We start from the raw sequence: 72,089 nt of genomic DNA on the forward strand, positions 1-72,089 counted from the left end.
TTTAAGCTCATAGGAAGGGTCGATATATTATCATACGCCTACTGCAATCATTCGAAGACTTATTATTACAACCAAAATCACCCTTTTTACACCTACTTATCCGTACTTAACATGAAGACTAAGCATTATTTCCGTGGTTACTATTGTTATCTATGTCATGCATATCTTTTCTACAATGCCTTGTTCAAATGAACATGGCCAACAAGCCGAGCATCAAGGTTAGCATTTCTTATCGATACTTGTCGTTTCTTATATTCTATCAGAGTTTCTACAGTTACGATCCCTCAATTCAGTATCACCAGTTCGCATAGAAGTATTATTCAATATGTAACTTTCTATTTAACATCCACATATGAGCTTTCTTCTTTCTTACACATTCGACTACCCAAATAATTGGGTTCGGCATAAACACTCTCAAAGAGAGTTAAGCATACACATTCGACTACCCAAGTAATTGGGTTTGGCATAAACACTCTCAAAGAGAGTTAAGCATGCACATTCGACTACCCAAGTAATTGGGTTTGGCATAAATACTCTCAAAGAGAGTTAAGCATACACATTCGACTACTCAAGTAATTGGGTTTGGCATAAACACTCTCAAAGAGAGTTAAGCATACACATTCGACTACCCAAGTAATTGGGTTTGGCATAAACACTCTCAAAGAGAGTTAAGCATACACATTCGACTACCCAAGTAATTGGGTTTGGCATAAACACTCTCAAAGAGAGTTAAGCATACACATTCGACTACCCAAGTAATTGGGTTTGGCATAAACACTCTCAAAGAGAGTTAAGCATACACATTCGACTACCCAAGTAATTGGGTTTTTCGCTTTTAACATAAATTCTTCTTTCTATCCGTATAACGGATTAAGCTTCTAGCATTCATTAGAGTATTCAAAGTCACCTGTTCAAAACGGATGGTAGCTTATTCTTGCTCGACTTGTTTGCTAGAACCGGTCGGCTCGCATAGCTTATCATAACCTTCGTTAGCATAACCAAATCCGCAATGGTTTGCTATTTCGCATTCGCTACAACATAGCGCCCACCTGCTACCCAGTTCTACCGGGCATACCTGCAATAATTGCCACGGTCTCACGAACATCATATGCTTCTTGCGTACTGGCCAGGTGCGCAATCCACACACTAGTTTCGTGCCTTCGTGTAATCATCGCCTTATGCCCGAGAGATGGGCTTCAGTTTCGTGCATATTTCTAAAACTTCCCCAAGACCACATCATGGTCTTTCGTTTAATAATTACCCTCCCAAGGAGACCCCTTCTTTTTTTTTTTTTTGACGTCGGTACTCATACATATTAGTATTGTGTACCTGGGGTTAATTTGCCTATTTGCACCTTCGCCCGCCTTGGCGTTCATCCTATTCTGCATTCACGGATCACCCTCTTCAAACTCTTAAGCTTACCTTGCACATAACATACTATTAGTTTCCTTCAAATACATAATCTAATACATACTTACATTCGCTTTTGCATTTAGGCCTCGATCGAGTCTTAGATTGTACGGGTTCTTGGTCACGAGAGCACACCGGTTTGAGTTCAAGTATTTACCTCCTGTTACTTGATTCTCTCAAACCAGGGCTCTGATACCAACTTGTTACGCCCTAATTCGTATTTGTCAAAAGTCGCAGCGGAAATTCATGCCATAAAATTTCTTTCATTACAAACGTCTTGACTTACTTGAAAGTTCGTTTTAAAATGTATCTTTTACAAAGATAAAATATAAGTCATGTTTACTAATAGTACATACTTAATTATTCCCGTACAATCTATCTCGTGACTCGGTCTTCGATCTCTAATTCTTGTGATAATTCGCCCGTTATCCGTATAACCTGCACTCACCACATACATTCATAACATTAGTACACATTATATAAACAAGATTCATTCGCGTACACTTCACATTTCGTCATCTTTCAAACTTTAAGCATTTCATATGCGTATCCATTTCCTGGTGAGGCTTCAATAATGTACCTGCATTACTTTTCATTCTCAAGGTGCACCATTAATAACATTAACCCTCAACGTGACTAAATTATGCATACATGCGTAATTACATACATACATACACATCTACATGCGTACATATCTTCCCTACAATTTTTACATACGTGTATACTCTCATACATGTCTTATTACATACATACATATACTTCTACATACGTACGTACCTTTCCTACATCTTTACATATCTGCATACGCTCGTACATATCTTTATACATACATACATACACATCTACATTTGTTCATACCTTTCCTACGTCATTACATACATGCATACCTTTATGTACACGTGCTAGATCACGCGTACCTCTTACATAATCATACATTATCTACATGGGTATTAGACTTAGCTTTATAGCTCATAAACATCTAAGGAACCATCAAAATCATGTTTGGAAGGTCCGCCGTAGACCACGGATGACAAACCGAAGCCTACGATACATAAATTAACTTAAATAACAAGATTTCAGCTTTTGGAACTTGGGGAGGCCGTCGCCGACGCCCCTAGGGCCGTCGGCGACGGGCCTTGCATTTGCCCGTAGCCCAAAAACCCGTAGACAGGAAATTAACCCGTCAGCACAAAAATTCACTTTCTGGAGCCCGTCGGCGACGCCCCCATACCCGTCGGCGACGCCCTCTAGAAACTGCAGTTTTCTGCAGTTCCGTTTCGTCGTCCGTACGCACTAAAACGCGCATAACTTTTGAACCGTTTACCCGTTTAACCTCCCGTTTCTTCCTACATGCTTGTAAATTCATATTCTATCATATCAACTTAAAATCCTACCTCCGGATTAAGGAAATTCTTAACTTACGTGCATTCGACATATTACCCTTTTCTAACTATTTGACCCGTTCGTGCATTTATCAACATAATCTGATTACTTAACCTCGACTCCTCATGAACCTTTTAATATCAACGTCATTTATCATAGAGGATTAGATTCTTGGATGTCTTACCTATTTTTAACATATTTTTGGTCAGAAGCTTACCTTGACCCGTTATGGGTATTTATGCATTAAGTAGTTTATGACATACAAAAACATACTCCACATTTTCATGCTTGACCAAAATATTATACTAATCGAATATCTTGATTCCAAACGACTTCTTAGGTCGTTTGCCCGATATACCTATCAAGGGCATTTTAGTCAATTATGCTATATCCTTAATAACAAAGGAATTTCTTGCATGAGTAACCAATCTCACTACTTAGCTACAATTTCTTAATCACACCTGCCTAGCTTGGATCAAACTAAGATCCGTTTAATACTTTATTGACATCATACAACTCATTCCTATTTGACCTCAATTATCACATATAATTAGATTGCATATAACATCACATAACAACTAAGAAGTGATTTCGGAATCACTTACCTCATGCATCCGTGTTCATATTTGTTTCCTCGCCACTTCTTGACCCGTAGTCTTCCGTGCTTGATTCCGTCTCGACATGATCCCTATACTTCCATGTCATCGAAATCACATTCTTATTAGCATACACAATCGTGCATGATAACGATCATATCGATCACATAATTCATACTTGACGTCTATAGTCACTTCTAATAAGCATAATACATGTAACCAAGTTCATGTCATTTCAAACTCATGTAATCTGTCGTGTCATCGTATTAAACACACGCACGTCTAACACGTTATTAGCCTAACTCATGACACATATTTATTCCTAAACCTTACAATAGCATTCATAAGTCGAACCATACCATTCGCATATTCGTTGACTTTTCAGAAAGTCAACGATCAAGCATACAAATTTCCAACTCAAGAACATATGTCCATATAATTACTTGTCTATGTACACACACATACACGTAATTCATTCCATTCATACTAGTATTTCTATAACTCCACAACTAACACTATAACACGTATTAAGCTAACCTTATACTATTCCAACAATGATTCTTTTTAGGACTCTCATATGCTTCACATATACTTCAAGTTCACAACTAGCGGATCAAACCACCACATGGTGTGCATCACATCATTTAAACGCATAGTGCAAGCCATTAGTGCACACTTCTACCCGGGAATGAAATCAACAAAATCTCCACATGGAGTCAATCTAACACGTCTTCTTCATAGTAGTTTACTACAAACACATCATTATCACTCTTTATACATATTGACCCACAACTTGTATACAATTTCCTATATTATTGTCACATAGACATTTCATCAAACACTTGGTGTGCGTACTATCATCTAAGCATAATGTACAAGTAATTAAAGCATGTTTTTCCCTAGTTCATCCATTGACCCACATAAGCATTCTCAACTTCTCATTTCACCACCATGAGCATATACATATTATTCTAAATCATCTATTCATCAAAATATCATCAACATTAATCTAATTTAGCATGTAGAATTTCATAAATTTTGATCATCTTTGACACACAAGTGGGTTTTATCCTAACTCATCATCATAGAGAAATTCAAGAATAATTTCAATTTCTACATGTTCATATCATCATGCATTCGTGTTTGATTCCATACGGATTCACAATTTCACATAACCCACTAAATCAAACATTACCAGATCATGAATTTTGACTTACTTGATGTCAAGAATACTTAAGGAATCATGAATCTAAACTCATGCATCAAAGACCTAGCCTTAATCCTCCTTAATTTCTTGGATTTCTTGCAAAGCTTGATGGAGGAGGGTTTCCCCCTTCCTGCTCTTTGTCCCGTACGCACACACACATACCCACAAACTAGTCTTTTTTTTTATTAGATTTCATTCCACATTTATACATTTAGCCCCTTGACTTTTAAAGTTTGCTCATATTACTAATTTTCCACACTAACTTGGTCTCTTTTCTTTGTTTAACTTAGTTACACACTTATATTTAAGCTTACTATCATTTTCTTACGGTACCGTTTTACGGTTACCGTTTTCCGTCATTTAACATCATGAAAATAATATTATTTTATAACATACGAAATTTGGGGTGTTACATATGGAAGTTTAAAAAATATGGTAGAAATATCATATGACTTGCATGTGCATAATCTTTTTTATTCTCTTTGACAAAATTACACTTTTCACTTGATTTTTTAGACACTTATCACCCTATAGTAGCTTCTTATATTTTTTATTTTTATACTTGTTTGTAAAACAACTTAACACATAAAAACTAATATTAAATTAAAAAAATAGTTGGTGTAACTTACAAATAAAGATGTTTGTCAAAAGTTATAAAACTAATAGTAAATTAAAAAAAAAAAAATAGTTGGTGATTAGGTACAAACGAATTTACCCCGCATTCTTTATCCGGTACATTCTTATGAATCTTATTCTACTATTTGCCTATTCATCCAATGGGATTATAAGGTTACCCACCTTATTCGGACTATTTACAGGAATGACAAAGGGCTATGGCCCATTAGCAATAAAGGGTAACCTCGTAAATTCACCCTTGGCAGAAAACCCTAAATCCATCCCCCTTTTCCTATTATAAATATTCTCAATCACAATCAATCTATGCCAAAACAATAGATAGAGAATGATGAAAGAGAAAAAGCATAGAAGATGAAAGCATGAGATCTGGAAATTTGTATGTTCCCTTTGCAAAATTGGCTTACCTCTTTCTTCAAAAGAGACTTTTCACTCTTTTCCATCTCAATATCATATCTTCTTGATTCTTTCTACTCAAGCTTGAAAAAGGCTAGATCCAGTCCTTCAACCCCATTGGTAGGCTTTATGTTGAAAAGGAGGAATTATCATAATAATTATAAAAGGTTAGTTATTGTTTTCTATAGAATCTTGGTACTCACATATTTCTTAAAAAAACTTTAAAGGAGGGGGCTTGTGGTATTTCAATTCGGGTTAACTACTCGAATCGGGAACACCGTCGCCACCTATGTAGAGATGAGTTAGGTGCTAATACCGAAAGTATCAGTACCGAAAATACCGGTACCGAAATTCGTCAAATATAGGTATTGTTACCGGTATTTGAAGGTAAAGTTCGGTAAAATTATGGTACCGTATCGAACCGGTACCAAAAACCCCAAAAGTGAGTATTGATTCGGTACAAAAAAATCAGCACTGAAAATTCAATATCGGTATCGGTACCAAGTCCCACATGCTCATCCCTAGACCTATGCGGATACCAATTTCGGGTAGAGGTTGCGGGTTTTATTGTTGTTAATTTTTAGGCTAATGGTTTTTATTTAGTTTTAAAAATGGTTTTTACAATAATAACTAGTGTGATTCTCTCGCGTGATGCGGTGGGTTCTCGGTTTTTCTCTCGTGCGGTGTAGATAGCTTGTGATTTTTTTGTGGACTTAAGGTTAGTGCTTTCACGGTGGATTGGGTTATTTTAGAAGTTCCTTCTGTCAAAAAGTGACAAAACACGAGAAAGTACGTCATAACAACTAAAATATATTTATCTCATTTGCTTTTGATACTTTTGGTTTCTTTACGCTGGAGGTTGTGGACGTAGTTAGTCGAATTCAATGGGTCATGTATATTAATGTTATGACCACAAGATCTATAGACATAGTTTTTAAAAAAAATTAGTTTTGTTATTCAAAAGGGGATACCATCGCAATTTGTTATTCAAATTAGTTTTTAATGTAAAAATAAACAAATAAAGAAAAGTAAAAGCTACAAAAATAGATGGGAAAAACTACGATTTCTGTCTTGACCGTTTCTTTGTAATAAAATTTAATTAATTTAATATATATACACACCTATATATTATCTTAATAGGTACAAAGTAAATCCCGTTTGTAGAAAAGTTATTTGTAGGTTTCTGGAGTTTAGATGTAACCAAATCTTTTTTCTATCTTTGGGATAGAGAGATTGCTTTCGGAGAGCATTTGGCTACAGAACAAGCAACAGACTTAAAATTGTTTGTTACAAGGTTTGAACTATGGATGAGCTCGGTACCAATCGATATTGAAAATACCGGTACCGAAAATCTTTAAGAGTGGATACCGGAATCGAATATATCCGGTACGGTACCGGTATTTGAGGGTAAAAGCGAGTAAATACTGGTACCGAACCGGTACCAGAAATGTCAAAAATTGGTATCGAAAATGTACCCGATTTGGTAAATTCGGTATCGGTACCCGGTACCATTTACTCATCCCTAGTTTGAACCCATGACATAAAGGTTATAAGTCAGAAACCTTAACCAGTTGTAAAAACTTTTGAAGTCATTACATACAAAAATGAAAAAAAAAATGAGTGAGAGCCCATGCCAGCGTGTCACTTACTTTTTGAACGTAATAGTGAAAAAAATTTGAAACCATAATGGATAGCCTTATAGCTAAAACTAGCTCAAAACAGTTGATAAGTGCAAGACGTAAGAAATATGCAAGCTTGATAGTTTTGATCCCGCATTTATGTGTGCAGGTCATGGGCATGCCCAACTTCAGTTTTTCAAAGATCCTGTGTGTAGTAGTGGGTTAAGGGGAGTGTAGCGGTATCCTACCTCTTTCTTTGGTTATACATTGGTTTAAGGTTTGTTTGTTTACCCGACAACTTTACCTCACTCCACTTTAAGTTTCTTTCTAAATACGACTTTCAACTTTGATATTTTATTCACTTTAACCCATTCTGAAGACGTATTAGCTTATTGCGATACAACATAAGGGTCGGTATGTATTAGAAAGTTTATTTTGGCTATGAAGTTTAGGAAGTAATCTTCACCCATAGTTATTAAAGGCGCTAGGCGCACTCAAGGCGCATAGGCCTCGCCTGAGGCCTAGGCGCAAAGCGCAAAAAAAGCAAGGGTCGGAGAAAAATAAACCGTGAATGAAAAAAAATTAAAAATATATTATGTATTAGAAAAAGAACACTATTCTTTAAATAAAATAAACAAAATCTATTATATAACACTTTATATCATTTATTTAGTACCAAAAGTTCTAAAATATTAGTGTAGAAAAGTAGTTTTCCTTAGATAAAACTACGGATCTGGCTAGAATCCAGAGTCTAGAAAATTTGGTTAGGAACTCTCTAGAATCTAGGAATCTCGTTGGAATGTGCACCTGAACTATCACCTGGAGAATTAAAGCGCAATTTCCTCGATTTAAGGCGCAACTGCCTCGGCTCGCCTGGAAAATGGGCCTAGGCGCAAGAGGCGATGGCTTTTAACAACTATGTCTTCACAATCAATTGATTAATCAAGGGCTTGGATTAAATGGGTAAAAATGAGAAATTGTATGAAATTAAATTGGGTTTCTTCAAAAAAAAGTTGAATGCTAGAAACACTTATCAGCGATCGAATCGAACGAATCGAGTGATTCGCTTCAAAATTATGTGTAAAAATGAGATATTGTATGAAATTAAATTGGGTTCCTTCAAAAAAAAATTGAAGAACATGTTGATTAGGTGTTTGGATCATTGATTGATAACGAAATCGCACTATAATGCAGTGATTATTGAGATAGAAAATGAAGAAAAATGTTGAAGACGGTGGTTTTGAAAATAGTGGGTTTCGAAGTTAAAATGAAAGAGAAGTGAAAGATTGTTTAAAATTGACTAAAATACTTTTCCTCTTTATTTTTAAATTTCGTCACATGTAATAACCCTATTGTTTCCTATCATTATTAGTCAAACTATACTTCTTCCTATTTGATCATCTCCCTACAACATAAGTGAAAAAACTGTTATTTATATATATTTTCATATATCGAATGATTAGTTTTTATTAATGATCTTGAAAATATATTAATATTTCAATTTAAAAACACAACTTTAACCAAATCGAAACCTTGGTACTTTTAAAAAGTGCAATGATCACAAGATATCATCGAGAGGTCGCAATGAATTTTATACTTGCATTAGTTTTCAACTAGTCGGGTTGTTTGACCCGTTGGCTTACTTGTTGACAGAGTATCCTTATGTTTTCAAAACCCCACTTTTGTATTTTTTATAATTCAAATCCCAAGGATCAAAACCAATTTTTTCTTACAATTTGTGTGGGATTAGTTTATTTGACCAATTAAATGTATCATTATTTTTTGATAACCTCTTGTGGATCTAAAACCATCTTCGGGTTGGTTTTTGAAGCTCACGAACATAGATGATGAACCGATAAGGATGTTGCAGATGTGATGAAGGAGCCTCCATAAGATGCTCTTAAGCCTCTAATAAAAGGTAAGTCTCACATTCTAATTTTTTTGAGTTAATAGCCAAAATGGTCCCTGAGGTTTGCTTACTTTTGGCACTTTAGTTCAAAATCCAAAATTTTTAAATCTGGGTCCCTGATGTTTGCATTTTGTTGCCATTTTGGTCCAAAAACGAAATCAGGTCAGATTTTCAAAAAAGAACCTGATATTTTGTCTTTACGCTCAGGGGTATTTTAGTCATTCTGCCTCTCTCTCTTGAATAAAAACCCCTCTGCCATAGAACACAGATCATTCAAGTCTCTCTTTCTCTCTCTCTCTCACTAAAACATAGATCATTCAAGTCTCTCTCTCCCAGTTCTCTCTCTCTCCAAGATTTGTCGCCCCACAGAACCACCTGTTCTTATAACCAGCTTCAAGTTCAGCAAACCAAACTAACTGATAAAACAAAACACAAGGATTGTTGAAATATAAAGAGAATCACCGGCCATGAAGATGAATCTCGACTTAAAACCCCTGATTTCTTCTCATCCGTCTGTTTCAACCCCTCAACAACACTTGTCGGTCAAATTTTTGAAACAAGGGAAGCCATAGCTCCGGCGAGAAGCTGCGAAAATGACCGGCAATCAACATCTGGGTATTGATCAGAGAAGTAATTCGAAACAAGAGTCATGGCAGGGTTTCGAACAATGATTGCGATGGTAGAGCAATCAGTGGAACGGGAACTCACCGTTGCGGAGGCGGCGACGGTGATTCGGCTGAGCCACCTTTGGTCCCCGCCATGTGGGTTTTTGTTTAATTGCAGATTGATGATGATTGTGGTGGTGATTGGTGGTGTCAGATTAGTTCTCTCTCTAGAAATTGGGGGATTTTGGGTGAACTTGTGGATTAGTTGTTCCAATTTGGGATTTAAAGTATGGACACTGACAAAGGGAGTGGTTGATATTGGGTAATTAGAGAGAGATGATGGCAGTGTTGGACGGCGGTGGTGGAGTTCGGTGGCGGTGGTGTTCGAGAGATAGATGAGAGAGATGATGGCAGTGGGATGGTGGTGTTGGCGGCAGTGGGATGGTGGTGGTGGGGATGATGCGGTGGTGGGGGTGGTGGTGGTAGTTCAGAGAAGAGAGAGAGAGAGAGAGAGAGGCAGAGGGGTGTAAATTCTGACCTGATTTCGTTTAAGAGAGAGAGAGGCAGTTCCTATGGCAGAGGGGTTTTTATTCAAGAGAGAGAGGCAGAATGACTAAAATACCCATGAGCATAAAGACAAAATAGTAGGTTCTTTTTTGAAAATCTGACCTAATTTCTTTTTTGGACCAAAATGGCAACAAAATGCAAACCCCAGGGACCCAGATTTAAAATTTTTGGATTTTGGACTAAAGTGGAAAAAGTGAGCAAACTTCATAGACCATTTTGGCTATTAACTCAATTTTTTTTCTTTCTTTTTAAGTGTAATGTTTATGGTTATTGGGTTAGGGTTTTAAAAATAAAAACATGTTTAATAACTAAAGTATAGGTAATGTTACTTTGTGTTCTTGAGTTTACTAATTGAAGGAGGTGAAAGAAGAAAGATGGTCGAGTTTTTTGTAACGGAAGGAAGATGAAGTTCTTTCCAAATAACTTTCTTTCTTAATGGAAGGCTTTCGTTTTGTTTACCAAATTCCTTGGAATAGGAAATTTTCCATTGTAATTCATGACTGGTTGGCACAAGCACTCTGTTCCCAAGTTTACTTAAGGAAGGAAGAGAAGATCTCTAGAACACAATCACCCTTTCCTTTCCTTTCCTCTCATTTCTCTTATCTTCTCTTCTCCTCTTTCCACTTCTTTCAAATTCGAAAGGATGAAATATATCCCTAAACTCCCTCTCTTTATCTTATCTTCTTTCCAAAAAATCTCTGGAACACAATCAAGCTTTTCCTTCCTTTCACTTCCTTTTTTACTCTCCTTAATCTATTGTCGAGTTTGCTAAAGAAAAGGAAAGAAAAGAAAAGGAAGAATTCCTGAGAGAAAGGAAAGGGATGGGAAGTAAATAAAGTAAAGTTCTTACGTGTTCCCGAGTTGAAAGTAAGAGAAAAATGAATGGATAATTCTACGATTATAACCTTTGTTGGGTTTTATGATAGTAAACTGTAAAGCCTTTTAATTGTCATCCTTTCCCTTTCTTCCATTTCGGAAGGAGAGTTATAACATAAGATTTTTCTTCCACTTCCATCCGTTAATGAAACTCAAGAACACATATTTTTCACTTTCTTTCCACTTCCTTTCACTTCTTCCCATTAGTAAACTCGGGAACACAAACTCGGGAACAGAGCAAAGATGTAATTGGTATCAGAAAGTATTCTTCTCAAATCCTTAATTTAATATAGAGTTACATTCGTCATTGGAATTATGACTAAAATGCTCCCACAACCATCTTAGCCTAAATAGCTTATCATTGGAACGATCTTCACCAAAATTACTTATCACTAGAGCCATTTGCTTCATCATAATCCTTCAAACTCAGAAATTCATCATCAACAAAACTAGAGACCCAAAATCAATCATCACCACAATCGAATCCCAATTTCAAATTCAAAACATTGTTAGTACCAAATAATCAAAAGATTTTAAGAAACCCAAGACCTCCATTGCTATAAATCAAAAATCACCTATGCAATTAATGCGGTAAAATATCGGATATCGGTAAAGGACCGATATTTGAAATATAGGTTATCTGATATCAATAATTTTAATATAATGCAGAATTTATATATATAGCAATTTAACACCAATAATTCAGTGATACATCAATGATATATCGGTTATATCGGTGATATATCGGTCAATATCGTCGATAATATCGGCGATATTTTGACCGATATTTAACACCGATATTTTACTAAGGGACCGATATAACCGATATATCACCGATATTAACTGCATAGAAAATCACCGAAAATGAAAATCACCAAAAAACACGAAAATCAAATGTAACAGTTGGCGAGAAACTCGCATTGGCGAAAAACTAGCATTGAAGATGGGAAAATGAAACGCATTCAGATGAAACGTTACAAACTTTCGACTTCGATTCCTTCGATCATCATGATAATGATAACCCAAAGAAATAGTAATCAAGAAAATTAGAGAAATCGACGCTAGGGATGGTGACTAAAAACTAGGGTGATAACGGGTGGTGAACCACCATTGAAGAAGACCTACTATGTATAAATCAAACACTAATGGAAACTAATTTGGGTCCTTGAAATATTCCAATTTATTCTTAAACGTTCTCGAACCAAACGAGTCTAAGAGTATTGATATAAAATAGATTTCATAGATTATAAGGATTAAGTGCTTATTTGTACTATGGAAGGGATACACATTCTAGGGAGATGAATGAAAAAGTATAGGGAAAAGAAGTGATGTTTGCATATGGTGTTCATAGTCTTGAGGTGATAAGGTTATTTGGAGATACATAAATGTAGGTAGTTAGGGTTATGTATGTTGAGGGTAAAACAAGCATTGGATTGCTAGTGAGTACACAAACTTTTCCTTGTGGAGGGGGGCCTTTATTAAGGATCCTCGATGAGCCCGTTTCTTTGTGGGGTAGTCTTGGATGAGTTGTTCAAATTGATCTATGAGACAATCCCATGGTGCATGCTTTTCATCATGATATGTTGTTAGTAGCGAAGACTAAAAATAAGTTAAATGAGAGGTAGAATAGCGGTGAGCAGCTTCAGAACACAAATGTTTAAAAATAAGTCGCTCTAAATTCGAGTACCTTTATTGTAACTTTAGTGGTGTAAACGATGAGGGGATATCCAAATCAATTAAAGGTCTAGTTGTCCCGCAAACAACTAGGGGTGTTTAAAAAACTCGCGGTTCGCAGCTCGCTTGAAAAAAGCTCAGCTCGAAATTGACTCGGTTGTAAGCGAGTCGGCTCCGCTCGACTCGATTTGTAAACGAGTCGAGCTAGGCCTGGCCCGGCTCATGAGCCGGCTCGATATGGCTTACCATATATGTGTATATAAGTATAGTTACAACTTCTTTGGCTTGAGTATGATTTGAAGAAAATGAACCATGGGACTATAGTAAAATTTTCAAAATAGAAGGTGACGAAGGCTTAAGCTACTGAATGATTCATTGGAGAAGACAAAAGCTGAACTTCGTGTACTTTATTTTTTGTCCCATATGACTTAGGGGATAAAAAACTAAGGTAGTATCTCCCCTATAAAAGAAAGCAAAAACAACGTACAAAGTGAATTACTTATTTATACTTGTATATTTAGACATTTGACCGAGCCGAGCCGAGCTAGCTCGAATTTTAATCGAGTCGAGCTCGAGCCTCAAACTTCAACTCGACGGGGGGATATCAACATGACGATTGTATACTAGTTTCACATCGCAACAGAAATAGAGAGTTAATTACAAACTTCAAGTATTAAACAACTCTCAATATATATTAAAACTTTGAGTATCTATCTGATACAATAACCCAAAGGTGGATCGAAATCAAAGTTTAAAATGGACTTTGAGACATCATGGATCTTTTCCATTGGAGTCGCAAATTCCAAAGCTTATAGACCGAACTTATCCAGCCTATTCGCTAGGTTCATCTCCTGTAAGTCAATATTTAAAAGTACGCCAGCTTTCGCTAACCGACTCATTTTTAAAATATTTAATTTTCATTGGGACAAGTATCCATGAAGCCTGTTTTACATGCTTGGCACATTCGGGAACCAGTATGGAAGCCAATGTTTTATCGATATACACACCATATTTAGTGACTGTCAGGTATATGCCTACACCCCGCACTAATGGTCATTACAAAAAATTAATCGGGGAGCCCGGATACGGTACTATCAATCCCTCAAATGCCTTATGTTAATCAACAATAAAGATCAAATCGGATTATCAACATTCTAAAAGCCTTAAGCCCATTGCAATACCTGAACCAAGGGTTCTCATACTTATATCCCAAGTTTTGAATTTTGATAAAAGAGGTTAAAAAGTATTTACAAGTACCAGCGGTTGAATACAACGTATTCGGTTCGTAGTACAGTTGTACTCAAAGTTTATTGGTTTAGGGTGCGATTACTAGAGAGTTCTATAGTCCAGAGTGAATGGAAATAATATCAATGAGAATCGTTTACTTACTTTACTTACTGATCATTATAAGTCACTGTGACTTAATCGGTTAACGTGGATTTAAGTACGGTTTCACAGATTAACCGGTGACCGAATAGAATGTTGGTTATAACCATACGAGTGAGGAGTCTCGTATAATATGGTTAGTTAACCTTACATTCTGATTTGAAAAGGTTTTGACCCGTTACGACTTGTTTATATGGTTTAAGCCATTTTAACGAGTTGTATGCGTAAATATGGGTTCGGACGGGAAAATGGGTTCGTTACAAGTCGAGCATGTTAAAATATATTTTTTTAGGTTGTACAAACTGTTTTGATGTTAAAATATTACATCACATATGTTTAAAGATCATTCTTTGGTAATTTCATAAAGCTGAGTTTGACATTTCAAAAATCCAGGTTTGACTTGTCAATTTAACCCATTTGACATGATGATCACGAGATGTAAATGTAGGGTTTTATTCCCTACATTATGAGGACCATTTGGGCGAATTTGATTTAAAAATGGTTGACCAAAGTGGTCAGAACGGAAAGTCAAATAGAATGGTCAAACTGTTTGAAATTCACGTCGCTCAGACGGAATTAAGCTACGAAACTAATTGCTGATGATAGAGCTTACTTAAAGGAAGGAACTCAAGGTGATTCCAGAAAACCAAAGGATGAGCTTGAAAAGCAAGAACAAAAACTTGCACACAAGACTTTTTTAGAGTAAGGTGTGTTTGTTTGAGTTTGGAATGAATATTATGAGCTCAATGTGGCTATTTATAGTGAATGAAGGATCCCAAGGATCAGATAAGTGTCCATGGAGGCTTAGGAGAGTAATTAGTCTCATCCCATGTGTCAAAACTAGAAGGAATGGTTCCAAGAACGAAGAAAGGTGGCAAAAGGAGGTAAAATGATGCTGTCCGACGAATTTTCTAATGTCTGATACCCCTTGTAAACCTCAAGGAGAATCCCAAACGGTCGACAAGGGTGTATGACAAAGAAATTTTTTTGTCATTTAAGGCCCCTCAACTTCTTATTTTGCTCTTTTATCGATTCTAACCCTCCATTTTAACTTAGTTAATTATGAGGAAGGTTTCAACACACGTGTCACTTAGAAATTTATTGAGAATAACCGGATTATTACAATTTCGCCAGGTTTGTTTACATCCTTACAAACAACCAAGTTCAAGAATTTAAGAATCGTTTGTCCGAGTGATAAACATGGATAGTGATGTAGCTCACCGCGTTCAGGCAGGTTGGGCAAGCGGAGAGCAACCACAATAACATTATGTGATAAGATGTTCCCAACAAGATTTTTATAAGGTTATACTTCAACCGATTATGTTATATGGAATAGAAAGTTAGAGATAACATAGATGAGGATGTTGAGATAGATGTGTTGGCATTCAAAGATTGTCCGAATATAAAATGAAGTTTTCGTGAGTAACTGGGGGTGCCATGTATCTCAGATAAGATAAATGAGAGATTGAGATGGTTTGAGCATGTGAAGAACAAACATATAACAACTCCAGTCTGTAGAAACCTTATTGAAGGGAGGAGCAAAGTCAGACCAAAACTGTCTTGAGATAAATGGATTTGCTAAGATTTGCTAGACTTGCGCCTCTATAAGGACATGGGCTTTGTTTATTTTTCTTGGTCTTTAGTTTATCTAGGGCTGTAAACGAGCCGAGTCGAGCTAGACCCAGCTCGAGCTCGGCTCGAACTCGATTCGAGCTAGCTCGAGCTCGAATTTCAAATCGAGCTGAGATTTGAGGCTCGAACTCGACTCGATTAGAATTCGAGCTAGCTCGGCTTGGCTCGATCTAACTCGAACTAACAAAGAACCGCAAAATTTACTATTTAAAAAGCCTTAAAAATGAATTTCTTCATAGACTAAGGGTCATAATTGCCATTTAATTTAACCATATGGCTAAATATGCAAGTATAAATAGTTAATTCACTTTATACATTGTTTTTACCTTCTTTTATAGGGGAGATACTCTCTTAGTTTTTGTTTTTTAAGCGATGTGGGACAAAAAAATGAAGGATGTAAACCTTATCGAGCCAGCTCACGAGCCGAGCCAGGCCAAGCTCGAGCTCGGCTCGTTTACAAACAAAGCCGAGCCGAGCCGGCTCGCTTACAACCGAGTCAATTTCGAGCCGAGCTTTCTTCAAGCTTTTTTCGAGCGAGTTGCGAACCACAAGTTTTTAAACACTCCTAAGACTAGTTCTAGTGTTGTGTGCATGCATACTCATCACAATATGTTACCGCTAGTTTACAACTTCCAATGTTACTACCTTTGTATGGTTGTTTGCTCTGATTCTCTTACCTACATTTATATTATATGGATTACTAGACTCTACTCTAGAATATACATGTAAAAAACAAAAATAGTATTTAGAGCCCATCAATAACTCAATTACTAGTGAGATTACTCTGGGTACGTTTGTTTTAGTTCTAATTTGTGCTTAATAGATGCTTGTTAACATGTTTCGGTCACAAGTTAGAAAAACCTCTTCATATCTAAGCATAACGGATGCTTAATAGAATAAAGTTATGTCATGGAATGAAACACATTTGTTTATTAGATAAACAAGTATTATTTGCTGGATACTAAAGGTTTACCTACGGTGCTAAAGTCACATCGAGAATTTGAAATTGAAAAAAATAAATACTAAACTAGACAGCTAAATAAACGCCTAAGTTAATCGCATCAATAATCCAAGACAACTAGATAAACATATAACTTAATGGAATCCGGATAGTGAATTGTCAAGGCAAATAGCCTTTAGAAGAGTGCTATGCTAGTATGCTTGTTTCGAGTTTGCCCTTTGTAGCCCTTTCCCTAGGGGTGAAATTTCCTGGCAATTTATAAGTTCACCCCCCCTTATGATCCATTCATCGCATTATCACAGCGCGTTTACAACCCGCCAATCGTTTTGACTTTCCCTTTGTCCCGTTTAGAAAAATGGGTTATATTGATCGTGTTTAGGTTACATGGTTTTAAGTGTGTCCAGTTAGAGTTAGGGTTGGTGCTTTTTACACGAGTAATCTTCTCATGAAATGTCTACGAAAAAGCCGAATTGATGCAAGGCAAATGTTTGTTAGTTATATCAAGTTGTAAGGCAAGCCAAATGGCCGGGTTGACATAGATAACACCACAAACAGCCCAAGGTCCAGAAAAAAAAAAAAAAAAAACAGGAATGCTGTTAAAAGCATTTAGACCTAAAACCACACCACAATACCAATAGCCGACTACACGGTGGCTTAAGCATTAGGACTATGTCACTAGTAATAATATGTCTATAACTCCTCAAAATCAGCAATGGCTCGGTCCATTGCATACAAGATCATCTTCTTTACCTGCACCACCAACAAACAAACACTATCATGAATTCATGATTGCATGTCGCAAGATGGGTGGGTCAAAGACTCAAAGCTATAGCTTGACCCACAAACCTTTTTTAAGATACTTAACGTGTTAGTCATGATCACAAAAACATTACAGCAACAATCTAAATCGTTGAGTAAAATGATTTAATATGAAATATAATCCAAACTGACTTGTTATAGGTAAATAAGTCGAAATTTCCACCTTGGATTATCGTCAATAATAATTAATGTGAGGTGAATGGTATGATATTTACCTCTAGTTTGTCTTCTTTGGCTCTGTGATTAACGGGCAGCTTACGGAACTCCTCTGTGAGTCGGAGGCACTGTTGTATGTTCTCTGGAGAAACGAAATCAACTGCAACTTTGGTACATGACTGCAACAAAATAACATATATTATAGCTTCGTGATAGGTAATACGTGCATATATATGTTACAAAGGATAGGCAACGTTCCTACTTTCTTATCAAGGAACTTCTGTCAATCTTTTAAATTGTTTTTTTTAATCTTTTTTTTAGTGCTTGGGTCACAATATCACAAACAGATAATCCAAAATGTTGAACATTGAGTCAACAAAATCACCATAATATACACCCATTGACTAAAAGTGTATGATACTTAAAATTCTTGCAAATCTGATTTTAATATGAACTTGTCTTCATCGTACTCAATAAATTCCACCGATAGTAAAGCAAAGGTAGGGTCTGAGAAGGGTAAGATTAACTTGTAATAAATTAATTACTGTTAAAGATGTTAATAAAATTTTCTTTAATTGCTAAAAAAAACCTTATGGGACATTTAAATTATTAAAAAATAAACATATAAGCTTCTAAATTATTGTGTTTTATGTATGTAATTTGTACTTCAGTTTTCAATTAAAGTAAAGTGCAATTTGCGTCCCTTAGAGCGTTCACCATCAAATTTCTTACTCCATCTCTATAATTACAACAAAAAACACTATCGTTTCTCTCTTCTTTTCAATTAAATAATATTCTTTTAGACTTTTATCATTACCTTTTCTTTCTCTTCCACTCACAACCACTTCCAAAAAATATTAAAAAATTATAGAGGTGAACAATATCTCTTTCAAATTTACCGATGAACAGTAATTTTTTCTCTCCTCCACACATGACAATTTACAACCAGTCTCACAAATATAGAGGTTGCACTCACATAAATACGGAGGATCCATTGCGAATGCTCTTAGGTTTCTGGGCGGAGTAAACATGAGTCCAAGCAGGGAATTTTTGGATGTTTGAGTCCTTGTACTCTGAAAAGCGCCAACTTTGAGTCCCGGATCCCAACTTCATTAGTTTTTGACACTAAAATGAATATATTACCCTTATATCTAGGGGTTGACTTATAATACAAATGATTTAAAAAATAAGAAGGGTAAGAAGCCACCACAGAGTGACAAGTGTCCAAAGAGGAATCAAGTGGGAAGGGTAATTTTGTCCAAGAGAATAAAAAGAATATGCACGTCACATGTTATTCCCCCCTTCCACTTTTTATACATCATTTGTTTTAAAAAAAGTTATGCCATAAAATCGAGCGTTTAATATCTTTAATATGAGTACTCTATTGTTATAGTTTAAAAAAAATCGAAACTCCAGTTGCGTATTACACAAATGACATAACGTAAAACACAATGAGTTTTAAAACGAAAAACACAATGGAAAGTAAACCAAAAACACAATCGATAAAAACAGACTAAAACACAATGGACAACAGACTAAAACACAATGATAATAGCAGATAAAAGACACAATGGACAATAGCAAAAAAAACATAATAAATAACAGACTAAAACACAATAGACATCAGACTAAAAACACAATGAACAACATAATAAAACACAATGAACAACAAATTAAAGCATAATGAACAACAAAACGAAAATACAATGGACAAGATATTAAAGCACAATAAGCATAACCATAAACTCATTATGTCATAAATTGTGTTATACGTTTTGATAAAAAAACGCAGTGGTTTGAACCAAAATTAACATTGTGTTTTAAGTTTTGATAATAACATAATGTATAGAAGCCCTAGTAAAAACGTAATGACCAAAACCAAGTTAAAAGACATAATGATCTGAACCTTTAACACAATGCAAAGAAAACCCAGTAAAAATGCATTTTTTTATTTTATTTTTATATAGCAATATAACACTTGTTATTATGGTGATTTAAAAAAATTGTCATATGAAAAAGTTATGAACGTTTTAAATTGATGGGGGGAATTGACATGTGCCTTGCATGTGGAAAGAGAAAGTAATAAATGTAGGATTCCTTTTATATCCTTCCATTATCTTCTTTTCTTTAAAAATAATCTCAACCCTTCAAATCTTAGATCAATGGACTAAAATTCTTCTTACCCTTCTTATTTATTTTCCCTTTATATTTGATCCTAATCCACTAAAGAAGAACACTTGTATTTCTCAAATTGTTATAGAAAAACTAACATTCAATCTAAGCCAGTTGGTGGCACCTTAGGTAGTATGCGTTTCACAAAATGGGATGGATTTCGAATGGAATCTAAATTGCCCGATTCACTTCGTTCTGGATATATGGTAATTATGTTATTCTACATGTTATGCATTCTAGTTACATTGATAATTATACCAACCAAATACATTAGGGGATTTCAAAGGACTTCTTTAAAGTGGACATCTTAACTTTATTAATGTTATCTAACATTCCCTCTCCAAGTTGTTGCATATATGTTGATCATGCCCAGCTTGTAACAAATATGGTGAATTTCTGCTTCCGGGCAAGGCTTTGGTAAATACATATGTCAACCGGTCTCCATTTCTGACATGGGGCACTGTGATCACTCCATTTTCAAACTTTTCCCAAGTGACGTAACAATCAACCTCTATGTGTTTGTGCCATAACCTTATACTTTGATTCTTCACTTGAACGGGATACATAACTCTGCTTTTTGCTTTTCCATGTCAAGATTCCCACCAACAAAAACACATCTAGAAGTAGATCGCTTAATTGTAGGATCTCCATTGTATCAACATCGGTAAATCCTTCTACAACGTGGTGGCTATGGTTTTGGTATAGGATGCCACGCCTAGGACGCCCATCAAATATTTGAGAATGTGACAAACAACTTCTCATTGTGTTCTTGTGGGTGCCAAAAACGGGCTTAAACACTTACCAGAAAAGCATTATCAGGTCGAGTAATGGTTAGATAGTTAAAATATGATTCTTCATGTGCTTTCAATTTTTCGTCTGGTATCATTGATGTATCAAAATTCTTTGCTTCAGTCATCTAAGAGTAGGGATGGCAATGAGGCGAGTTTGGGACGGGTTTAGGTAATCCCAACCTCAAACTTGATTAGCTAAGCTTGTCCTAAACTCGTCCCAAAACCCATTGGATTTCTATATAGAGTAATTATCCGTCGGGTATTGAGTATACTCGTAGGTCTTAGGTAAACCTCTTAATTTAAAAAATTTCCCGTTGGGTATACCCGAACCAAACCCATCGTGTATCTATCGAGTAACAACTAATCAATTACATTTAGCATTATTACTATAAAAATATACCAAATAACTACAATGTATATTAATAAAATAACAAAATATAGATAAAAAATTTCTCAAATGCAAATAGTGTATGCCAATAATTGATCCATCATATTAAAAAAGTATAAACGAGTACATTTTATCGAGTAATCGGGTATATCATCAAATCCCAAACTCGTGAAAAAAATTAAAAACTAATCCCAAACCCGATTACCCGACCCTAATGTGTCGGGTTTCGGGTTTACCCATCGGGTTTGGGGTCGATTTGCAAGAAATGTTTCAATGTTCCCAAGTCTTTCATTTTAAAACGAGTTCCAATAAAATCTTTCAATTTCTTGATATCAATTTCATCGCTTCCAACGAAACATCCCAAATATGACGAAGCAAAGAACCTTGAATGATCATACAACTATACAAGCTTCTTCTTCATCCGAATTGAGTCACTACCTTGGATTTTAAATGTGTGCATCAGGAGCGCAAAATGCGCCATAAAGATCGCATCAGGTGGGGCAATGCGATAGGATTGTATTACGCATGAATGGTGTGCTTTAAATATGCACTTGCATATTGCGATCTGATGCACACATTTTGTGGGATCGACCACTATTGAGTAAAATTGTACTAGGTGATGAAGTTGTTAAGTAAGTTCCTACATTTATCACTCGTACCTTTTGTATAGAATACTTGTACACATAAGAGATAAAGACGTCCGTTTGGTATGAGGTTATGGAATGAATGAGGGAATGGAATGTACAACGGAATGAAATAAATCATTTCATTCTATTGTGATGTTTGGTTACTCGTATGTGAATAGAATGAATCATTACTTTGTACAAGTTGATAAACAAAAAAAGACGAAACAATGAAGCACAATTGTATTAAAAACGACAAAAGTATAATTGTCGTAATAATAATAATAATAATAATAATAATAATAATAATAATAATAATAATAATAATATTAATGGTAAAAAAGTTAATAATAAAAATTTTGATATATACTAATATTAGCTTTAATATTAATAATATAAATATAGATATAATAATAACAATAATAATAATAATAATAATAATAATAATAATAATAATAATAATAATAATAATAATAATAATAATAATAATAATAATAATATATTTCTTTCCATTCCTTCAAGGAATGAAAAAAAAAAAAAACACACCCTTAGCAAGGAATGGAAATTGTTATATTTGGAAGGAGTTACATTCATTTGGAATGCTCCATTCCATTACCACATGGTAACCAAACATGTTTATATTCATTCCATCAGAATAATCCATTCAATTCCACCTTCTATTCCTTCATACCGAACGCTACCTTATTTCTTTGGTGGTAGTACAACTTTTTTTTGTATTTATTTATTTAAATCTCTAAATTTTTAGCGTTTGAAAGTTAACAAGTTAGAATATTATCTATAAATATTTTTTAAATAACGCCTTCGTATACGTGATGCATGTGCATCACACATCAGCATATGGGATCAAAATGTATCAGAGCGCATTGTGCATTTTAAAACCAAGGTTACTACAATACTAATTTTCCAAACCAGGCACAAGAGGATTGCTTGAGTCCATAAAAAGATTTTTCTAATGAATCCACCACGCAACAAACCACGGCGATTGCTCAACATACACCTCTTCATTTAGATTTCTATGTAGGAATTCATTTTTTATATCTCGTTCATAAATACCCTAGTTATATGTAGAGAAAATGTCTCGGAATAGCTTATGCATAATCTCTCGTGACCAAACGAGCTCTTAACTGAGCAAGTGAACCATCCGGATTAACTTTTACCGTGTATACCCATTTACAACCAATTGCCTTTTTGTTGGAAAACAAGAGAGTAAGGCGTCCGAGTTTCAAGTATATATATAGGCGTTCAGATTGTCGACGGATCCTGAAAAACACAAGAATCAAAGGAAGGAATAGGCACTATATATAGTTCAAGCCACGAGAAATCTTACTAACAAATAGTAAATTAAATGGGAAATTGGATAAATTTAAAACAAGGTCAAATTTTTTAACAAGTGATGCTTGCACTACTAGAACCAAGTACTTTTGGATTAGATAGATCAACGGTGACATAAGATGATAGTGCAAGGTTACGGAAATTAGAAAGGAGTTGAAGATTGTCAATCATACGTAGTACTTAGAGTCAAAGTGGGATGGGAGCGTTCTTCTGCTGAGATGGTAACATCTTTTTCAGCCACAATAGCAAAATGAGCAAAAGAACCTCTACACCAACAATCAGGTTCTGTTGCAATTATGCTACATGAGCATTATCACTTTTGAATGGGAGTACGATCGCCATAATTACCACGTGAACCACCTCGATGGCCGTCTCGTGATCCCTCACGATAACCTCCAATAAATTATCCTCGACTAATTAAAGCTATCGGTGAGAATTCCATGACACAAGTAGTTAGTGAAAGATGGAGTTGCTCCCCGCGATGAAAAGACTTTCAACATGTTACTTTGTCATGAGGACTTGCTTTCCTCTTTTTTGGATACAAGCAAGCCCTCTGTTTCAGCCGGCTTTAATACAAAGTCACTAGAGGTAGCCGCCTGGAGAATGAAGATCACCCGAACTTCATTCCCCTGGCTACAACCGGCAGAGAGAGAGATGAAATCTCTAGGCATCTTTCCCTGTTGTTGTTAGCCGCCCGGCGAAAAGGATATAGATATTCCAAATAATAAATTAGTTCTTTTATTAACGAAATGACAGAAACATCATTAGAGTTCCTAACTTGTAGAAACAACCGAGCATCATTTTTGTAGCCACTGATCTTTGGTATCATCGACAGTAGGATAAAAAGTGAGATTAGAAACCTTCCCAATACTTTGTAAATAAATAACAATAGTTTTGCTCCATTCAAAGAAGTTTGAGCCATCAAGTTTATCGTCAATGAGTCATGTTGCTATGGTAAGAACAACGAAGTTAGTCACAATATTTGATTCATCTTTTGGTTTCTTTGTTAGCAATACTTGATTCACCTTTGAACTTAACCAGAAGAAAACAATTTGAACTTAACCGAAGAAAACAATAATTTAATAAACCAAAGATTAGCATTAGTATTAAATTAGAATCAGAGTCTAAAAATAACAAGCAAATCTAGAAAGTCTGACCAAAATTCAGAAGTCACACCAGAAAACTTGATTAGATTAGAAATCTGAAACCATAAATCTGAAGTTCAGAACTTAGATAGTATTATAAATGTCAAGAGTTAATTGCCATTTTAGTCCCTGTGGTTTGGGCCATTTTGCCAGTTTAGTCCAAAGATTTCATTTTTAACATCTGGATTCAAAAAGGTTACATCGTTGCCATTTTGGTCCAACTGACTTAACTCCATCCATATCTGTTAAGTCTGCCAAGGGCATTTTTGTCATTTCAATTTTCTTTTTATTAACCCTTTTTTCTTCATTGCTTTTTCTTTTAAATGAAATGACAAAAATGTCCTTGGCAGACTTAACAGATATGGATGGAGTTAAGTCAGTTGGACCAAAATGGCAACGATAAAACCTTTTTGAATCCAGATGTTAAAAATGAAACCTTTGGACTAAACTGGCAAAATAGCCCAAACCACAGGGACTAAAATGGCAATTAACTCAAATGACAAAGTCCAAAAATTTAAGATAAATTCAAAAATCTTTGTGTTAAAGTTCATAAATCTAAAGCATAAACAGAAAACAAACTAATGAGACAAAAATCAGATTGCAAAACCAAAGTGCTCGAAACTATAAACAACTTCATAAGGGTGGTTGGGAATGGAAGACAGTTAGAATGGAAGAATGACAATGGGTAGTTCTTGATGTGACGGACATGGGTGAGTTAGATCTGAAGACTACAGTCGGTTCATGGACTTTGAAGGATGTCCAGGTAATTCCTAGTCTAAAGAAACAGTTGATTTTTATTGTGCAGTTAAATGAACAGGGGCACGAGGTTAAGTTGAGGAACAAGCAGTGGAAGGTTATCAAGAGGGAACCTAGTCATAGCTTGAGGAAAGAAACAAGAGCAGAAGAAAAACAAAATCAAGTAACAAAGTCTCGTGGGCAGAAGAAGGTTTGTTTTGCAGATGATAAACCTAGAGCCACAAGTCAGATTCTTCTTGACCATGCTAGGAAACGTTCTGAATAATCAATTAGGGGTTCCGTGGCAATGGGAGCACGAGTTGTGCTTCAGTTAGAAGTACAGGACGACGGTGGGTTAAGAGGACCAATATTCAGTTGTCAAAGTCTCTCCAGTTGATTATCCGTTTTATTCAGAGAGTGTTTGTTCTTAAGGTGTTCCAGGAACTAGTAGTTCGTGTCAGTGGGAGCCATTAGGGACAAAAGATGGGTCAGAGGCAGTTTTAGGCATGACTGATGTGTTGAAGCTCACAACGGGCCTTAAGGTTAACTGACAAGAAGGTCATTACAGGCAGGATAAGATGAAGAAGACTACAAGAGGTATAAAAGTCCACAACAGAAGGTAGTTTGAAGATTATCAAGCCTCTAAGTGGGTGAGTATTAGATTATATGTAGAGGCTCGATTTGTCTTGTTTCATATAATTATAGACCATTTATTAGTTTTATTTGGGAACAAGTTTTGTAACCCTAGTCTGTGATTATAAATAGATAGCCTTGTACTTGTAATTAATCATCACGGGTGGTGAGGCATAAAGCAATAAAAAATCCTGGTTGCAAACTATGGACATAGGTTTCCATCGAAACCGAATCATGTAAATCCTTGTGTTCTCGTGGTCGTTTATTTTTCTGCAAATAATTATTGTGTGTTGCTTCCGCATGCATATACCTATCTAAGTCTTTTGCTCGTTATACCGATGCAGTTAATATCAGTGATATATCAGTTATCGGTCCCCAGTCCCATGTAAAATATTGGTCAAAATATCAATATTTGACCGATATATCATCGATATTTGACAGATATAACCAATAGATATATCACTGAATTGTTAGTGTTAACTTGCTATATATATAAATTCTGCATGATATTAAAATTACCGATATCCCCCGCTATATCTCACCAAGATAACCTATATCTCAGATTGACATCGGTCCTTGGCCGACTGAATTGTTAGTGTTAACCTGCTATATATATATAAATTCTGCATGATATTAAAATTACCGATACGCCCCGCTATATCTCACCAAGATAACCTATATCTCAGATTGATATCGGTCCAGATATTTTACCACATTAACTGCATAGCATCATACCAAACATATATAAAATTCAACCTTGCGGTACTAGTTTGACCGATATTTACCGCATTAATTGCATCATACCAAACATATAAAAAATTCAACCTTGCAGTACTAGCTTCGATGAATCGTAGAGTGGTTTGAGGTAGTCTTTGTGATCAGTTGTAGTTGGCTCTGGCAAATGAGTGTGGGTGAAGACTAAGACTAGACAATAGATTTCACAAAGTTGGTAGGTTTACTAACATACAATGGTGCACCCAAATTTTGGCATTTTTCCGAAATGCATCACCCAAGCACCATTCCGAAAGGGCAAACCCTTGAAAGAATATATCCTTCATGGAAAGAATAATAGAAATCAAATACCTAAGAGATCTACATTTTAGGGGGCATATGAAAGCTCCACAAGGATTATCCGCTGATTTGCTCTCATCGCCCACCAACCATCTCAAAAGCATATGTATCATGATGATTTTTGGTTTGAACAAGCATTAGAATAAACAAACATGTATCATGATAATCACTAATGGCATATCTCACAGTCCAACTTATTTAAGCAACATGTTTGCACAATATTAAACAGAAATTGGGTCAACCGCTGCAGAGATGACAATTAATTTGCCCAGCCAATCACGAGCAAGAGCACTCGAATGTCGCCATTCAAGAAGGTGACTAGGGAAGTTTGATGGAAATAAAGCCAATAGCTGGTCAATATGTTCAACTCCAAAAAAAAGATATGTACACTAATCGAGACAAAGTACCAAAAAAGGACTAGTTTCTCATGTTTCCTTCTATGTATACTCACAACACCATAATTCTTGTTTCTACATGTCCAGAATTTCGTGTGGGGTCATGTAATACCAAGATTAAGCTAAATTCCTAATGCAAAAAAGCGTTCACTTTCAGCTGATTCAGCATGAACCAATGGGCAACTGATAGCAGAAACTAATGTGTGTGTGTGAGAGGGAGAGATATGCAGGGTGATAGCAATTGCGACCCAGAATCACAAGACGTCGGTAAAGTCAGGTTAGATATAGTCATATGGGTCAGGTTGAACCGACTGGTCAACATTAACATAATTCAAGCGAGCCAAACCGGACTACCATTCACGTTCAAATGGGTTGATTTCATCCATGCATGTATTCCCCACGTTCACCCATGTTTTCCTATATCCTTATTTTCCCTTTATCAATTATTTATATTTCTTTCTTTTCTTGTAAGTTATATTCCGTAATAGTAGCATAGTGGTGTGTTGGTTAACTTTCTTTTCCTGTATGTAAACGTATTATCTTAATGAAAGAAGTTAGTAAGTTTTAGAATGATTTTTTTTTTCTTGTGTTAGTTATCTCATGTTCATGGGTTAATTAATTCGTCTATGCTAGCTCAACCGTGGCGTGTTGGTGGTGAACTTAGACACGATTCTCTAACCGTAGTGATGTATCTGTATCTTCGGTTAGACGTCGCAGCCATACCGTTTCGTTTGGTGGTGAATCTGTATCCAAACGAGCCGTAGAACTATCTTTTATTTTACCATGATTCGGGACAATACTCCTATCATTTGATATCAGAACTCGGCTCGTTCCATCTCGCTTCATCCCGATTCTCTACTCTGTAAAACACACAAAACGGTTGCAGGTATAATTTTTTGTTCTGATCTTCAAAAGGTAGCCTTAGTTAACCACTTCAAATGGTGGTTCGAAGAATCCTCAACAGTTCAACAGATCACAAAGGAGAATTTCGACGAGAGACTATTTTCCAAACTCGATGCACTGTGGCCGGAAAAGTGTGTACAGTGATTGTCGATGGAGATTGTTGTACCAACATCGCTTCCCAAACTTTGGTTTCAAAATTGAAGCTCGCAACTGTGCCGCACCCATCACCGTATATTCTTGAGTAGCTCAATGAGAGAGAAGGTATTCTAGTCTCTAATCGGATGTTTGTGATGTTTTATTAGACAGGCCTTGGCTATTTGATAGAAGGGTAATACATGACGGGCTCAAGAACACATACTCGTTTGTTCACAACAATCGAAGAATTACCCTCACGCCAAATAACTCCCGCCAGATCAACCTTAAACGAGCTTCAACCAATTAAAGAGCAAGTAGCAATAACCGATGATAATTGTGATAATGGCACGCCCAGGGAAGATGGTTCAGATATTGAATCTTTGGTGTTCAAAGAATTGAAAAATAAAAAAAGAAGATGATGGTGGACAATTTACACAAATGAACTCTAATATTTTTAGTAAAAGTATGGCTGAAAATGCATTTGATGTTCCTACCATGTCTGACTCAATGAGGTTTTGAATCAGATTTAGGTAGTCCCTACACTGACTCCAACAATGAGCTTAATTAAGCTATATGGTTACTGTGCACAGGAAATTATACATGTTTCGGATTGTGTATCTACAATCACGGAATCTCTACATGGCAATATAAATATGCATAACAATGGTGTGCACTATATGAAAGAAATTCCTCCTGAACCACCACCAAAGCACGGGGTACAGCACAAGATATTATTTCATGATATGAACCAATTGTTATGGTACCCATCCCAATTTCGTTTCAAACCATACGCCATCAGATATCCACCGGAAATACCTCCTGAGCCACCGCCTGATGATTGTCTTAAGTTTGAGGACAAACTTTTTCGAAGACGACGAGAATGATAGCAATTGTGACCCGGAATCGCAAGGCGTCGGTACAGTCAGGTTAGATATAGTCATATGGGTCGGGTTGAACCGACGGGTCAACATTAACATAATTCAAGCGAGTCAAACCGGACTACCATTCAGGTTCAAATGGGTTGATTTCATCCATGCATGTATTCTCACGTTCACCCATATTTTCCTATATCCTTATTTTCCCTTTCTCAATTATTTTTGTTTCTTTCTTTTCTTGTAAGCTATGTAGCACAAGAACGGGTACGGGACTGGGGCACAGGGACGAAGGCAAAACTCAAAGATCCAAGATAAAGGTACGGAAAAAATATAAAAAAAAATAAAAATATATTAAACAAAGTCCAAAATAGAACGGCAACCTCCAAAAACCCAATATCTTCCATTGAATCAAACAATAGAGAAACAAAATAATTTATATGTTTTTAATTTTTTATCAAACAAAATAACAAATAAAAAATAATAAAAACTAAAACCTATTTGAAGTGTTTCAAGTATTTTGTGAGGTCCAAATAACCTTTAATGAATACTACTTTTAGAATTGAGCCACATAAACTTTAAAAAAGCCCAGAAATAATAAAATAAAGGTCGTAAACTGTTTTCTCACTTCATATTCCCCATTTAATCCTAATACCTACCACCGCAAAATTTATGTTACCTTCTATCTTGTAGTTTTCTTTCAACTAGGGAAACAACGCAACAACTGAAGGGTCAGATAATTAACAAACGTCCCTATTAGCCAACTTGTTCCTCCTAAGCGAGTGAAACCCGGAAAGTTTTGGAGCCGTCCCAATAACCCGGAAACGTTTAGGAAACATCCCCATGGCGTTTCCGTCCCCGGTACAGGTACTCCCTCTAAACAGGCGTTCCCGTGCATCATAGCTTGTAAGTTATGTTCCATAATAGTAGCATAGTGGTGTGTTGGTTAACTTTCTTTTCCTATATGTAAACGTATTATCTTAATGAAAGAAGTTAGTGAGTTTTAGAATGATTTTTTTTCTTGTGTTAATTATCTCATGTTCGTGGGTTAATTAATTCGTCTATGCTAGCTCAACCATGGCGTGCTGGGTGGTGAACTTAGACACGATTCTCTAACCGTAGTGGTGTATCTGTATCTTCGGTTAGACGTCGCAGCCCTAACGTTTCGTTTGGTGGTGAATCTGTATCCAAACGAGCCGTAGAACTATCTTTTATTTTACCGTTTGATTTGAACCGGTGATTCGGGACAATACTCCTATCATGGGGGAGTGGGTTATACAAAATGCAAATGAGAGTAAGAACTGTACCTTCAGATTTCTCACTTGGTGTGGACATCCAGCAGGAATAAAAACCGCCTCTCCCAGCCTTTGTTCAAACGTCCATGGTTCTATACCTAATAGATGTACAATTATTCCATTAATTACAATTTTATGAATATACATGACAGAAACTGAATTGACAAATACCAACCATATTCCTCTTTTAGCCGCTTTTTATGTTCCAACGTCAAGTAAAATGTTTGGTCATGAATTGGATGATAAACCTTCAAAAAACAACCCAAGCCTAAAGCTTATGCCAAAGATAGCACAAGGAGAAGTATAGAAAACCAAAGCTAGCAAACGTAAAGTGCACATTCATACCTTCTCAACAGGACAACAATATGTAAATCGAAATTCTTTTGAGTGCTTTAGTAAATATTCCTGTAACTTCGGTACATCTTCTCTTCTGAAAATATCCCAAAGAGCACTACCCGTTTCTTCAGCATCTTCTTGCGGAGCAAAATCACGCAAACTACCTGCATTTGAGTCTTCTTCCTCATTTAAAGTATGCTCATCTTTCTTTCCCCAAGATCCAGCAACATATTCGTAAAGTTTTCCATTTTTTTCTCTTTTATCCTGAGCTCTGTGTCTTTTCTTTAACTCCTGAATTGCCCACTTCTGATTATTACTTACTGACACCTTAGCTGTGTGTGTCAATATGTTCACCTGCACCAATGGAACACAACTCATGCATAAAAATGGTGACTTGATTACTTGAATCAAGTTTTGTATTTAAATATGAAAAAGTAAATAACATATCATACAGCATCAGACATATCACAATGCAGCATAGTAACAGAATCCCCTCTTCCAAGTTCTTCAGCCATTCCATACGCAATATACGTCTTTGGACCCAAATCAGGTTTAAGGACAGCTGGCGGTAACTTGACAGCGAGATTGAGAAACCCTGATCTTGGATCGGTATACAGTTGGAAAGGCAATGCACTGATAAACTCATCACAATGACGTGGTAGAAGATCCTCAAACTTATCAGATGGTGGCCAATCCTTCAGCTTCAGCATCTCCGGCCACGAATTCAAATACTGCCTTCCTTCTATATAACCTTTAAAAAATTTCCGAGTACTAATTTCAACCTGTAAATGCCAAAGTGGAGTTCAGAGACGGTGCAATAAAGTACAAAATAACAAACGCGTTAAAGATAATATCCCCAATGGCCAAATTACCAATTAAACCGCCTGAAATACAACACAACCCAAATTGACCATTCCATAACTAAATGAGGTGATATTTCCACCTCTAACTAGAGGTGTGCACGGTTCGGTTCGGTCTTTATGGTAAAATCATAACCGAAATGTTCGGTTTTCAGTTATTGTAAACCGTTTGGTTTCGGTTTTTTCGGTTTCAGCAAAGGTTCGGTTCGGTTCGGTTTTTTGAACTAGATTCAAAAATATAATCCTAGATTCAAAAATCTTTCTTAGATGCTTACATTTAACTTATTGTATTTAACCTTTTTAATTAATATTGTTCATAATACCTAACCTTCTAATCTATTTTTGTGTTTCTCCAAAGTTTTTATTAAGACATTTTCTTTTATAATACTTCGAAATCATTTAACTTATATGTTAAATTTTGTTATTTCTTGTAGGTAATGGATAAAATTTTCAAAGATAGATAAACATGTTAATATTTTTGTTATAAATACTTAACATTCAAGAATAAAACTAATAATTCCTAAATCAATATATAACAAACATTAAAAAACGATTTTTTAGGTTATTCGGTTAGGTTTTTTCGGTTTTCAAAAAATGTAAAACCGTAAATTCGGTTCGGAACGTTTATAACTAAAGGTAACACCTCTAACCAATGCTAAACATAAATAGTCACTCTCTAAGGAACATTTATAACTAAAAGTAACAACTGGCTGCAATAACTACAAATAAGAGAAGGCAGAATTACCTCACAACCAGCCAAGCAATCTATAGCCTTCACTTGTGACATCTTTGACCTGACATTTGGATCCACATGTTCACATAACGCACGCCACATAACTGTGGGCTCCCAGCTTAAACCAGGTGTCTGTTCTAGAACCTTCTTAACAATTAGTGGTTCACCTTTAGCCCAATGGTGTCTAAATCGAAGGAGCTCGACTTCATTAGAATTAGGGTAGTATAAGTAGTTATCATCAGAGTCTTCTCTGCTTGCTGCTTGTAGATGCGTCTTGCCAACACTTGTAAAAGAATTTGTAATAATGTTTGATTCATCAATTTTGTATTTGTTTAATATACACTCAGCTTTTGCTTCCAAACCTGGTAACCAATCCTCCTGTAAAAGACGCTTGAGCTCCAATAAACAATTACCACATCCACCCATATCCTTTGGAGCACAAAACAAACTCCCATCGTTATTAGCTACCCATTCAACAACAGAATCACAGGTCCTTTTGGGAATATTTTCATGAAAAGAATCTTGTAGAATGTCAGGGTCCCCACCATGAATATAATCAGAACCTCTATCGAAGTACCTGTAATCAACTTTTCTTTGATCACAAAGACCGTTATTCCTTAAGTCACGACAGCAACTAAGACATAGCTCGTATGAGCATTCTCCACAACTTCGATGAAGATCAATGATTGATGTTGAACAGTAGTTGCTGCTCCATGAAAACAACAGGCACACAGTTAAGGTAGTTAAAAAGAATAGACTCACTCATTATAAAAGTAATTAACAAGAAATTTACCAATAGACACGTTCGTCAGGTAGATAGCTAGTCTGACCTACTGTAATTGAAGACTCTGATACCCCTGAATACAAGAAACACATTCACTTCACTAAATTTGTTATTTTCATGAAGAAAACGAAGTTATTAACATTTCTTTAAATGATTACCATGAACGCGTGCTTCGAACTCTATCTCCTTGTTTTGTTCATCACGAATTTGTTTTAGAAATGGCAGGGTTAAGTTGATAATATAGAGAAGATGCTGCAACTTCTCGGCATCGGTGAGATCTACGCTTGACATCTGTTGTTTAGAGAGTGTCAAAATAAGATGGTTATAACTTGCAACATGTTATTGTATGACTTTATGTTTTCAGAAAGCATAACAAACCTTAAAACTTGAGTGCAAGCACAAGTTGCAGTTGCAATTTACACGGCAATAAGGGCATAAATCTGCAACTTCTTCTTCTGATAACTGAGGATACCTGTCAAGAAATATAATCCATTTATGAGCAAATCCGCATCGTGTCACATACTCGCATTAAAGCCAAAAAAAATGGAAACAGTAGTAGAAGTGTTACCATTGTCTGATGCACTGGATACAGTACATTTCATCACATTTGGTGCAGGGAACAACAGTCTTTCTTTCATTTCTCTTACATTGATGACACTTGGGCTGCTCTTTTCCATTTTTCTGATCCTGGTAGATTATAGTAGGGAATATAAAGGAAAACCAGCAAATATAGGAGGGTAAAACCGTAATAAGAACAAGCCTATACCTTGACGTTGGTAGCAACACTTGTAGGGCCACCCGATGAAGCAGAACTACAATATTCTATGTATTTGTTTCTCTTTTTCATAACCGTATCATTTGAGCTACTGCTTTTACTCGAATAAGATTTCACCAGAGACGTTTGTTTTTTGTCTTCTATGAAGCCAACATGCTTTTCCACTTTACTGCCTTTCATACTTCCGTTCATCTCAACATTATTCAACTCATGTTGCTCCATCGATGTCGAAATTACACTTCCAACATCTTCATCTACATCATATTCACTAGCATATTCGTTTTCTTCATCATATTCATCTACCCAATCACAATACAACATATCGTCTTTAATAAGTTTGTTTCCATTAGAAACAGGACGACGGCTTCTTGATTTCTGTACGTTACATGGGCTACTGTTAACATCAGTTTGTTTGCTCTTATTGCTGTCTTTAAGTTCCTCTTCCTCCTGCTTATCTTCCAAAAGGTTGGTTGTAGCACATTGTTTTTTGTTTGACAGTTCATTCTTGTTTAAATCACCTTTGTTCTTGGAGTTTTGTTTCCCATTTGAAGCTTTGCAATCTTTAGGAGGTCTTCCTCTACGTTTTGAAGCTTTAGATCTTTTACGCGGTGGATACAGAGTGTAGTCATCATCATCTTCATCTTCCTCATTATAATCCATATCAGAGTCACTAGCATCAGTTATAACAGATTTCCCATATAAACCTTTGTTTCCATGAGCTGTTTCTGTCTTAGTTAAACCTTTTGTTTTCGGTGTTGATGTGTTCTTCCTAATTTGAACATTTGCTTTTTCATCTTCAAGATCACCAGATAAACATAATTCTTTCTGGATAGAAGATCGTTTCCTTTTCATTGGTGACCGTTGAGAAGTCACAAGGTTGTGAACCTTTCTCTCCCTTTTAATTCCAAGAACACTGCTTGAGACTTGCCTCACTTTCCCTTCTTTAGTACTATAACTACCAACTTGATTTTCCTTTTGAACTAGCACATCCATCACTACTGACACAGAAAACAGAGATACATATTAAGAAAAACCGAAACAGCTTATAGCACTGGTTCATCCAATATACAGATGAAACAGATTTCAAAATTCTCCTAATTTGCAAAGTCAATCACCAAATCAAGCTGTAATTCCTTATAAGTTATAACTAAAGTTAAACTCAACAAAATTAAAGTGAAAATATGTCATAAGTCTGCTTACAGTCAGTCTGCAACTAGCTCAATTCAGAATCTCACCAAAACATGCTGTCAGTCTTGACAAATTTTCACCCCAAATGGACTCACCAGTCAATAAAACTAAATTATGAAGTAAATTTCAAAATCACGAACGATCAGATCATCAACAGATCATTTTTCAATCAGAAACAACAAATCAAACACTGCTAAATCAAGCAAATAGAAATCTGCAAAGTCAACTATCAAATCAAATCAGGTTGTAGTTTCCTTTTAACTAAAGTTGAGCTCAATTCAGAATCTAACAAATACATGATGTCAGGCTTGTCATTATATACCGAAAACCGAGGCCAAAAGGCGCGAACTCAAATCATCAACAATGAATTAAACATAAACACTACTAAATCAAGCAAATTTAAATCTGCAAAGTAACTTAGCTAGGTCACAAAAAAAAAAAAAAAAAAAAAAAAAAAAAACACACACACACACTCTTTACACCTAAAACAGGACAGTTGACTCAGGTCAACTCCGCACGTCAACAAATCAACAAGCACCGTTGCATACCAAACACACACACAAAATCTCGCAAAATATACATTCAATCATCTATACATCAACACTGATTCACCTCACACACACCTCATACATCAAATCAACCCTAAATTCTCCAACTACATGCACATCAATCACTCGCATTCACGCATAATCGATAAACAACAGCAACAACATAACAAACTTTAAACCTAATTTCAAATAAACGAAACAGAAACCAATAGATACGGAATTCACTCACCAGATTCATGAAATCGAGTGGAATTGACGGCAGGAGATGAGGACCGATGGAAGAATCGACAAAGAGATGGGATTGTTGAAGGAGAATCTGGTGAATTGCGTAGGGTTAGGTTAGGGTTTTAAGTTGAGAGAGAAGGCATGTGAACGTAATATTTCTGTTTACGTCGACAATGACAATCGCATGAAAAACGCGAAGGACAGTGGGTGGGCAGCAATGGAAAATATGCTGCGGCTGATGCCAGGTTGGTCTGTTGCAAAAGGCCCATTGTCAGACCATCCACAATCGCAATAGTCATCTTTGGGTGGGATAAGAATTTAGGGCATGTTTGGGTAAGCTTTTGAAACAACTTATTGACTTATTGGTTTTTTGAAAAGTCAGGATTTTGTGACTTATTAACTTATTGGCTTTTCCTCCTCACATACACCCTCTTTGTCAAACATCATTTTAGAGTTTATGACTTTTCAAAAAGCCAATAAGTCAATAAGTTGTTTCAAAAAGCTTACCCAAACATGCCCTTAGTATTATTAGGTTTTGTCGTTTTGGGTAGGTGTGTTTAAAAAACTTGTGGCTCGTAGCTTGTTCGAAACTTGCTTGAAGAAAGCTCGGCTTGAAATTGGCTTGATTGTTAATGAGCCGAGCTCGAGCTTGGTCTGGCTTGGCTCGTGAGCTGGCTCGATAAAGTTTACATCCTTTATTTTTTTTGTCCCACATCGCTTAGAAAACCAAAACTAAGGGAATATTTCCCTCATAAAAGAAGGTAAAGACAATTTACAAAGTGAATTAACTATTTATACTTGCATATTTAGCCATATGGTTAAATTAAATGGCAATTATGGCCCTTAGTCTATGAAGAAATTCATTTTTAAAGTCTTTTTAAGTAGTAAATTTTGCGGTTTTTTTTTAGATCGAGCCAAGCCGAGCTAGCTCGAATTCTAATCGAGTCTATGAAGAAATATGAATGTACAATTATTTTCAACGACATTTTATTACTTACGAAAAACGTATTTACAACGTTCGACAAAATCAGTTTTACGAGATAGCCAAACTTGAAAGTTTTATAAAATAAATATAATTATCTATATTTATTTCAACATAAAAAGTCGGATATCTTTTATAAATAAATATAATTATTTATGTTTGGTTTAAACATCGAGATCTCGGGAATTATTTTATAAAAATAGGCAAAAGTGTAACACCCCGAAAACGGGTTTAGTAATTAAACCTCGTTAATACAAAAGAGTGGGTAAAATACCGTTAGTGGTAGAATTTAACCGGTAAATATTAGGATTTAAATAATTAATCCTAATATTAAACAAAAAGTCAATAAAAGCTTTTAGGAAATAAAAGCTTAGAAGGCCCGAGTTAACGGGACCTAAATTAAACTTAGTCATAAATATTCCCGAACCCGCTAAGCTAACTAGGAATGCTTGACCCGGTTAATAAAAGGGAATATGGATTGTGAATAAGTAGGTTATAATCAACTTAATAACTAACGAAACATGAAGGACCAAAGTTGGATAATTGGAAATAAGGTTTATTTACTAAAAACAAAAATAAAAACACACCACACCTAGTGTGTGCGTGTGTGAGGTCGACCAGGAGAAAGCTCAGGGAGCTCAAACCCTAACTTCCACAACTTGATCAAATTGAAGCCCAAATCAAGAGCCAAATCACTGCATGAACACAAATTCGTGATCACCTAATCATGGGGATTACAAGGTATGTTGAAATATATGATTTGGTGATACCTTGAGATTATGATGAACAATCATAATCGAAATTCTGGAATGAATCTTGAATCTATGAGTGTTATTGTGATTATATCTTGGTGTAGAAACAAACCCTAGTAGAAAATTTGATGAATTGTTGTCAAAACTAGGGAATTGGTGATTACCCTATATTGTGATAAGTGGGTTTTATGTTAATATGATGAACACTAGGAAATAGATTGTTGATCTAGTGCAAATTGACGATTTTGAAGTGAATTCAGAAATTATAGAAGTTAACCACTTTGTAAGATGGTTGATTTATGTGAAATTTGGGGTAAGAGATAAGCTAGAGACATGATAAGTAAACATGTAAAATTCTGCCCTTAAGGTGTTCGTTGAAATGCCTCAAAGAAGGCTCGAAACTAGAATTTTGTAGTTAAAACACCTAGTTGTGATGTTTCGACTATTATGCAAAAAGTGATTAAAGAGAGTTCTAAATGTGTTAAACGCGATTAGAACTTTGGTTAAAACGGAGGTTTAAAGATAACGCCTACCGAGTAGTTAATGAGTGCTAAAACTAGTTGACAACTCGAAAATGCAAATTAGTATACTAATGGGCATTTGACTATTAAAAAGGTCAAACTGACCTATAATACGATAAATAGCAATTTTGATATGAAATGCATAAGGTGGAATAATCGTATTAGAGTATGATTAAACTAACCACCTTGAAAACGATGATGATAGTTTGACGCGTCACAAGCTAGGTGGAAGCCTGGAGTGAAAGCGGGTCAAACAAGTCAAGCATGGAAGAAAAGCGTAGCTCGGATGCAAGGTAAGTGAAACTTACATAATTGTGTAGATTACTTGTTCATTCTATACGTTATAGATGCAATAATGCTAATATTGAAAATATGGATTTCCGACGTGATTGATACGAGTCGGAACATATAAAGATGATAAAAACCATGTTTATGGCAAAAAGGGGATTCGGTAATGAAATCCGGGACGGGATGGATGTATGAATTAGAAGTCAAAAACCATGTTTTTGATTTAATAGGCAACGTTGGGCATATAGGCCGAAGGGGTCAAATGGTGGTAATAACACTATTTGACAATATCGACTAATGCGATTGTCAAGTCTTGTGTTAACAGGAGCGATTAGCGATTCAGTTAATTTCGCCCACACTAAGTGTGATGATAAAAGCAAGGTATAAATTGGGTCTATATGTTGACCCTAGCCAGGTACGTATGCATACGATTATAGTTAACATACCAACTTGGTCAAATAAGTAGTGAAAGCCCCTCGTAGTAAATGAGGGGCTAATGTCGACTAAAATGCCCTTGAAGGGTAAATTGAGCAAACAACTTATAAAGATTGTTTAGGAACTTATCTTACGATCTTGTAACCTTTAGACGCGCATGAAAGTTGTAGACATAAACTTTCATGAGTTAAATGCTTAAATTGTGTGTTGTCGCAAAAATAACACATCCGTAGGATTAAACTCGGAATAAATAGTCCATTTCGTTAAATCCATCACATCCATAGTTGTGGTGGAAGACTAGCTAATAACAAATTGGTGGAACTATGAGGTACATGAGAAATGAGCACCGTCCGTGCTAAAGTGGTCGTAAATACCCTTAACGGGTCAAAATAAGATTTTAAACGAAAACGGGTAAATGATTGTGTAGAAACCCGTGTTCAGTACTTAATATGATTGACAATATTAGAATTTAGGGGTTCATGATGAACGGTGGTCAAACAAACATGTTTGTTTGATAATCACATAGTCGGGTCGAATATTGTTGAAAAGATAATAAGCCGAAGGCTTAAAAGTCTCAATTTTATTTAACCCGGATGTCAGATCTTAACTCCATATAATGGAGAATTAAATTACAAACATGTAGGAAGAAACGGTAGGTCAAACGGATAAGCGGTTTGAAAGATACGAAAGATTTCGTGTCAAATTACGGCAAAATGGAAAGGTGGGATGCAGGTGCCACCGTAAATTACGGTGACACCGTAATTTACGGTGGACCTGAAATGGTTTACGGTGAAACACTCCTGATTTACGATGGAAACAAATCAAAACAAGGACTACCGTAAATTACGGTGTCCACCGTAATTTACGGTGGACCCTGTACAAAATGTATTTTTGATCAGTTTTGTTTCCCGGACTTGTTTAGATACGTTTTAAATCCCGTATGACTAAAGCATTTCATGTTTTTATGAAATGTAGGTACTTTGTGGAAGCCGGAAGACGATCAAGCTCAACAAAGAACCGAACACGATACAGTTACATGCTTCCGCACTTCGCCACGTTGTAAATTTTAAACAACGACTTCGATCACGTTATGTAGAATAATTTATAATTTGTAAAAGTTTTAAATAAACCCGCATTTATATAATATGTGTGGTCTTAACTACACATCTAATTGTGGTATTTACATATAAAATAACTAGGGTGTTACAAGTTGGTATCAGAGCCTTGGTTTAAGAGATTCGAGTATGGTGGGGAGGAACCATGCTTGGACTTAAACCTTATGCTCTTGACAAAGAATAGTGTTCGGTTCGAGGCTTGATCGCAAATCCGGTAAGTACAAGTACGTGAATAGTTAGTATGCTAAAGTGTTGTAAACAACACATAGGGCTATCGTGAGATACGCGTTACCCCAATTAAAATGATTGAAATAGTTGACGAAAATACACGCGTTGACGCGTATAGTAGAAAAAGCCTTGTATTATAATACGGGCGATTATTGAGGTTGACGTTACTAACTTTTGTGAATGTTTTAATTGAAGGACACTCGCGTTTGAAGACGACGAGGGTCAAACGAATTGTGGATATGATGATGAAACGGTCCGAAGTATGACAAGAGGAACATACTCACCGAGGACTAAATCGCGTAATGACCGCGAACAAGGTTAATGGCAAAGAACGCCCGTCACGGAAAACATTACCAGGTGCACATTTTAAATAATAGCATAAATAGTAATATGCAACAATAAGTAGGAACTTAAAAGTTGCATATGTAAAATTAAAAACTTGGAAAGACCTGAATAGAAAACCTATCCGGGATATTGTTTCCAAGAAAAACAGATAGAGGTATTACTTACATAGGGCGTGATGTGAAAACTGTAAAAAGGTCATGCGTGTCATGTGTTAATCGCTTACGATGGCCAAGTAAGTAGCGGCATATGTTACCATGAACTTCTTATGGCGGACACGTTTACATCCGATGTAGTAAGGGCAGGGTGAATGGGACTAATTAAAAAGTGCCCAAATGAATCAGATAAACAAAATATTTGATAATAATGTAAACGCACAACCAAGTGACGGGAGCGTATTACATTAGGATAATGAGCCCGAGTGAAGGGACAAACAAGCATGTAAAATGATTTAGACAAGTATTGGGAGGGAGTGTACTTACACTCGAACCCAGAAAACATCAAGCATGTAAAATGATTTAGACAAGTATTGGGAAGGAGTGTACTTACACTCGAACCCAGAAAACATCAAGCATGTAAAATGATTTAGACAAGTATTGGGAGGGAGTGTACTTACACTCGAACCCAGAAAACATCAAGCATGTAAAATGATTTAGACAAGTATTGGGAAGGAGTGTACTTACACTCGAACCCAGAAAACATCAAGCATGTAAAACGATTTAGACAAATATTGGGAGGGAGTGATACTTACACTCGAACCCGGAGAATGTAAACATGTAAGATGAGTAGATATGCATTGGGAGGGGTGTACTTGCACTCGAACCCGGAAAAATGCAAACATGTAAAGTGATGTAGACATGTATTGGGAGGGGGTGTACTTACACTCGAACCCGGAAAATGCAAACATGTAAAGTGATGTAGACATGTATTGGGAAGGGGTGTTCTTACACTCGAACCCGAAGAATATAAACATGTAAAATGATCAAGATATGCATTGGGAGGTAGTGTACTTACACTCGAACCCGAAGAATACAAATAAGACTCTTAACAGGCCGATTTTGTAAAAACACCAAATTTGAGAACGAAGTAGGAATATAAAAGTGAAACGAAGTCATAATACATACCGTAAAGGTTGCAATAATAACGACTTCGGTAAAACACCCAGTTGGTGGGTAAGGATTTAAACACATGCGTAGACTGAGAAACAGGAACGCGAAATAGAAAGTCAAAAGACTCGGAATATGAGTCATGACTAAAAGATGATAAGAATCTTCGCAAATATAAATTTTGGTAATTGCGTTCAACCATTTCAAAGTTGGACGGGTCAAATAAAGAACGAAGTCTGACATTCATAAGTGATGAAAATTCACCTAAAATGAGTCAAACGAGTCAATTAAGGAAAAATGGAGGGGCCAAAATGACCGACGGGTCATGAACTAAAGCAAAGGGATCATAAGGGCCTCGTCTTAAAGAAACGAAAGCTTAAGAAAATAGCCTACGAGGTTAGGTGAAAGAACCTACGGGTCAATAGAGTAAGGTGAGGGAACTTGTTACGATCCCTCGCGTAAAACGAGAACGAAAAACAATAAATTAGGGGTTGTCAATTCCCTTGACATGAGTAATTGACATAGTTAAGAGAAAAACGTTAGACTAAAATTCAGATTTAGTAAGAAATAATATTTTTATAAATATAAATTCTGACAGGAATTTGAATAGTAATCATAAAGGGTTCAAGTCTTGACGCTGATAGGCGCAAGACGATATATTCGAAAAGTGATCTTTTTGAAAATGAAAGGTTGATATAAATTAAACATGCGTGACACGATCACGGTCAAGAAATGCAATGTGAAGTGGAATCACATTATAACCAAGCGAGCGGTAAAGGTCATTTAAGTAATCTGGTTGCTTGTAAGCGGTAGATTCGGTATAACTAAACCGAACAAATGAATTTTGAAAACAGAAGAAATTGTTGCTAAAAGTGAAAGACTTCACTAAAGACCTTTAAACGGGTCAAGGTAACGGATTCACCAAGAGTTCGATAATATCTAAAAGCGATGGAAATCGCTAAGTTAACTAAACAAGTAAAAATAACGGAATTACGTTATTTCAAGTCACATTATGTCGTATCAGGTACGTAGAGGTTCTGTAACCAGAAAGACATTACCATAATTTTTCTGGTAATACTAACAATTGGTTAGAGTATGAGTAATGCTTAAGAAATTACTCAAGTCAAACGCATTGAGTTTAGAACTCAATGAACTATGTAAGAAAAGGTTTCGAGGACGAAACCTCTTTAAGGGGGTAGACTTGTAACACCCCGAAAACGGGTTTAGTAATTAAACCTCGTTAATACAAAAGAGTGGGTAAAATACCGTTAGTGGTAGAATTTAACCGGTAAATATTAGGATTTAAATAATTAATCCTAATATTAAACAAAAAGTCAATAAAAGCTTTTAGGAAATAAAAGCTTAGAAGGCCCGAGTTAACGGGACCTAAATTAAACTTAGTCATAAATATTCCCGAACCCGCTAAGCTAACTAGGAATGCTTGACCCGGTTAATAAAAGGGAATATGGATTGTGAATAAGTAGGTTATAATCAACTTAATAACTAACGAAACATGAAGGACCAAAGTTGGATAATTGAAAATAAGGTTTATTTACTAAAAACAAAAATAAAAACACACCACACCTAGTGTGTGCGTGTGTGAGGCCGACCAGGAGAAAGCTCAGGGAGCTCAAACCCTAACTTCCACAACTTGATCAAATTGAAGCCCAAATCAAGAGCCAAATCACTGCATGAACACAAATTCGTGATCACCTAATCATGGGGATTACAAGGTATGTTGAAATATATGATTTGGTGATACCTTGAGATTGTGATGAACAATCATAATCGAAATTCTGGAATGAATCTTGAATCTATGAGTGTTATTGTGATTATATCTTGGTGTAGAAACAAACCCTAGTAGAAAATTTGATGAATTGTTGTCAAAACTAGGGAATTGGTGATTACCCTATATTGTGATAAGTGGGTTTTATGTTAATATGATGAACACTAGGAAATAGATTGTTGATCTAGTGCAAATTGACGATTTTGAAGTGAATTCAGAAATTATAGAAGTTAACCACTTTGTAAGATGGTTGATTTATGTGAAATTTGGGGTAAGAGATAAGCTAGAGACATGATAAATAAACATGTAAAATTCTGCCCTTAAGGTGTTCGTTGAAATGCCTCAAAGAAGGCTCGAAACTAGAATTTTGTAGTTAAAACACCTAGTTGTGATGTTTCGACTATTATGCAAAAAGTGATTAAAGAGAGTTCTAAATGTGTTAAACGCGATTAGAACTTTGGTTAAAACGGAGGTCTAAAGATAACGCCTACCGAGTAGTTAATGAGTGCTAAAACTAGTTGACAACTCGAAAATGCAAATTAGTATACTAATGGGCATTTGACTATTAAAAAGGTCAAACTGACCTATAATACGATAAATAGCAATTTTGATATGAAATGCATAAGGTGGAATAATCGTATTAGAGTATGATTAAACTAACCACCTTGAAAACGATGATGATAGTTTGACGCGTCACAAGCTAGGTGGAAGCCTGGAGTGAAAGCGGGTCAAACAAGTCAAGCATGGAAGAAAAGCGTAGCTCGGATGCAAGGTAAGTGAAACTTACATAATTGTGTAGATTACTTGTTCATTCTATACGTTATAGATGCAATAATGCTAATATTGAAAATATAGATTTCCGACGTGATTGATACGAGTCGGAACATATAAAGATGATAAAAACCATGTTTATGGCAAAAAGGGGATTCGGTAATGAAATCCGGGACGGGATGGATGTATGAATTAGAAGTCAAAAACCATGTTTTTGATTTAATAGGCAACGTTGGGCATATAGGCCGAACGGGTCAAATGGTGGTAATAACACTATTTGACAATATCGACTAATGCGATTGTCAAGTCTTGTGTTAACAGGAGCGATTAGCGATTCAGTTAATTTCGCCCACACTAAGTGTGATGATAAAAGCAAGGTATAAATTGGGTCTATATGTTGACCCTAGCCAGGTACGTATGCATACGATTATAGTTAACATACCAACTTGGTCAAATAAGTAGTGAAAGCCCCTCGTAGTAAATGAGGGGCTAATGTCGACTAAAATGCCCTTGAAGGGTAAATTGAGCAAACAACTTATAAAGATTGTTTAGGAACTTATCTTACGATCTTGTAACCTTTAGACGCGCATGAAAGTTGTAGACATAAACTTTCAAGAGTTAAATGCTTAAATTGTGTGTTGTCGCAAAAATAACACATCCGTAGGATTAAACTCGGAATAAATAGTCCATTTCGTTAAATCCATCACATCCATAGTTGTGGTGGAAGACTAGCTAATAACAAATTGGTGGAACTATGAGGTACATGAGAAATGAGCACCGTCCGTGCTAAAGTGGTCGTAAATACCCTTAACGGGTCAAAATAAGATTTTAAACGAAAACGGGTAAATGATTGTGTAGAAACCCGTGTTTAGTACTTAATATGATTGACAATATTAGAATTTAGGGGTTCATGATGAACGGTGGTCAAACAAACATGTTTGTTTGATAATCACATAGTCGGGTCGAATATTGTTGAAAAGATAATAAGCCGAAGGCTTAAAAGTCTCAATTTTATTTAACCCGGATGTCAGATCTTAACTCCATATAATGGAGAATTAAATTACAAACATGTAGGAAGAAACGGTAGGTCAAACGGATAAGCGGTTTGAAAGATACGAAAGATTTCGTGTCAAATTACGGCAAAATGGAAAGGTGGGATGCAGGTGCCACCGTAAATTACGGTGACACCGTAATTTACGGTGGACCTGAAATGGTTTACGGTGAAACACTCCTGATTTACGATGGAAACAAATCAAAACAAGGACTACCGTAAATTACGGTGTCCACCGTAATTTACGATGGACCCTGTACAAAATGTATTTTTGATCAGTTTTGTTTCCCGGACTTGTTTAGATACGTTTTAAATCCCGTATGACTAAAGCATTTCATGTTTTTATGAAATGTAGGTACTTTGTGGAAGCCGGAAGACGATCAAGCTCAACAAAGAACCGAACACGATACAGTTACATGCTTTCGCACTTCGCCACGTTGTAAATTTTAAACAACGAACTTCGATCACATTATGTAGAATAATTTATAATTTGTAAAAGTTTTAAATAAACCCGCATTTATATAATATGTGTGGTCTTAACTACACATATAATTGTGGTATTTACATATAAAATAACTAGGGTGTTACAAAAAGATCAAATACAAATAATCTTAACATACTAAACATACAAATTGAAGGAAGACCCAAAAAGACAAGGTGGCATTTTTGTAATTACCACCAACTATCAAAGTTACAACCAAAAATACCTAAAAAAACACAAAAATTTTTTTTAACATATTTTATTAAAAAATCGCTACATTTTGTTAGCAAAAAAAAAAAAATATTTTTTTTGGCTGCTACTAAAAGTAGCGATTTTTTAATAAAAAATGTTAAAAAAACAAAATAAATTAATTTGTGTGTTTTTTTTTATTTTTTTAGATTTTTTTAGGTTTTTTGGGGGGTTTAGTTTTTAGCATTTTAACTTGGGTGGGGGAGGGGGGGGGGTTAGGTTTTTTTTAGGTTTTTGGGGGTGGGGGAGGGGTTAGGTTTTTTTTTAGGTTTTTGGGGGGTGGGGGGGGGTTAGGTTTTTTTAGGTTTTTAGGGGGTGGGGGTGTATGTTTTTTTTAGGTTTTTGGGGGGTGGTGGGGGGTTTAGGTTTTTTTGGGGGTGGGGGGAGTGGTTAGGTTTTTTTAGGTATATTTGTAGAGTAACTTTGATAGTTATTGATAATTACAAAAATGTCACCTTGTCATTTTGAGTTTTCCTTCAATTTGTATGTTTAGTATGTTAAGATTATTTGTACAAGAACTTTACCATATAAAAATAAATATAGTTTATATATTTATTTCAAATATCAAACAATACGAATTCTTTTACAAAAATAAATATAGTTATATATTTATTTCAAACACCAAACAACTCGAATTATTTTTATTAAATAAATATAACTTTTTATATTTATTTCAAACGCCTAAACGGCCTATGCCTATATTTTGATAATTATCGTACGAGACGCGATATATAATACGAGTTCGCTATATATTATTTTCATATAAATATTCGTTGCATACACGTACGACTTCTCGAGACGATTAACGCGATTCCATCGCTATATTTATATATTTTTATATAAATATTTATATATTTTAAATCCCTTGAAAACTAAGTATTTCCACGACTTAGTAATTTCACCGACATTAAATGAAACATAACAAATATATCTCTAACGTTTCCATTAAGTTAACAACTTACCGTCGAATCGTTCGGTTAACGATTCGGTAAAGCTCGGTGACACGCAGTTTAGTTACCGCTTTTATTTAGAAACTTATAAAATATTTCAGTGTTAAGGATATTATAGAATGCACGCTAGCGAATCACGTCTTGGAAACGACCTCACAAAGTCATAATTAGCTAGCTTTGCACAAGGATTTCCAGGTGAGTTCATAACCCCACCTTTTTACGGTTTTACATTTTTATAAATGTTTTTTGGGTAGAAAAACATGCACATTTTTCAAAGCATACAAGGTTTTCAATAAACATAAATACATATTTCTAAACCATTTTACAAACAAGTTTTAACTAACACAAATGGTTTGTGAACGTCAATAAACACAAATGGTTTACGAAAGGTTTATGATAACTATACCGGTTTTTCAAACAAGCGTATTTTCGAAATGTGCATACAATGTTTTCTAGTTTCCTAAACTTCGGGAAAATACACGTGCAATGGTATGTAGAAAACTAAGGAATGATACATAGATCACGTTACGAATAGGGTAAAACTTAAGCACCATTAATCAACGTATACATTTAGACCGGGGAGCGAAAGGTTAGATCTAATGGATTTCAAGCAACCTCACTCTTGGCCTCATTGTAACGCCCCGCGTCCCTAAACTTTAGGATTTTGGCAAGTTTAGTCCCTATACCTTGCCTATAGTCAGTTTTAGTCCCTAATCTATGTAATGTTGATACTTTTGATACTTTGAGTCTTAAATACTATGATACCTGATCCTCGATACTTGAATCTTGATTCTTGATACTTAATACTATGAGACTTGACACTTAAATCTAGATACTTGATACTTGGAATCTTGATACTTGATACATGGGAAACTAGACTCTTGACTCTTGATACTTATTTGGTGCTTGACTCCTGAGACTCGTGCAACTTGATTCTTGGTTGAACGAGAGACTGGAGTCTTGTCACTGGCGGAATCTATGAAACTTGGAAATGTGATACCTTTACCAAATAATACGCAACGCAACGCTTAATCTAACTTGCAAAACGAATCAAAGACGGGAACGCGGAAGGGATGGGATTGACCAAGTGGCAATCCGATCGGATAACCATCCGAGCGGATAGCCATCCGATCGGATGACCAACCGATCGTATGGCCACTCGATCGACCGACCATCCGACCCGTGCACACCGCCTTCCTTACCCTCTCCCACACGATCAATAGGCCTGTCACATCAGTGAAGGACTGATGTGATAGCCTCACTCGACTCAGACGCACGCACACCACATTTCTTCGATTTCTCGGTGATACCGGTACGTTTTACACTAGATTCTTGTACTTTCTTGATCTACACTTCATTCTCTACGTGATTCTCCTTTGAAATCACACTTTTCACCGTGAAATCTCTTAGATCTGAGTTCTTGAGGATGATGTCATCACGGTGGTTTGTACAAACTACTATATGATGTCATTCCTGATAAGATCTAGCTCATATCTGAGGAATTCCATGTGTTTTTCACCGAATCTAAGCTAGATCCAGGATTTTTCATAATAAAACTTAAGTTATCTTCATCGTTTCTTCAATCTTTCACTTTAGACGGTGGAATCCGGGTCTAAATGGACTGTAGACTGGATGGATAGTCTAGAGTTGGTTTGGAAACGGGTTGTTGCCGGAAAAGATGGCCGGTTATACGGATTTCCGACATAAACTCGTAATAAACAGCCGACTGGTTGGACAGGGGTGATTCCCATCCGGTCAGAACTGTAACGCTCCGCATTTTCAAAACTTTCCTAATTTAGAAGACGAGTCTTGAAGTTTTTTAGAAACTTGTCCCTTTTGAAAAGGTTAATCATCGAACAAAATCCTTTTTCTTTAGTTTAATTCATTACAATTTGGTTATTTATTCATAGTTTAATTAATTTAATTAATTAATTTTGCAATTTAAAAGTGTTTATTTTAATCGAGTTAGTCTCGTTAATCTTTAAAGTTAGTTTGTACAAACTAACCTAGTCAAGTTGATTTATAAAGTTAGCTTTACAACATCACTTAGTCGATTGAAGTCAAGGACTATTTCAGCAATTTCCTGAATTTGAAACTTACAGGGACTGTTTGTGCATTTCTGAAAGTATTGTATTTTAAAACAAATATATATACAAATACACAAAATTGCAGACCACGGGACTCGAACCCGGGTCGCCAGTTTCATCAAACACGCACATAACCACTTTGCTGTGGCCTTCACATCGAATGTTATCCACCACTTAAATCATTTAAATCCGCATTCTAAGCAATTCATTAACCCTATCCCTATGTATTTTAAGTGTAGACAAAAAAAAAAACCCTAAATCCATTCATTATTCACTTCATCAGCCGCCCCCATCACTCATTTTTCCCTCCCAACCTTATCTACTTCTTCTCAAAACCAAACATACACTCACGAACCCTTCATTCTCAAACATTCACCTCCACTCATCTCCCTCTCATCTCATTCGATCCACCCACACAACATATGATACACCCCTCTGCCTTACCCTCTTCCTCTCGTTACCTTGGCAGATGACTGGAGATGGGAGTTCCGACCGGCGACCACACCACCCTCCTCCTCCCTCTCACACACTCACACACCCGTAAGCCTTTCTCTCTCGGCAGAAAGCAAACCGGGCTCCAGCCGATCACCGACGGAGCTCCGGCGATGGCGGGAGGTGCTGGTGAGACCTTCACGAGTGCTCAACGAAGAATCCAACGACGGTGGTGGTCGAGAAGCTTCAGACGACGGGCCGTCGGACCGACGACCAAAAGCGCCGGTAATAGTGGCGGTGGTGATACGGGTCTCAGACTCAACAGGTGGGTGTTTCGGGTCTTAGGCTAGTTATGGTTCGAGCTTCTCGGTTCAGCAGATTCGGCTCGGTTCCAGTGTTCATTTTGGGTTTAGGTTCGAGATTGTGTTCAGTTTCGAGTCAGTCACGAGATGATTTGTGTCACACCCCAACCGATGGCGGAATCATCGGGGCGCGGCACTAGGCGAATCAGATTGCTCAAGAGAATCCATAACAACTATATTGCGAAAATATTCATTACAATTGTCACCCATACTAACAAACAATACAATCACATAAGTTATCACAGATTTCCTGTCCTCTTGAACAATTCAAATCCGTCAACCTAGAATTTAGGTGAGTTTCTATACTTCCTAGCTTGATTTGATGTAGACTTCGACTAATCCTGCAACATACGTTAAAATATTGTCAATACAAAAGTATTGGCGAGTATACAGGTTTGATATGTAATAGCATAATAGATCAAAAGTGCTGCGAATTTCCATATGCATAAACGTAATACACGACATATATACTCACAAAACTGATACTACCAGCTAAGTCCTCGATGCTCGACTCTTCGATGGCATAACTAGACCCCGTCGGACGCAATAGTACTATACTAGTCTGGGTGGGACGTCATGAGTATAAGTCCTAGCATACATGCAACTAGCATCACGTATATCTATGCAAACAGTTATTCGCAAGTGATAGATTAACAATTTGACAATTCGTTTGATAAGTTCGATTTATAAGGAACGTATGTTACACCCAAAATTCGATAAAAGGGGTCAAGTATACTCACAGTGCGTATTCGGTTGGATTGACGGGATGGTGCCTGAGAATGTCCTGATTTCAGACTAATTGCATAAGTATTGGATTACGCGTTAAACAGTATCGAATTACGTGAAATTGGACGAACAGTTGGATTGAGCTGGCCCATTCGGATGGATCGCTTGATCGGCCGGGCTGCTCGATCGAGTGGGCCGTTCGATCGAGTGGGCCGTTCGATCGGCTGGTCCAGCCGATCGGCTGGGCCGCTCGATCGACTGGGTCGCTCGATCGGCCAGCCTGTCCAGCTGTTTTCGATGATTTTCGAGTGTTCTTCGGTGTTTTGGTCGAGACGTTGTTGTGACGCGTTGAACAACTGAAATTCCATCAATTCCGACCTGTTCTATCGGCCGGGAATCACCCCGTTCCATCAGAACTGGCCGTTCTTGGCGGTTTTTCCGTGTTTAACCCGAAATTGGTCGTCTCTTTGGTAGGAATCAGATCCCTGACCAACACGACACTAAGAATGAGTAGAAGGTCGGTCTAAGCTCTGTTTCTACCATTTTTGTGTATAGATCTGATATGAAAACCTTGATTATCCTTATGAAATTTCTTAGATCTGAGTTGTTCTTAGTGGAATGAGGCCAACATTTGAAGTTCATAAGAACTTTGTGATGACATCACTTTGAACATCTCAAATCCATGGCTTCTTGATTAGAAAACATGGATTTGGACGAGATTCATGAAGAATCGCAAGGAAACCATTCGGATCTGAGTTGTTCTTCATGGGATGACATCACCTTTGAAGAACTCCATGGTGACATCACCCTAGAACACTACGAATCCGTTGATTTCACGGTTAAAAGTCGGATTTTGAAAGATAAAAAGATGAAGGATTGCATTTAGATCGAAGTAGTACAAGATTCGAGTTAAAAACTTACAAGAATCGCGAGAAATCGGAAGATTAAGGGGCTAGAATGTCTTGGCCGAGTGGCAGCAGCAACAACAAGTGCTTGGAGGGTGAAGAGGGGTATTTATAGGCAAGGAAGGAGGAAAAAGGAGAAAAGGTGGCCTGGATCGGATGGCTCAACCGATCGGCTGGCCTGTCCGATCAGACGGCCCAGCCGATCGGCTGGCCCATTCGATTGGATGGTCCAACCGGATGGCTGTTCTGTCCGATCAGCCGGCCCAGCCGATCGGCTGGCCCGTTCGATCGGGCGGCCCAGTCGATCCTCGTTTTTGGTGCGATTTCGACAGGTTGAGCCATAATTTCATATATTTATATAATTATTTAATTATTTATTATAATTAATCACAAAAAGGGTCGCATATACGCATATATATATCCAATATTCGGTGTGATGATCGATTTACGCGTGCCTTCGAGTGCGTTCTTCGATGTGTTGTGCCACAATGATTATCGGGGCACTACTTGCTCGTGTTGCCATCATCGTCATGATGGATGGAGACATGGTACTCACCCGATAGTCTTTGTTAGCGTTGCCTGTTTACGTTTTGACACCTCACGGTTATCGAGGAGGGTAGATTAAGTCCTCACTCAACATCATCGTGAGTGTTATAATTTATAAAAATGGGTTTGTAATAGCGATAGAATATGCGTAATTATTCGATTATACCTCGATTTAGCGATATATCTGATATAGTTACATTATGTTCCGAATCTCTGGTGCTAGGCGTAACGAGTGTATCGAGTAGTAACAACGCACGAAGGTGCAGGTTGTTACAGTCTCCCCTGCTTTAGGAAATTTCGTCCCGAAATTAATCCATTAGTAGTGTCGTAAGAGTTGATGCGAGTGAGAGTAACGATTAAAAGCATCTAGATAAGCGAGCGATCGATTAAAGATTCGACGAGTGAGAGCGGTGAGAAGGTACGATTCGAAGAACCAAAAACGATGACACACACAACAACGATTCCATAACGTTTTAAACTTACCGATAATCGATTAATCTTTGAAGATATTTAGGAAAATCCCCTCATGGCGCGGCGCTAACTGCATCGTTGTCCACACCAGCGCTATGGGGAGGGTTTTCGTTAGTTTGATAACAAATTTTGAGTTATACATTTTAAAAGAATTTGGCGGCAAAATAAGTTTTAAGAAATTTTCCTGCAACGTGAGTTCGAGCTGAAACTCGGTTGTCGAACCTTCGTTTTCGGGAAGATTTCTTTTGTCATTGCAAAAGTTTTTAAGGAAAACTGAACTTATGAAACTTCCTTTGGGCACGAAGCTAAACTGATTCGATGTTTTCTCCATATTGTAAGGAGATTTCACTTGTCCAATCGGTTTCAACAAAATTTTATAAAAATCAGTTTCTTTAACAGTACGGAAAAAAAAAATTTACATCAAGCCCCACGTGGCACTTTCCCACGAAAGTTTGTTAATATGATTAAAACACTTATATATAGGAAGTACCAGCGGCGTATCCACCATGTTTCGCCCATATTACCTCTGTTTCGTGAGGCGGTGTCACGTGCGTCGAAAAAGGCATGGATAGAATTTCGTTTCATCGGTTCGAGCGATAGAATGCCAGACCGAGTCGTGAATGGGAGCGAGTCGGATGCAAGCAAGGCATAGATAGCGAATGCATGTAGTTCGATCATACGAAACATTGATATGGCACACTGGGTTAGGCGACGATTGATAAGCGATGGCGATTTCGATTTGTTCCACATAAAACCTACATGGCATGTTTTCCACGAGAGTTGCTAATATAGAAAAACACCGCGTTTTCCCATGTTAGTTTCGTCCCGTGAAGCGATGTCATGTACCCTAATTCTACACAACTGCGATGACTTCAAGCGATAACCGAATATCGATAGGCAATAGACCCTGATAGATGACAAGTGACGATCGTTGCGTTGTGAGCGATATGCGATTCGATTGAGTTGAATATACCACAAACGGTAGCCATTGCTAGCCCGCATGGCCTTTTTCCACGAAAGTCCGCTAATATGGTCAAAACACCACCATGTTTCGACCTTACTAGTTTTGTCTCGTGAAGCGAGGTCATGCTTGCCAACATAACACAGATAACACGAGTATCGATGAGTGATAGTGACACGCAATGAGAGTATCAAGTCGATAAATAGGCGCGAAATGCGTTAAAGCGAAAAGCGACGAGTGATTTTCGATACTCGTCTAGCGATCCACAATAAGAGATCCACACCAGGTGATAGAAGTTCACACAATAGTCAATAACCAGCGTTAGAGATTGCGAGATAAGCACCAGATACGATTGCGATTTCGAGCCATATATCGAGTGACTTGATTGCGAGATAGATTTAGCAGAACTGTGATTGAGTTGCGTTCTAGACTTACGACCAGTCTTGCGTTGCTCCAATTGCTCTTCGGGGTGAACTTTCCTAAGTCCATCGATGTGGCAATTGTGTTGCATACGCAGACTTACGAGAAGTCTCGCAGTGATGCGATTTTAGTTTGTTACGCCTTGTGATTGATTTGTATTATGTCGAAAGTAACCATTATAGTATAATAGGTCTAATAACGTCCAACTCCTCATGGCACTTTCTTCACGAAGCTTCGGCAGTATGGTAAAGCACACCTTGCGTTACCCCTACTACTTATGCCCCGTGCTTTGGTGTCACGCTTCGTTGACATGGCCAAGACCCTTGATCATGCTTTTAAACGTTATGGCACCATTAGAACTTTACTACGATCTCCGTGCACTGACCAAAATAATCCCGTGTTCACCCGCGATTAGTTGTTCCTTGCACGTACATCGTACCTCATTCTAAGGGTGTTGTAAGGGTAAAATACATTATTTAGTACATAGTGCTAGTGTTTAGACGGTGCTCGAGTATAAGAGGAATAAAGTCCACATGCGACGATAGATGAAATAAGCTCCACATATAAAAGAAAATGATAGCGATAAGTCGTATTATTACAACAACATTAGAAGCAAAACATCGTTGCTGTGGAGGACACTTGCGGAGACTGCTGGTGTTGCTGACTTCCTTCAGAGTTGCGGTCCTGCGCGGCAGTGCTGTGTGCGATGACCGTACCAGTTGCAATTTGTGCAATAGCGACAATTTGCTTCTGGCAGGTGATGGTACGTGCACGTGAAACACAGGGGATGGGGCCCATTGTAAGCACGTTTTGGTTGAACTGGGACTGCTCAGAGAGGTTCTGGTTGCGGCAGTCCAGTTGTTGAAGAGTCTGGGCTCACGGTCTTTCGTTTGCGGCTAGGTTGCGCTTCCTGAGATGATGCAGTGTCGTTGTCGGATTCGCCTGTTGATTTGACGGAGACATTGTCGGAGCAATCCTTAGAAGAACCTTCAGAGGAGCTGTTAGATGAACCATCGACCGATTCTCCAGAGGAATCGTCGGATGAGTTGATGATGATTGCTTGATGAGCTTGTTTGACAGGCTTCTTTGAGAAGAACCCGTCTAAGACTCGTTTGCTGTTGATCTCTGCGGCTAAACGTTAGGCTTCTTCGATGGTAGCAGGTCTTGCAGCTTCGACAAAATCACCCACACTCTCAGGTAAGCCGCGGAGGTACTTCGCGATGGCTTTCCTTGGAGTGTCAACTTGACTTGGGCAGATTGCACTAAGCTGCTTGAACCTTGCTGTATAGCTCACCTTCGGTTTGCTTGATTTCCCAAAATTCATTTTCTAGCTTCTGGACTTCATGAGGAGGACAATATTGTTCCTTCATGAGTTCCTTCAGCTCGTCCCAAGAGAGTGCGTAAGCTGCGGAGGTTCCACGTTTGTTGCGTTCGGTGGTCCACCAGTCGAGTGCTCGTGATTAAAATACCCCGGTAGCACAAGTAGTACGGAAACTATCGGGACACCCACTTTGTCGAAGGGTGACTTCGATAGAATCGAATCACTGGAGCAGTTGGGTCAGACCTCCTTCACCTGTGAATTCCATCGGGTCACAGGCTTTGAAGTGTTTGTAGAGGAAAGTAGATTGCGGCGATTCCGTCTTAGAGTCCTTCGCGGCTCGAGCGTTGCTGAGAGAGTGCACTTGAGCGACAATTTGAGGAATGAGCTTGACCACTTCCTTGGTCACAAGCGAGGCAATCCTCTTATCGGTGCTTCGTTTGGCTCTTCTCCTAGCTATTCGTTTCGAGATAGAGTTGTTGGAAGGCATCTAGACAGAGAGAGATTTGGAATGAGATTCGATCATAATGATTTCGAGTTTACGATGCGATTGAGCGCGGTCGAAACTTGTAACGTGCAATATAAATAGACTTCACATAGGAGCTACATAGGAGACACGAACTTCCTAGATTTTCACACAATGTCTTGATTGTACTTAGATATAGATAGTTGTAGTTCATACTTACACACACATATATTACGGTTTAGAATGCGCGAGGACACGTTAAGAGAGGGATTGCGAGAGAAATCGGACAATTGGACATTAGTTTTGTTGCGATCATTCGGTCTTTGTTTTGGATTGCGATGGCTGTGCGAGTTGTGCGCTTTGTAGAAACAGGGAGCAAAAATTGATAATCGCAATTAAACACATAAAACATAACTGAGTTCATCAAATCGTAAAATCCGGTGAGTTGTAGGCTTATTAAGATACTCGGAGTGCCTCGGGTGTTTAGGCGTCGACTACCCAAGGTAACTTAATCACACCCAGCAAGTTCGTGCACACGCGTTGACTCTGGGGGTTTATGCTTCCACTGGGATGCAGCTCATGGCATTTCTCCTCCAAGTCATCGCGAGGCTCGAGTCATTGTGATGGTCGAGTCCCAGGTGAGAGCTTTTTGAAAAATATTTTAGGGAGTGGAACGGTTCATTAAGGTACGGGTTTCACCCCTGACTTAACAGTTTCGTTCCCAATTTGTGGTTACGCTCATCGAATGAATCCGAGAGCTTCACTAGAATTTCGAAAGGGAGACTTTCGTCGAGGTATGGATGTCACTCCTGACTCAACGAAAGATTCTCGTGCTAGAAAAATGCGCTGAGTGAGCAATCCTATCGAGAGTTACTGGTTTTCACACCTGGTCTCGACTGGATCGCTCGGTTGTCAAATGCGAGTATTTTCGAAAACATGTGTATTATGTCTGCCTTAGGAAAGGCTAGTAGTATTCCAGCAATAGGAAAGGCTTCTTCGCGTGAAGTGGTAGTATGCGGGGTTCACACAAAGTCATAGTTTTTGCAATTTCGATCAGAAGCATCAGGTAGGCGCAATACAAACCCTACTGGGTTCGTACGAGGCAGCCTGTGGGTGCTTAGACTATAGACTAGGTCATTTTCTAAGACGTCGACCTGGACTAGGTCGAGTCTCGCCTAATTCCCTATAGTTATGGCTCTGATACCAATCTGTCACACCCCTACCGATGGCGGAATCATCGGGGCGCGACACTAGGCGAATCAGATTGCTCAAGAGAATCCATAACAACTATATTGCGAAAATATTCATTACAATTGTCATCCCATACTAACAAACAATACAATCACATAAGTTATCACAGATTTCCTGTCCTCTTGAACAATTCAAATATGTCAACCTAGAATTTAGGTGAGTTTCTAGACTTCCTAGCTTGATTTGATGTAGACTTCGACTAATCCTGCAACATACGTTAAAATATTGTCAATACAAAAGTATTGGCGAGTATACAGGTTTGATATGTAATAGCATAATAGATCAAAAGTGCTGCGAATTTCCATATGCATAAACGTAATACACGACATATATACTCACAAAACTGATACTACTGGCTAAGTCCTCGATGCTCGACTCTTCGATGGCATAACTAGACCCCGTCGGGCGTAATAGTACTATACTAGTCTGGGTGGGACGTCACGAGTATAAGTCCTAGCATACATGCAACTAGCATCACGTATATCTATGCAAACAGTTATTCGCAAGTGATAGATTAACAATTTGACAATTCGTTTGATAAGTTCGATTTATAAGGAACGTATGTTACACCCAAAATTCGATAAAAGGGGTCAACTATACTCACAGTGCGTATTCGGTTGGATTGATGGGATGGTGCCTGAGAATGTCCTGATTTCAGACTAATTGCATAAGTATTGGATTAGGCGTTAAACGGTATCGAATTACGTGAAATTGGACGAACAGTTGGATTGAGCTGGCCCATTCGGATGGACCGCTCGATCGGCCGGGCTGCTCGATCGAGTGGGCCGTTCGATCGGCTGGTCCAGCCGATCGGCTGGGCCGCTCGATCGACTGGGCCGCTCGATCGACTGGGCCGCTTGATCGACTGGGCCGCTCGATCGGCCAGCCTGTCCAGCTGTTTTCGATGATTTTCGAGTGTTCTTCGGTGTTTTGGTCGAGACGTTGTTGTGACGCGTTGAACAACTGAAATTCCATCAATTCCGACCTGTTCTATCGGCCGGGAATCACCCCGTTCCATCAGAACTGGCCGTTCTTGGCGGTTTTTCCGTGTTTAACCCGAAATTGGTCGTCTCTTCGGTAGGAATCAGATCCCTGACCAACACGACACTAAGAATGAGTAGAAGGTCGGTCCAAGCTCTGTTTCTACCATTTTTGTGTATAGATCTGATATGAAAACCTTGATTATCCTTATGAAATTTCTTAGATCTGAGTTGTTCTTAGTGGAATGAGGCCAACATTTGAAGTTCATAAGAACTTTGTGATGACATCACTTTGAACATCTCAAATCCATGGCTTCTTGATTAGAAAACATGGATTTGGACGAGATTCATGAAGAATCGCATGGAAACCATTCGGATCTGAGTTGTTCTTCATGGGATGACATCACCTTTGAAGAACTCCATGGTGACATCACCCTAGAACACTCCGAATCCGTTGATTTCACGGTTAAAAGTCGGATTTTGAAAGATAGAAAGATGAAGGATTGCATTTAGATCGAAGTAGTACAAGATTCGAGTTAAAAACTTACAAGAATCGCGAGAAATCGGAAGATTAAGGGGCTGGAATGTCTTGGTCGAGTGGCAGCAGCAACAACAAGTGCTTTGAGGGTGAAGAGGGGTATTTATAGGCAAGGAAGGAAGAAAAAGGAGAAAAGGTGGCCTGGATCGGATGGCCCAACCGATCGGCTGGCCTGTCCAGCCGATCGGCTGGCCCGTTCGATTGGATGGTCCAGCCGGATGGCTGTTCTGTCCGATCGGGCGGCCCAGCCGATCGGCTGGCCCGTTCGATCGGGCGGCCCAGCCGATCCTCGTTTTTGGTGCGATTTCGACAGTTTGAGCCATAATTTCATATATTTATATATTTATATAATTATTTAATTATTTATTATAATTAATCACAAAAAGGGTCGCATATACGCATATATATATCCAATATTCGGTGTGATGATCGATTTACGCGTGCCTTCGAGTGCGTTCTTCGATGTGTTGTGCCACAATGATTATCGGGGCACTACTTGCTCGTGTTGCCTCATCGTCATGATGGCTGGAGACATGGTACTCACCCGATAGTCTTTGTTAGCGTTGCCTGTTTACGTTTTGACACCTCACGGTTATCGAGGAGGGTAGATTAAGTCCTCACTCAACATCATCGTGAGTGTTATAATTTATAAAAGTAGGTTTGTAATAGCGATAGAATATGCGTAATTATTCGATTATACCTCGATTTAGCGATATATCTGATATAGTTACATTATGATCCGAATCTCTGGTGCTAGGCGTAACGAGTGTATCGAGTAGTAACAACGCACGAAGGTGCGGGTTGTTACAATTTGGGTCAAGTTTTGGTGCAGTCAACCTTGGTTAACCTGTCCGGGTTACGGCTCAACAGGTTCGACTTGGTCAAACCTGGTCAAAGCAGGTCAACGGACAGATTCGTGTCATGTCGGTTCCCTCTTAGTCAACTCCGGTCAGCTGAGGTCAAACTCAGTCAACGCGAGCTCGGTAAACTTTTAACGACGTAAATTTATTAAGTTATTTTTATTGTTTGTGTATGTTATCTAGTTTAAAACCGAGTTCGATACGATACACTTATTGATAAATTATGTTTTGACACATCGATGGAAATTTTATATATATTTTGATTTTGCGTTGATTATTGTTGCGTTTTGACAAATATAAGCAACAACTTGTGTTGTCGGGATCCTCCACAAACAGAGGAAACTCTATCCGATTTTCGTGGAAATATATATTTTATAGTCGAAACACCAACAAAAACGTATCAAAACTCTAATGAAGTTTATAAAGTAAATGCAAACGAATATATTATTTTATGTTGACACTTTTCTTTACTTATGCGAGAACGAGACTCATGTTCTTCAAGAACTGAAAGGTTACCTCGGTGTCCCATCCTTCGACTATTCAACTCTCCACGAGACATGGAATGCATTGTGAAATTGTGAGCATACTCGATCCCCTTTTTACACTTTACTATTTTTAGGGACAATACATGTATTTAAAAATCATTTATACAACTTACGTGTTATACTTGTAGTCTTATGTGTTTTACTTGTGATCTTACGTGTTATACTTGCAAATCATATGTGTTATAAAATTTAGATCGCGCGTAATGTTTACATTAATCTAGTATATTAGTTACGCATGCGAAGTTGATTAAAATGCTTTCTTATTTATATTTATATCCAAAACTTGTATGCTCGCCAATGCTTTTTGTATTGAACTATGCTTTATGTATTGAAGGTTGACAATATAAATAAAGATGCCTGGAATCTAGTAGGATTTGCCTAGAAACGCATTTAAACTTTAATGCTTATTATATTGTATTTTACTTCCAAACTTGATGGATTTGGTATCCAGATCATGTACTACATTACATAAATGAAACAAAGGTTTATTATTTGACTATTTGTTGTAAATGATTTAAACTTATTGTATATTATTTCAAGTGATGTAAAATCAATAAATGAATACTTGTCATCAATAGCGTTATGAAGCCTCTTGCAATCTACACACTTCGTCTCATCCCGATGTTTCCGCCATCGGTTGGGGTGTGACAGATTGATATCAGAGCCATAACTATAGAGAATTAGGTAGAATTGCCATGTTCGACCTAGTCTATAGTCTAAGTACCAAAACTTGACCATTCCTTATTCTTGCTTAATATGTAATTCTTCCTATTTGCTTCTACCTCTTCTTTTGTCTAAATATACAATGTGTCTTTTCTAAAACATTTCACACAATACATACTTGAAGATACTCGTATTCCACAATCGAAACGACTCACTAGAATAGGGGTGATTCCCGCCTTTGGTGACGAATTTCAATCCACCTTACATGTTATTTTGCACGAAATTTCACCATCAAGTCAGGAGTGATATCCATATCTTGATGGGAATTTCCATTTCATGCTCTAGTGGTTCCTTATTGACGAGTCGAGATTTTATCTTGTTTCGTTCAATAAACCACGTTTTGGGGACGAAATTGTCAAGCTAGGATTGATATCCACACCTTGGTGACTGGTCCCGCGCTACGATTTTCAATCTCGCCAAAGTTTCGTATTTTCAATCAAATTAGGGACATGTACTAACTGGAAGGGTAAAATACCGTTAATCGCCTGGCGGCGAGAGTATTATACCTATTAGGCCAAAGCATGTCTCCCTAATTCGGAAGGACTTGCGATTCACTTTGGAATAGTCGAAGTTTCTAAACTCGAAGCACTCCAATACTTATCAAGTCTCTCTTTTATGTTAATGTGATTTTGATACTCGTTACCTAATCATCGTTTTTACACAATAAATTAATACACGCATACTGATACGTTATACTTGATTCGGGATTACTGGACATTCTTTATGTGATGAACTGGTAGCTTCGTAAGAAGCCACACCTTAATGTATATAGCGCTTGTGAAGCACTATAGGAGTAGCGCACCGCCTCATGGATTTGTGGTTACGTTAAGTTAAACTTTTACGGTCTTTATAGCAATGAAATGATGACATGTGCTATAGAGATGATACTAGCGGACACGTTGGTTCGATTTGTTCGAGCCTCACCTTAACATATATAGTGCTTGTGAAGCACTATAGGAGTAGCGCACCGCCTCATAGATTTGGGGTCATGTTAAGTTAAACTTTTACGGATCTTTTCATAGCAACAAAATGATGACATGTGTTATGATTAGATGACGCTTGCGTTAAACGTTGGGTTGACATTTAGTCATTAACTTCGGATGAAGCCACACCTTAACATATATAGCGCTTGTGTAGCGCTATAGGAGTAACGCCTGCCGCATGGACTTGCGGTCATGTTAAGACATTCATACATACTTGCGGACACGATGGTTTGACCAGTGAGATCACATACCAGTAATGCGTTAATCTAGTTAACTAAATATCTCATGTGGACTATTCAAAGACTTTAATCATACCCATACTTAAACTCTATACTCTCATACTTAAATACAATCATGCATGCATACTCAAATTTCTATACGCTATCATTCTCACTCGTAATACGTTAATATACCCCGACCCGTACACTACTAGTACAAACTTTGCCGGTAATGCAAATACCAAAATAATCACGGATGCATACACGATTATATTGGTAGGCGCATGAAAACCATAGTAGGTTCTACTGTGTATTGTAACACGGAACTTAACATGACATCGCATAGTGAAACGGACGTATTATGGTATGAACATGGTGGATACACCGCTGCTACTTCCTATATATAAGTGTTCCTACCATACTACCAAACTTTCGTAAAACGTGCCATGAGAAATTCGGTGTTTCCCCATATCTTATTGAACACGAACTTGATCACTTACAACCTTTATCTCGGTTACACCCAAACACACTTCAAGAATGCCATCTTTCCCCAAGGGTTTCCTCTTGAATAAATTTCGGGACGAAATTTCCTAAAGTAGGGGAGACTGTAACGCTCCGCATTTTCATAACTTTCCTAATTTAGAAGACGAGACTTGAAGTTTTTTTAGAAACTTGTCCCTTTTGAAAAGGTTAATCATCGAACAAAATCCTTTTTCTTTAGTTTAATTCGTTACAATTTGGTTATTTATTCATAGTTTAATTAATTAAATTAATTAATTTTGCACTTTAAAAGTATTTATTTTAATCGAGTTAGTCTCGTTAAGCTTTAAAGTTAGTTTGTACAAACTAACCTAGTCAAGTTGATTTATAAAGTTAGCTTTACAACATCACTTAGTCGATTGAAGTCAAGGACTATTTGAGTAATTTCCTGAATTTGAAACTTACAGGGACTGTTTGTGCATTTCTGAAAGTATTGTATTTTAAAACAAATATATATATATATATATATATATATATATATATATATATATATATATATATATATATATATATATATATATATATATATAGTGGAGGGTTCAAATGAGAAGAAATTCTTTGTAAGAAGAAAAAAGAAGAAATTTCAACCAATAGAAATACTTCATTAGACTTCATTTAATATTTGTACTTAATGTAACTATAAGGGTATATTAGTAAACTTACATACATCATTAATTGGTAGTTTCATCTTTAATAATTAAATATATTAAATTTGTAACTTATTTTTAAGATATATATTTTTTCACAAAAAATAAAAATAAAATTTCATTTATAGTGTAGGATAAATACGAGGCGTGTAGGATAAATTAAGAGTTGTGTAGGATAAATTTCAATATGTGTAGGATAAATTTCGAAATGTGTAGGATAACTTTTGATGTGTGTAGGCAAAAATATTTAGTGTGGAGGATTATAGTCTTAATGATTAATTAATTAGTCAAGTATAATAATAAATGAGATGAGAACAAAATTATTTAATGTTTTACAATTATACCCTTTTATTCTTTTTCTTCTCAAATGAACCTTCCTCTATATATATATATATATATATATATATAGGATAATGCTAGATAAAAAACCCTAAAATTCTTAGAAAACTCTGGAAACCCAAATGGGAAGCCATTTTTACCCAACCTCCCGACATTTTTTTTTTGAAAAAAATTACACATGTAATATACATGTTTTAGAGTGTTTTGGGCCAAAAAAAACAAAAAAGCGCCGAAGGGATTTTAAAAAAAAAAATAAACAAATTTCAGCTCCTAACACGTGTTAAGCAAAAAAGACATAATTTCGCTGAAAATTGCTGAAACTTGTTTTTTTTTTTTAAAAATATCCCTTCGGCGCTTTTTTGATTTTTTTGGCCCAAAAGTCTTAAAAACATGTATATTACATGTGTTATTTTTTTCAAAAAAAAAAATGTCGGGAGCTTGGGTTTTCTCGGGTTTTTTATATATATAGGGTTTTCTATCTAGCCCTACCCTATATATATATATATATATATATATATATATATATATATATATATATATATATATATATATATATATATATATATAAATACACAAAACTGCAGACCACGGGACTCGATCCCGGGTCGCCAGTTTCATCAAACACGCACATAACCACTTTGTTGTGGCCTTCACATCGAACGTTATCCACCACTTAAATCATTTAAATCGCCATTCTAAGCAATTCATTAACCCTATCTGTAGACAAAAAAACCCCTAAATCCATTCATTATTCACTTCATCAGCCGCCCCCATCACTCATTTTTCCCTCCCAACCTTATCAACTTCTTCTCAAAACCAAACATACACTCACGAACCCTTCATTCTCAAACATTCACCTCCACTCATCTTGTCACACCCTGACTTTTAAGGAAGCGTGATTATGGCGTGACAGCTTGGTATCAGAGCTTCGATTGTAGCGAACTAGGATTCTTTCTCGAGTCTAGACTACAATCATTAGGGCTCTCACGAAAATATTTTCACAACATACTTTCATCGCATACAACGCCCAGATCCAGGAAACAAACATTTTTACAAAGAAAAGACACAAAACACATTTCAAGGAATTCGTTTATAGTTCTGTCTGGGAGACTAAGTAGTTCAGTCTGAGAGACTGGGAGGCTTAGTCTGAGAGACTAGGTCGGTGACGTGATGTCGTGGTCACAATCAAATTTAATCCAATTACTACTAAATAGATAGTGGCAAGTGGGTATCGAACACAGGGAGTTTGTGGAATATGTGTTATTTCAAGGTTTATCTAAGTTAACTAAAATTAAACTAAATGCAAGTAAAGTAAATTTCAAGAGTTGATTTGGTTGGATTGGTTTTAAAACTAAAATTACTATTATGATTGCAAAATGAAAGTGTTGGTTGTAAACGATTTAGAGACAAGTAACCATCTTTAGTTTCCGATTTGCTTTGACACTTATGCTAACATTCCACTAGAAAGAACTACATAGACATAGTTCATATGTGATCAATTGCAGTGATGAAAGGGAACTAAGTACTCAGATTCCTAGAACGTGAGGTTGTTACCCAATGATCAATCAACCCTTACCCAAGCCTAACTATACCCATGATATCTCGATTGCCAATGGCACCAAGAACGTATGGTTTCTAATTAGTTTAGCATAAGAATCAATAATTTACTAACAATCAATCACACACCATAACAAACAATTCAATAAAGATAAGAATGTTATTCTAGAAATACGGAAATAAACATAAGTCTCATGCAAACCTTCCACCAAAGATAGTCACAAAGTATTTAGCCACTCATGGCTTGAATCAACATCTTCATACCAGGTTCAATGTTCATAACAATTCAAAACATAAACCAAATGATTCAAGAATGTTTCAAACTCCAAGTAGTCTCCAAAAATGCTCCCCAATTCGTTCACAAGTAGTGTGTAACTGATTTCCCATGATAAGACACCTTTAAACTTCATGAAATAAGCATTAAATGAATAAGTTACACTATGGGAATGGTCGGCGCCGTAAGCTACGCCGCCTGCCGTAGCTTACGGCACCCAGTGGGTCAACGAGTCAACATAAGCGCCGTATGCTACGGCGCTCACCGTAGCTTACAGCGAGCAACACTTCTTTACGACAAGTGTATACTGCCTTACGGCAGTGTCTTTCTTGAAGGAGTTGGGACCGTAACCTACGGTCCTCACCGTAAGTTACGGTGCTGAGTGGATTGTTTCTTCCTTTTTCCTTTGTTTCTTCATCAACTCTTGACTTCTTCTAATCTTTGACTCCCAGAACATCCAACATCCATCTAGACTTCACAAAGCTACTCCTTGTGCATATTAACACCTGCAAATCCACACAACTAGTGGTTATCATGTTCAAGCAATTAACCGAATAGAGCATGAGATGTGCACATATTTAGCTCATTTAAGGGTTGTCCAACGGACCACTCGTTAGTGGGTAGTCTGGGAAGACTAGGAAGAATACGTGATTACATTGTTATTGATTACATGATTATTGATGATTGTTGATATATGTGCACATGTTGTGATTGTTTTGTTACAGACACTATGTCTTCGTCTGAGAGTGGAATATCTGATACTGTCGACCCTATGGCTATCATTTCGGACGATGAGATTGTCCCAGAGCCTGAGATTTTTACCTCCGACACTGAGAGTGACCCGGAGACGATGTCGGATGATGATGATGATTTCCAGCCTTTTGCACTACCCGATTTTGGCGACGATGTACCGCATGCTGAGGGTTTACCCGACGAGGATCCCTTTCTTATTCCTATTCCTGACCAGGACCATCTCATCCTCGGACATCCCGATGGTGAGCATGCCATGGTTCCGATTCTCGCCCCTATGCCTCTTGCGGCTTTTCCTCTCGAGGATTTGCCTTTTGATGACTTGTCTGATGATGATCTCAATCTTTTCATTGATGGTCCCCCTGATGCTGCCCAGGGTGATGGAGTTCCAGCTGAGGATGTCATTGTTGCTCCATTCGTTGAGATTCCTATTATTGAGGTTTCATCTGATCATTCTGTTCCAGATTCTTTCGAGTCTGTGTCATCCACCGCCTTGCATGTAGTGGGACTATGACGTTACGCCCCTGATACTGATGATGACACAGCCATGTCGGCTGCACCGGTTCCCCCACAAGACATTAGGCCTGGACATGAGATTGATTTTGTTCCCGACGATCAGCCTATTGATGCACCCGCTGATCCTGAGCTAGTATCGGCCGATCCTGAGCCTATACCTGCACCCGAGCCTTTACCTGACCATGATCCTGTACCATTTGGCATATCTGTTGTTGCACCCCTTATACCAGACCGATTCCTGCACCCGCTGACCCTGCTGCTTTTGCCGATCAGATAGATCCCCGATACGCCTTCACCAGCAATGGATGGAATGAGGATGATGATGATATGCCCCCTTTTGTTGAGCCTATTACTCCCCCTCATTCACATGCACCTGTTGATGTTGCCCCATTTCACCCGATTGTGTCCGGTGTACATCGTACTATCACATTCTTGCAGGACATTCCTCCACCCCGTCCAGGGGAAGGCCCCTCTAGCCAGCAGCCTGGCCATGCTTCACATGTGTCAGCCGCATTTCCTTACATACCTCAGTATATACCTACTGCTCATTTTACTTCTGCACCGCCAGGCGAGCCACTCATATGGTTTCCGCCGAACACTATGCCAGTTTCTGATCCATACCATCCCTCCACTTTATTGGCTACACGGGGGATGAGCTACTCCTGTCCTTGCAGCTTCAGCAGGAGATTCTGTGTCGTAGAGTTATGGAGCTTGAGAGGATTCCACGTCCTCCACCTTGTTCATGTCCGTCACCTTTTGCGACTCCACCTGCTTCTCTTTTGCCTTATCCAGATTTTGATGTTCGATTTCTCACCATGGAGCAGCAGATCAGTTATCTGTTGCGTTGTGTTCATGCTCTTGAGGAGGAGTTAGAGCATGTGCGCAGTTTGCTTTTCATTCCTCCACCTCCTCATCCACCATCAGCATAGCCGATTTTTGGTTTTATGCAGGTAGCCTGCTTTTGATGAGAGTATTGTTATTGAGCCTAGCTTGCAAAGCCCTTTTGAAGACCACTTTTTTATTTTATGACTGTTGTAGACAGATAGACATTTTGGACAAGGGTAGTGTGGCCCTGTAATCCTTTTTGATGTGATACGATACATTTGTAGAACATGTAACTGTAATTGTGGTCGGTGATTTATGAAAGCTCAATCGCAATATTCTCATTATATACATTGTTGAATTATACATTTGTGATATGAATGTGATGTTATGTGCTTACTTGCGTTGGTAAATGTTATTACATATACGTACCACATGCTTATATACATAAGACCTGACCTATACAATCTTCTTTTAGAAGATGCCTCCTCGGAGAAACAACCAGTTGCCCACAACAGAGGCTAAACTACAAGAACGGATTTCACAAGCGATAGCACAACACGAGGCCTTGCGCTCTGAACACAGCGGGGGTACCTCAGGAAATAACCCACCTCATGGTAATGCTTAAGTCACTAAAGACACATTACGTTACATTTGGATATTCCATGTGCGTTCGCTAATGCTTTCTGTGAATGATGTTGCTTGTATAGGCTGCACCTACAAGCAGTTCCTTGACTGCAAGCCTCTGAATTTCGATGGCACCGGGGGTGCTGTAGCTTTCGTTAGATGGGTTGAGAAAACCGATTTTGTGCTAAGAATGAGCAAGTGTGCGCCGGAGCACCAGGTCACCTAGATTTCTGGACTGTTCTTAGACGGAGCTCTATCATGGTGGAACCTCCAAGTTCAGACCTTGGGAGAAGAGGTTGCATATGCTATGACTTGGGATGAGATGAAGGAACTCATGCGCAAGAAGTACTGTTCAAGGGCTGAGATTCAGAAATTGGAAACAGCGTTTTGGAACCTCAAGATGGATGGTCCATAGATTGCTGAGTACGTGCAGAGATTTCATGACCTATCTCGCGTTGTACCTTACATGGTTGAACCGAAGTTCAAGAAAATTGAGCGTTTTATCTGGGGATTGGCACGCCAAATCATGAGCATGGTGACGACATCAAAGCCCGCAATGATCACTGAGGCCATTAATCTGAGTGTGGCACTAACTGAAGAAGCGATCAGGTTGAACAAGTTCTCAATCTCTGATGGAAAGAAAAAGGAGACTCACGTTGAGTCGTCAGGTGAGAACAAAAGGAAGTTCTCAAATTTCAAGAAGGGTACCAGCAGTGCTAACAAGAAGAAAGATGCGAACCTACCAGCCGAGGTCAAGACTGGTGTTGAAATTAAAGGAAAAGGGTATATGGGCACCTTGCCCGAATGCGATGTGTGTCAGTTTCATCACACTGGACGATGCCGAGCCGGAAAGTGTGAGACGTGCGGAAAAGTTGGCCACGCCAAAGAGACATGCTGGTATGGTGCCGGTCGTGGTAATGGTGGTCTGACAGGTAATGGCAATGGGAATGGAAACGGTAACCGTGGTGGAAATGGGTATGGAAGCCACACTCAAGGAGGAAATGGCGGTAATGGGAACCGTGGTGGTAATGGAAACCTAGCTGGTAGCGGAAACCGTGGAGCAAACAACAACCAGGGTGGTAATGGGAATGGAAATGGTCGGGGACCAGGTTGCTTTAACTGTAGAGATGTTGGGCATTTCAAGCGTGCTTGCCCGAGAAACAACCAAGCTCAGGGAAGAGTTTTCAACATTAGAGCTAGGGAAGCTCGCCAAGATCCGAACGTAGTCACGGGTACGTTCCCTATCAACCAACGCTTTGCATCTGTACTGTTTGATACTGGTGCTGATTATAGCTTTGTATCCCTAGAATTTAAGAATATGCTTGGGTTAGTAGCTAGTAAGGTAGATATTCCGTACTCGATCAAGCTAGCTAATGGGAAGCTAGTAGAAGCAAATGAGGTCATTAGAGGTTGTGTAATAGAGCTTGGAGAGCATGAGTTTACGCTTGATCTTCTGCCAGTCGAGTTGGGAAGCTTTGACGTGGTAGTTGGAATAGATTGGTTATCAAGTAACCAAGCCGAGATCGTATGTCACGAGAAGATCATTCGCGTTCCGATGGCGAATGGAGAGACGATTGTAGTGCATGGAGAGAAGCATGAAACGCCTCTAAGCATTATCAGTTGTTTGAAGGCCGGAAGATGTTTGCATAAAGGATGTGTTGCCTTCTTGGCACACGTTGTGGACAAGGAAGCCGCTAAGCCAAAGCTAGAAGATATCCCAGTTGTGAGGGAATATCCTGAAGTCTTCCCCGAAGACTTGCCAGGATTGCCGCCACAACGACAAGTCGAATTTCATATTAACTTGGTTCCGGGCGCCGCGCCTGTAGCCAAGGCACCTTATCGACTTGCACCCTCAGAAATGCAAGAATTGTCGACGCAACTTCAGGAACTTTTGGACAAGGGATTTATCAGACCAAGCTTCTTGCCTTGGGGAGCTCCAGTGCTGTTTGTTAAGAAGAAGGACGGTAGTTTCCGCATGTGTATTGACTACCGAGAGCTAAACAAGTTGACCGTCAAGAATCGGTATCCTTTACCGAGGATTGATGATCTTTTCGATCAACTTTAAGGTTCAACTTATTACTCCAAGATCGATCTTCGATCAGGTTATCACCAGTTGAGAATTCAGGAAGAGAGTATACCGAAGACTGCCTTCAGGACTCGTTATGAACACTACGAATTTCTAGTAATGCCGTTTGGGTTGACAAACGCGCCAGCAGTATTTATGGATTTGATGAATAGAGTTTGCAAGCCATATCTCGATAAATTTGTAATTGTGTTTATCGATGATATTTTGATTTATTCAAAGACGAAAGAAGAGCATGAACAACACCTTAGAACCGTTTTTGATTTGCTCAAGAAGGAAAAGCTATACGCAAAGTTCTCAAAGTGCGAGTTCTGGTTGCGTGAGGTACAATTCCTCGGTCATGTAGTGAACGAAGACGGAATCCATGTGGATCCCACCAAGATCGAGGCGATTAAGAATTGGGAAACTCTGAAGACGCCAACAGAGATCCGCCAGTTTCTAGGTTTAGCTGGGTACTATCGCCGATTTATTGAGGAGTTTTCGAAAATCGCCCAACCGCTGACCTCCCTTACTCAAAAGGATAAGAAGTACGAATGGGGAGATAAACAAGAAGAAGCTTTTCAGCTGCTCAAGGACAAGCTTTGCGATGCACCTATCTTATCCCTACCCGAAGGCACCGACGATTTCGTGGTGTACTGTGACGCCTCGCGTCAGGGATTAGGTTGTGTGCTGATGCAGCGACAGAAGGTTATCGCTTATGCTTCGAGTCAGTTGAAGGTTCATGTGAAGAACTACACCACACACGATTTGAAATTAGGCGCAATGGTGTTTGCATTGAAGATTTGGCGACATTATCTGTATGGTACGCGCTGTACGATCTTTACCGATCACAAGAGTTTACAGCACATATTCGATCAGAAAGAGCTTAACATGAGACAGCGACAATGGGTTGAGCTGTTAAACGATTATGATTGCGAAATCAAGTATCACCCAGGAAAGGCGAATGTGGTAGCAGACGCCTTAAGTCGAAAAGAAAGGATTAAGCCTGAAGAAACACTAGATATATGGTCGGAACCGAGATATCTAGGGGGTTTGAATCCGCATAAAAAGGTTGGTTTCCACTCGATCGATTTAGGCCTAACAAACCTTCTTCTCCGGTGATTCTGCAAAAAAGAACACCGTTAGCCTCGCCAAGGGGAGAAGAGGGTTCTCTCCTTGACCCGACTCCGGTGTGAGAATAAGTATTGGTTATGAAGAAGAAGATGTATTTGAGAAGTGTGTGTAACTTGCGTTCATACCTGATTTTTCTCTTATTTATAGCCGGGAGTCGTTCGAAAAGGCGGGAAAACCCGTTAATGAAAAGAAGACGGAAGATGCTAACTCCGTAAGCGGTTATGCTTCCTTCCGTTAATACTCCTTGATCCGACGTGATGGCACACGGATCGTGGTTTAGATCAACGGCTAGGGATTTGCCACGTGTAAAGTGACTTAAGTGAAGATCACTCTTCATTTGCATGCATTCGTTGTGAATTTGGGGACAACTGATATAGTGACACGTGTCCAGACGGTTGTAACCGTTTTGGTGGTGCACGATTGTATTATATCTAGAAGATTACTGCTGTAATCTGGTGTGACACCTTATCGTGTGGAAACAGATGAATAAATCCCAAGTCTGGGCAAATAATATCCAAGTCTAAATATTAAGCGGAAGTATCTAACTCTGGATTCTTATCCTTTGTTTTGTGTAGGAAAGGTGCAAGGTTTTATGATTCCCTTTTGGGCGCAAGTGTTGACTGTTTTTTAGGCCTTTTAAGCTTTTCTTTTGTTAGACCAGTGCGCGGCCGCGCAAGGTGCCATGCTGAAAGTTAAGGTTGTGGTATGGTCCCAAGCACTTATTATGAGGTTTTTGGGACCTTACCCCTTCAAAGCCCATAAGGGTTAGGGCTTTGGAAATGATTATACAGACATACCTCTCGTTGCACATTCGTGCTGCGCAGAGAGAAGCTCTTAAAAAGGAGAATCTTGTGAATGAATATCTCCGTGGGATGGAGAAACAGTTGGTACCCAATAAGGAAGGAACATTGTGTTTCATGGGACGAATTTGGGTTCCCCTCTTTGGTGGTCTTAGAGAAGTAATTTTCGATGAAGCTTATAAATCAAGATACTCGATCCACCCAGGATCAGATAAGATGTACCAGGATTTGAAGGACTTCTATCGGTGGCCGAGATTGAAGGGTAATGTTGCAACTTATGTTGGAAAATGTTTGACTTCCGCCAAGGTGAAGGCCGAGTACCAGAAGCCTTCAGGTCTTCTGCAACAACCTTTGATACCCATGTGGAAATGGGAGCAGATTTC

At 37.8% G+C, this 72,089-nt stretch overlaps 1 protein-coding gene and 3 long non-coding RNA genes across 11 annotated transcripts; 3 read left to right on the forward strand and 1 right to left on the reverse strand.

The window, feature by feature from the left end:
- The first annotated feature begins 5,466 nt into the window (after positions 1–5,466).
- LOC110865015 lies at positions 5,467–25,910 on the forward strand. The gene is made up of 4 exons (XR_002550279.2): positions 5,467–5,792; positions 7,414–7,521; positions 9,076–9,162; positions 25,107–25,910. It is a non-coding gene; the product is annotated as an uncharacterized LOC110865015 (long non-coding RNA).
- On the reverse strand, positions 17,325–36,089 carry LOC110864993 (lysine-specific demethylase JMJ25). 8 transcript variants are annotated; one of them, XR_002550239.2, is made up of 14 exons: positions 35,794–36,089; positions 33,820–34,823; positions 33,622–33,740; positions 33,432–33,525; positions 33,212–33,344; positions 33,063–33,126; positions 32,282–32,975; positions 31,129–31,458; positions 30,686–31,030; positions 30,516–30,588; positions 30,353–30,438; positions 18,806–18,902; positions 17,889–18,008; positions 17,325–17,604 (listed from the first exon to the last, which is right to left on the reverse strand). XR_002550239.2 is itself a non-coding variant. In XM_022114171.2 (13 exons), the coding sequence occupies exons 2-13, from the start codon at positions 34,819–34,821 to the stop codon at positions 17,545–17,547; spliced, it is 3,120 nt and encodes a 1,039-aa protein (XP_021969863.1). In that variant the 5' UTR covers positions 34,822–34,823; positions 35,794–36,089; the 3' UTR covers positions 17,332–17,544. The 8 variants fall into 8 exon arrangements, 6 of the variants coding, with proteins under 6 accessions (XP_021969863.1, XP_021969888.1, XP_021969882.1 ...); XR_004893443.1 differs by having other exon boundaries at positions 18,806–18,916; XM_022114171.2 differs by lacking the exon at positions 18,806–18,902 and having other exon boundaries at positions 17,332–17,604.
- A 1,088-nt stretch (positions 36,090–37,177) lies between these two features.
- On the forward strand, positions 37,178–39,778 carry LOC118492376. Its single transcript, XR_004893468.1, has 3 exons — positions 37,178–37,512; positions 38,250–38,747; positions 39,743–39,778. It is a non-coding gene; the product is annotated as an uncharacterized LOC118492376 (long non-coding RNA).
- A 4,285-nt stretch (positions 39,779–44,063) lies between these two features.
- On the forward strand, positions 44,064–45,693 carry LOC110935925. Its single transcript, XR_002589555.2, has 2 exons — positions 44,064–44,526; positions 45,522–45,693. It is a non-coding gene; the product is annotated as an uncharacterized LOC110935925 (long non-coding RNA).
- The last annotated feature ends 26,396 nt before the right edge of the window (positions 45,694–72,089 follow it).

Source organism: Helianthus annuus, chromosome 1 (assembly GCF_002127325.2).
Source record: "Helianthus annuus cultivar XRQ/B chromosome 1, HanXRQr2.0-SUNRISE, whole genome shotgun sequence".
Taxonomy (NCBI): Eukaryota; Viridiplantae; Streptophyta; class Magnoliopsida; order Asterales; family Asteraceae; genus Helianthus; species Helianthus annuus.

Coding starts and splice junctions, on each gene's coding strand:
- LOC110864993 (XM_022114171.2), bottom strand. CDS start 34,821: ATGGATGTGCTAGTTCAAAAGGAAAATCAAGTTGGTAGTTATAGTACT. Junction 30,589..30,685: donor ATTGTTGTCCTGTTGAGAAG/GTATGAATGTGC, acceptor TGTTTTTTGAAG/GTTTATCATCCAATTCATGA. Junction 30,439..30,515: donor GCGGCTAAAAGAGGAATATG/GTTGGTATTTGT, acceptor TACATCTATTAG/GTATAGAACCATGGACGTTT.